This window comes from Anolis carolinensis, chromosome 2, assembly GCF_035594765.1.
Source record: "Anolis carolinensis isolate JA03-04 chromosome 2, rAnoCar3.1.pri, whole genome shotgun sequence".
Lineage (NCBI taxonomy): Eukaryota > Metazoa > Chordata > Lepidosauria > Squamata > Dactyloidae > Anolis > Anolis carolinensis.
In genome coordinates, this window is record NC_085842.1 from 179,782,001 (window position 1) to 179,853,859 (window position 71,859).

At 42.4% G+C, this 71,859-nt stretch overlaps 3 protein-coding genes across 8 annotated transcripts in view; all 3 read left to right on the forward strand.

Moving 5' to 3' along the window:
- Positions 1–201: 201 nt before the first annotated feature.
- Positions 202–21,947, forward strand: fam3a (FAM3 metabolism regulating signaling molecule A). Of its 6 annotated transcripts, XM_062971222.1 has the most exons (13): positions 237–347; positions 3,320–3,406; positions 6,914–7,133; positions 7,783–7,895; positions 8,111–8,221; positions 9,215–9,238; positions 10,776–10,877; positions 14,353–14,476; positions 15,409–15,467; positions 15,797–15,847; positions 17,623–17,707; positions 20,399–20,525; positions 20,654–21,947. In XM_062971222.1, the coding sequence occupies exons 4-13, from the start codon at positions 7,883–7,885 to the stop codon at positions 20,747–20,749; spliced, it is 792 nt and encodes a 263-aa protein (XP_062827292.1). In that variant the 5' UTR covers positions 237–347; positions 3,320–3,406; positions 6,914–7,133; positions 7,783–7,882; the 3' UTR covers positions 20,750–21,947. The 6 variants fall into 6 exon arrangements, with proteins under 6 accessions (XP_062827291.1, XP_008120668.1, XP_062827293.1 ...); XM_062971221.1 differs by lacking the exon at positions 3,320–3,406 and having other exon boundaries at positions 202–347; XM_008122461.3 differs by lacking the exons at positions 3,320–3,406; positions 10,776–10,877 and having other exon boundaries at positions 203–347.
- Positions 21,948–29,335: 7,388 nt separating this feature from the next.
- On the forward strand, positions 29,336–35,641 carry slc10a3 (solute carrier family 10 member 3). The gene is made up of 2 exons (XM_008122454.3): positions 29,336–29,487; positions 33,748–35,641. Exon 2 carries the CDS (start codon positions 33,905–33,907, stop codon positions 35,216–35,218), a length of 1,314 nt encoding a protein of 437 aa, XP_008120661.1. The 5' UTR covers positions 29,336–29,487; positions 33,748–33,904; the 3' UTR covers positions 35,219–35,641.
- Positions 35,642–60,983: 25,342 nt separating this feature from the next.
- ubl4a (ubiquitin like 4A) overlaps positions 60,984–71,859 on the forward strand; it is a 13,261-nt gene continuing 2,385 nt past the window's right edge. The window contains exons 1-4 of the mRNA XM_003215717.4: positions 60,984–61,244; positions 64,215–64,320; positions 67,543–67,748; positions 70,413–71,859. The exon at positions 70,413–71,859 is cut by the window's right edge and continues 2,385 nt beyond it. Coding sequence (XP_003215765.1) covers positions 61,197–61,244; positions 64,215–64,320; positions 67,543–67,748; positions 70,413–70,523 — 471 coding nt within the window. The 5' untranslated portion in view covers positions 60,984–61,196 and the 3' untranslated portion in view covers positions 70,524–71,859. The remainder of the gene's footprint in view (positions 61,245–64,214; positions 64,321–67,542; positions 67,749–70,412) is intronic.

The window sequence follows — 71,859 nt, forward strand, 5'->3', positions numbered from 1 at the left end:
AACATTGACTACAAAAACGGCTTGGATAATCCAGAAGCTTGGATAAGTGAGACTCTACTGTATTTATACACAGCATACACATACGTAGGCACCTTTCTCTCGACACCACCATTAGGAGGGGGGGGTACTGCCAGTGAGGCGTGAGGCCTAGAGAGGCGCTTGGTGATGGTGTTGGGAGGCGTGAGGGCGCCCCTTGTGGCCCGCCTTGCGCTTGCAACCAGGATTCCGGTAGGCGGGGCGAGGCGGAGGAGGGAGGGAGAGAGGGAGGCCGGAGCCGTGGTCCTTTGCGCGGCTGCCTGAAAGGTTCCGAAGGGCGGCATGAGGAGGCCGAGGCGTGCGGGGGATGAGTAAGTGCGGCTGCGCAAAGGGGGGGGGGTGTTGGGAGGGCTGGGGGCTCTTATTGGGACTTCCTCGCCTCCGCTGTAGAATGAACACAGCGTGACGTCACTCCGAGTGCCACGGCTTCGGCCTGAGGGAATTGGGGGGTCACCTGGTCTGCCGCCCTCTCTGCCTAAGAGCGCAGGCGCCTCGCCAGGCTGGCAGTCCCAGGGTTCCATTGCGATCCGCGCGGTGCCAACCGCTTTAAGTCTGCAGTGCGGATGCGTTCAGTCTCCTCAACAAGTCTGAAGCCAGGAAGAACATCAGGGAAGTCTCCCATTCGATCATAGCCCCATGATTCCACTTTAACTGCCCTGGCAACAACCTATAGAGTCCTGGGATTCGAAGCATAACAAGAGGAACTCTCTGGTCCCCTCTATACAGCCGAAGGGCCCTTCCACACAGCTGAATAAAATTCCACATTGTCTGTTTGGACTGGCCTATATGGCAGTGTGGAAATAGATAACCCAGTTCAAAGCAGATACAGTAGAGTCTCACTTATCCAACATAAACGGGCTGGCAGAACGTTGGATAAGTGAATATGTTGGGTAATAAGGAGGGATTAAGGAAATGCCTATTAAACATCAAATTAAGTTATGATTTTACAAATTAAGCACCAAAACATGTTATACAACACATTTGACAGAAAAAGTAGTTCAATACACAGCAATGCTATGTAGCAATTACTGTACAGTAGAGTCTCGCTTATCCAACGTAAACGGGCCGGCAGAACGTTGGATAAGCGCATATGTTGGATAATAAGGAGAGATTAAGGAAAAGCCTATTAAACATCAAATTAGGTTATGATTTTACAAATTAAACACCAAAACATCATATTAGACAACAAATTTGACAGAAAAAGTAGTTCAATACGCAGTAATGCTATGTAGTAATTAGTGTATTTACGAATTTAGCACCAAAATATCATGATATATTGAAAACATTGACTAATGCGTTGGATAATCCAGAACGTTGGATAAGCGAGTGTTGGATAAGTGAGACTCTACTGTATTTACAAATTTAGCACCAAAATAGCACCATGTTTTGAAAACCTTGACTACAAAAATGCGTTGGATAATCCAGAACGTTGGATAAGTGAGACTACTGTATTGTGGATTTTTCTGCCTTGATATTCTGGGTTATATGGCTGTGTGGAAGGGCCCATAGAACCCAGTTTCTGATCCCAGATTATCTGTTTTGAACTGCCAACCTCAGGGTCCATATACATAGCTGAAAGGTTTGCAGTAATCTCTGGATATGAGTGATGGTACTGTAATTCCCATATGGCAATGCACATTCAGGGCCCTTCCACACAGCCCTAGATCCCAGAATATCAAGGCAGAAAATCCCACAATATCTGCTTTGAACTGGGTTATCTGAGTCCACATTGCCATATACAGTGTTCCCTCACTATTTCGCGGTTCACTTTTTGCGGATTTGCTGTTTCGCGTTTTTTCAATAAACTAAAAGACTATTATAAATCATAAAAAATTACAATTTACAGCCTAAGGAAGGGAGGAAGGAGAAGCCAAAGGGAGAGAAAAGGAGCCGAAGCGGCAACGGGAGGAGAAGGAGGCGATTTATCAACACACAGTTGGTTGATAAAGACTTAAAATAGTGTATAACTACTAAAATAATGTATAAATATTAAAATAAATATAGCGTCCCTGCTTCGCGGATTTTCACTTATTGCAGGTGGTCCTGGAACCTAACCCAGCGATAAGTGAGGGAACACTGTAACCCAATTCAAAGCAGATCGTGTGGGATTTTAATTGCTGTGTGGAAGGGGCCCCAAATGACTATACTACAGTTTGTACCATTATTTTGATTTGTTGATTGCGTTCAGTGCTGTAGCCAAGAGGAGTGGTTTAGAGGTTTAATTCCCCCCCTCCCCATGTGTGTCCACTGATATTTATTGATAGAGCCCAATTTCTAAATTATTTTGTGTTATGGAACTACTCTTCATTATTCGCAAAAAAAAGTCGTCCCCCCCCCCCCCCCATTTTTCTGGCTATGGTTCTGATTGCGTTGCTCATACTATGGTCCAAAGTCATCCTGATATGTTAATAGGGTTCGAAAACCCGATCTACCCAAGCCTGGGGCCTCTTCTACACTACTATATAAAATCCAGATTATCTGCTTTGAACTGGATTATATGGCAGTGTATATTCATATACATGGGATCACCTAGTGGCACAGCAGGTTAAACCACTGAGCTGCTGAACTTGCTGACCAAAAAGTCGCAGGTTCGACTCCAGGGAGCGGGTGAGCTCCCGCTGTTACCCCAACTTCTGCCAACCTAGCAGTTCCAAATCATGCAAATGTGAGTAGATCAATAGGGAACGCTCCGGCAGGAAGGTAACGGTGCTCCATGCAGTCATACCGGCCACATGACCTTGGAGGTATATACGGATAACGCCGGCTCTTTGGCTTAGCAATGGAGATGAGCACCACCCCCAGAGTCGAACACAACTAGACTGAATGTCAAGGGAAATGTTTACCTTTATACTCATATAGTCCAGTTCAAAGCAGATTTTTTTTTGTGTCAGGAGCAACTTGAGTCACTTCTTGAGTGAGAGAATTGGCCATCTGCAAGGACGTTGCCCAGGGGACGCCCGGATGTTTTGATGTTTTTATCATCCTTGTGGGAGGCTTCCCTCATGTCCCCGCATGGAGCTGGAGCTGATAGAGGGAGCTCATCTGCACTATCCCTGGGTGGAGAGAATGGCCCCTTCCACACACTTCTTCGTATTTTAACTGTGTTGTGCCACACCTCAAACCATAAAGAGAAGGGGGATAATAAAAAACTATTAATGTTGTTGTTGTTTCAGATGCCTTTTTTCCCAAATCTACACTGTTCCTGATGTCCTGAAAAAAGAAGCCCTGATCTATTATAATATTATTATAATGTTTATTTTATCCTGTTTTTTCTCTCCACAAGGAGACTCAAAGCTGCTAATTTATCATTGTTCAGCTGCATTAGAAAATGCGCCAATACACCTTAATACAAGGATGAAAACAATTAAAGGTTAGGCTAATACATTCTCAGTTTTCTTAAACGAGGTAATTGTACATTCTTTGCTGTCTGTTTTGGAGGGCTTTCAAAATGTAGGTTCCAACAACAACAAAAAAGGTGGTTTTAGATTACTACCGTGTTTCCCCGAAAATAAGACAGTGTCTTATATTAATTTTTGCTCCCAAAGATGCACTAGGTCTTATTTTCAAGGGATGTCTTATTTTTCCATGAAGAAAAATTCACATTTATTGTTGAACAAAAAAATGAACATTTATTATATACTGTACAGTAATTGTCATCATAAACCAGCATAACCAGACAAACTGTGAATACTATCAAGAATTTCTCGTTACTACCAATATTTCCATGTACAGCACTCTATGGTACGTACATTTACCGATCCTGCGTGCTCTGGTGTTCTGTTTGGTGGGCATGCTTCCAAACAAAAACTTTGCTAGGTCTTACTTTCAGGGGAGGCCTTATATGTAGCAATTCAGCAAAACCTCTACTAGGTCTTATTTTCTGGGGATGTCTTATTTTAGGGGAAACAGGGTATATTTCCTCTAAGGCCCCTTCCACACAGCTGTATAAAATCCAAATTGGACTGTATTATATGGCAGCATGGACTCAGATAACCCAGTTCAAAGCAGATAATGTGAATTATCTGCCTTGATATTCTGGGTTATAGGGCTGTGTGGAAGGGCCCTACTTTGTACCATTATCTTGATGTGCTGATTGCATTGCTCATGCTATGGGTCAAAGTCAGCCTGATATGTTATAGGGTTGGAAAGCCCATTCTAGCTGAGCCTGGGGCTTCTTCTACACTGCCATATAAAATCTAGATTATCTGCTTTGAACCGGATTATGTGGCAGCGTAGACTCATATAGTCCATTTCAAAGCAGATAATGGCCCCTTTCACACAGCTAAATAAAGTCCCACATTTTCTGCATTGAATTGGAATATATGGCAGTGTGGACTCAGATAACCCAGTTAAAAGCAGAAAATGTGGGATTTTATTCAGCTGTGTTAAAGGGGCTTCTGTTCAAAGCAGGTGTTGTGGGATTTTCTGCCTTGATATTCTGGGTTATGTGGCTGTGTGAATGGGCCCAGTATGGATTCTCTGCTTTGATTATCTGGATTATATGGCAGTATGGAAAGGGACCTGGGGGTTCTAAAGCCTCCTCTCCGAACTGCAAATTCCAGGATTCCGTAGGACAGAACCATGGTGGTTAAAGTGGAACAATAGCACTATAATTGTGTAGTATGAATGAGCCTTATACAGAAGGTCCACTTGGTGCCACCCTTGAGTAGAGGCACAAATATCTCCATTTTGGAGCCAGCCATTGAATACGGCCTAATAATAAAAATAGTATGGAAACAGTGTTTAGCCCTGAGGATTTAGCTCATTTTTTATCATTATTACCAGCCGTTCTGAATGATGCTTCATTTGCCCTGATCCTTTGATTTACCAAGCTAGGATGGAAACAGCAGAGAGTGATTGATGTACCCAGGCCCCTTCTGCGCTGCCATATAATTCAGATTATCAAATCAGATAATCCACATGATCTGTTTTGAACTAGATTATATGAGTCAATGTATCAGTGCTCTATCAGTGTTCATCCTCCAGTCTGTTATTAATGTTTAACTGTGAAAACATAACTTAGTTATGTCATTGTCTAATGTTTGGTGCTGCCTTTATTATTATTTTGATGAGGGTGTTGGGACGTGATTTGGGATTTGGGTGGTTTTGGTTACTTTGTTATTTGTTTAGTATTGTATAACATTGAATGTTTGCCGCAACTTGTAAACCACCTCAGTCCCCATGGGGAGATAGGGTGAGATATAAATAAAGTTTTATTATTTATTATTATATCACATTGCCATATAATGGTTCAAATCAGATAATATGGATTTTATATGTCAAGTGTAGAAGAAACCCCAGGCTCAGCTAGACTGGGTTTTCGAACCCTATTAACATGTCAGGCTGACTTTGATCCATAGCATGAGCTATGCAATCAGGAAATCAAAATAATGATACAAATTAGGGACCTTCCACACAGCCCTATAACCCAGAATATCAAGGCAGATAATTCACATTATCTGCTTTGAATTGGGTTATCTGAATCCACATTGCCATATACTCCAGTTCAATGTAGATTTTATACAGCTGTGTAGAAGGGGTCATTTTTTTTTTGCTGTTGGAGACTATATTTTGAAAGCTCTCCAAAACAAAAAGCAAAGAATACAAAATTACTTCATCTTAGAAAACTGAGAATTTATTAGCCTAACCTTTATTTGTTTTCATTCTTGTTTTTTTTTAAAAGGCGTGTTTGGGGCATTTTTAAAGCAGCTGAGCAATGATAGATTACCTGCTTTGAGTTTCCTTGTGAGGAACAAAAACAGAATAAAGTAAACATAATAATACTATAATAATAGATCAGGCCTTATTTTTTTCAGAAGGACTTCAGGAACAGTGTGAATTTGGGGGAAAAGGTGTCTGAAACAACAGCAACAACAATATTTTTTTATTATTCCCCCCCCCCCCTCTCTTCAACAAAGTTAAAATAAAAAACAAATTTCATAGCTGCTGCCCTGCAGTTTCAAACCTTCTTAGAATCATAGTATAATAGAGTTGGAAGAGACCATATCGGCCATCTAGTCCAACCCCCAACCTTGCAGGAAAAGTACAGTCAAGCACCCTGACAGATGGCCATCCTGCCTCTGATTAAAAACCTTCAAGGAAGGAGCCTCCACCAGATTCCAGTGCAGAGAGTTTCACTGTTGAATAGCTTGTACAGTCAGGAATTTCTTCCTAATATTCAGGTGGAATCTGCTTTCCTGGAATTTGAACCCATTGCTCCGAGTTCTAGTTTCCACGGCTGCAGAAAACAAGCCTGCTCTCAAAGGCTCTGTTTTCAAATATTGCAGACAGGTAATTTAAAGTCAGAAAGAAATGGACAACCATACTTTTTCACCAAAGCTCATGCTAAATATTTGAAGTGAGGTGGTCTTTGAGAAGTATCCAAACATCACAGTTGACAAAAAATATGTCTGCATAGGAAATTTGCAAGTAAACAACAGCGATTCCATCTTCCAGCATGGAGGAGATTTGGGTCTCCATATGTTTTGGACTGCAACTTCCATCATCTTTTATAGTTGATGTTGACAGTGGCAAATATTATTTTCAGGGCTATTAGTAAGGTGATGGTATTGGCTCAAAATAGATGGCTGCCTAGGCTAGATGATATTGAATTGCAGTTCCCATCATCCTTAACCACTGTGGCTACTGTTAAAAATGTTTCAGTTCAAGTACCTCTGAAAGACCAGAAATAGCTAACATATTTTAAGATCTTTATGGAGAGACTCTGTTAGGCCTTTTCTTTCTTTTCCAGGGTATGCATATTCTAAGTTAATAGGTAACTTGCAGACCTTTTTGTGTCCAAAGACCCTTCCCCAAGTTTGATCTTTCAAGCAGGTTCATGGCTCATGTCTGTCATGTCTTTTGATTTGCTGTGCAGGTGGCACCCATCCCTTCTAAAGCTGATTTGAGACCAGGGATGAAATACAGCTACTACCAGCTTGTAGTTTGAGAAAGAAGACAGGAATAGACTTCTGCAGTTCAATACAATGTCTTTGAAGACTCTGTCATTTCTCTGTTCTGGAGAAGTAGAGGCGAGGAGTACCTGCATCTCTCCCTAATAAAGTGTTGAACTTCTCAGCCAGCATTTATTCTTCCAGGTATTGGAAGCTACTGGTTTTTGCTAATCTTAGGCTGGATCTGCACTTCCCTATAATCCAGGGCCCTTCCACACAGTCATATAACCCAGAATATCAAGGCAAAAAATCCCACAATATCTGCTTTAAACTGTAATATATAATAGTGTGGACTCAGATAACCCAGTTCAAAGCTGATATTGTGGGATTTTCTGCCTGATATTTTGAGTTATATGACTGTGTGGAAGGGCCCTCAGTTTCAGAATGTGGATTAACTGCATTGAACCGGATTATATCAGCATGCACTGTCCTATTATCCAGATCAATGCAGTTAATCCACATTCCGAAACTGGATAGGGCAGTTATGTAGCCTTATATACAGCCTCAGTCATGCCAGCAGGGAATTGAGGAAGTGGGACATGATAGTGGCTTTCTCCTATAACAACTCCTCTCAATATGTCATTCTACATGTCTTATCATCCCTAGTCAGCATACTATTGGTGTCTGAAACAGTTTTAGATTGTTCATTTTCTTAACAGGAAAGCTATATTATCTATCACATGAATGATGTCATTGAGATCTTGTGGGTCGTGAAGACTTTGTGTTTTGTTGTTCGAGCTGAAATTCTTCGGCCTGATCCAAATTATTATTTCTGATCTCTGTATTTTGACAGCATGTGTGAATAACCCATCTCAGAACCCCTCACCAGCCCAGGAAACTCAAGAGATTTAGTGTCCTTGACGGTCGCTGGTTTCAGTCGCTCTGGGGGAGCCATGAGACTAGCAGGTGAGTTTGAGGACGCCAGAGGCATAAGAGAAATCGGTTACATAGCTAGAGTATCACTGCCATTTAATGCCCACCAGGCTCTTAGGAGCCTTTTAAGTCCTGGGACAACAAAAGGGAGATGGAGCAGCTGGGATGACTGTAGCAGTTGTGTTTAGCCTTCCTGGGCTTTGCTAGTGTGATTGCAAGCAAAACTTTTCTTTTCTTCATCCTTTCAGGCCCGCTTCGTGTCGTTGTGATTGTCTTGACAGCTGGATTGACCTGGATCCTTGTCAGTATCATGTTGGGCACTCAAAGTGGCTTCTCAAGGCTGCAGCAGCTTCTCAGCAGTAAGAGATGAAGCAGTTGGGATCGAGGATAATGGGTGATGGGAAGAGTGGGCAGCAGTCATGGGTATGCAGCTTTATCAGCTTTCTTCATGGGCTATGCTGGGTAGGGCTGTTGGAGACCGCACTTGGGGCTCCACATATTCACCACCTCTAGTTTAAAACAAGCCACATGAGGTTAATGTCAGAGGCAATTATTTATTTCAACTACTAAATTTTGGTGGAACACAGGGATTCGGGGAGAGACAAAGGTCTGCGAAAGCTGCCCATCCTCAATCTAAATACTAATCAAGGCCTGTTCCTATTTTTTTCAGTCTTTCAGAAATATTTATTCTGCAATAAAATCTTCACTCTAAAGATTTTGGATAGTTTAATTTCTTGTTTGAGATGTCCTTAATACAGTGTTTCTCAACCTATCTGATCTGAGGAAACCAGAATTTCTTTTTTTCCCGTGTGCCAAAAAGCAGCAGTATATTTGTGCCCACTGGTTACAATTCTTCCTTCTTTTCCTGGAAATTTGCCAGGATTTGACAGGCAGTGGTTCAGAGATTATTGCTTTGAATTAACACTGCTGTCAAGTACAGTATTTTCTGTGCAAAATAATGTCTCCTTGCAGCATGTTTTTCTGTTATATTAAATACAGATACTCGCTTAGGAGTATCATAGGATTTTTGTGTTTTAAGATAGAAATAGGTGATCTTCTCAGTGAAGTCAGAATGACTCTGACTAGTGAGCCAAGCTGCCTGCCATTGGGTTTTTAAAATATGAAAAAGGGTCTTTCACTTTGTCCTTTTTGAGTTTGTGAACTCAAGCTAATCTAATTAAAACCTTTCTTGGCATTTCTTAGCATCTGCTCTGTTGGTTGTCTTGAGAGGCAAAGGTGACTTTTGGCTTTGGCACTTAGTAGTAACTCCATTATTAAGGTGATAATGCCAGACATATTCAATTGTTTGCAGCCAGATCTTGCTAATATTTTATTTCTCTGTTTTGTTCTAGGTCCTGAGAATTCTCCCACTTTAGGTAAATGATTTATGCTGATTTCTCCAGGGTTTACAACAGTTTTTCCCAGTGAAAGGCAATCCGACATAACATATAGGCCAGCCACCCTCAACCTAGTGCACTGCAGATGTGTTTGGATTGCAGGTCCCATAATTTGAGGATAGTAGTGTGCTGTAGGCCCCCCGGTGGCGCAGCGGGTTAAACCACAGAGCTGCTGAATTTGCTGACCGAAAGGTTGGTAGTTTGAATCCGGGGCTTGGGGTGAGTTCCTGCTGTTATCCCCAGCTTCTGCCAACCTAGCAGTTCGAAAACATGCAAATGTGAGTAGATCAATAGATACCGCTCCGGCGGGAAGGTAACTGCACTCTATGCACTCATGCCGGCCACATGACCTTGGAGGTGTCTACGGACAACGCCGGCTCTTTGGCTTAGAAATGGAGATGAGCACCACCCCCAGAGTCGGGACACGACTAGACTTAATGTCAGGGGAAAACCTTTACCTTTACTTGTAGTGTGCTGTGTCGAGATAGTAGTAGATACTATATATTCCAGGTTAGGAGGGCAGGAAGTTAGAAGGGCATATGTGGGCACATGTGTTTTCCCCATGGATTTGCACCTGCAGTTTCGAGAAATTACATTTTTGGGTAACAGTTCCCAAAATTTTGCTGCCCATGTTGGCTAAGTCATTCTGGGCATTGTTGTCCAGAGGTAACGTTTCCCCAGCTCTGCTTCAACCTTGCTTAGATCCATGCAGTCCTGGGGCTTTGATATTTTGAAAGCGATATTGAAAAAGGCTGAGATAGTCTGTTAAATTTCCACAGTAGAGCAAAGCAGAGTCAGTCTGCTTGTTTTGCAGGTAATGCTTGCTTCTGTAGAGCAGGGAAAGGCAAGGAGATAACAAAGGAAATAGCAAAGCAGGCTCTGCAAGGAATTGGCTAGAGGAGATCATTAGAATATGTAAAAGGAAAGGAGGTAGGAGGGATTGCTTCACTGTCTCACAGATCAGTCAGTCATTCATCATCATTGGTGAAGGGGCATACAATTATAGTATTCCTGTAGCACTGAGCAAAGGGAGAGAAATGTATCCAGACATTCTGAGTTCATTGGAGGGTGCTATGTTGTCTCAGGAAGATCGGTCTTGCTGATCTTAGCAGCTATTCCCAAACAAAGCTTTCTTCCTTTTGGGTTGGCATCCCTTGCTTTAGTGTAAATCTGAATTTGAGCAGGATTTATGGTGGTCCCAATTCTCTACCCCAAAAGGAAGTGGACTTGGGATGGTCTTAGAGGGGGAGAAACACTTGCAGAGGGAATGTGAATTAAATTCATTCTCAAACTTGTGTCTCTAAATACTGTTGGACTATTGTTCCCAGAACCCCACTTGTTTAATGCTTAAGGATTCTTGAAGTTGTAGTCCAACAACATTTGGGGACTACCATTTGGGGACTACTATCGTAGCAGAAAATTGCAAGTATAAATGGAAAATCAGTGTTCCTCCCCTTTTCCCCATTAGTCTGTATGACTTGACTGCCTAGCTTTCTGTCTCTTTTGCCATGCCTAGACTTTGCACATCTTCACCGTTTGAAAAGTGTCCACAGTATTCTTGATCAGATCAGAGTGGTACCGGCACGAAGTAATTCAGGCAACAACATTAGGCGTCGCAGTGAGTTCAGATGAGTTGAAGTGGGTGGAGGGAACAAATAGGACCAGTGCTAGCTTTATGCACAAATGTACAGGGTTACAGTTTAGAGTCTCAAGTTATGAGAGACTTCTGAGTACAGCTTTTGGAAATTAAATTCCAATTTTTGTCATTGCCAGAATAATAACACTTTTAAAAGAATAATAATCCTTATGTGTAAGAGGTATAGGTTAATACAGAGGCGCGAATCATAGGGCCTGCCCGATGGTTGCAACTCCCATCATCCTTCATCTTTTGCTGTCCTGGTTCGAACTGCTGGGAGTTATAATTCCAGGGCCTCAGCACTGGGTTACCTACCTTGAAGAACTGTTGCCAGTAAGACTAGATATTTTTCACTTAGATCAGGCCTGCACAACTCGTGGCCCTCCAGCTGTTTTGACTTCAGCTCCCAAAATTCCTAGCAATTGGAGAGGCTGGCTAGGTCTTCTGGGACTTGGAGGCTCAAACATCTCTAGGGCCACAGTTGTGCAGGCCTGGCTTAAATGATATAAGCTTGGCAAAGTTTCTTTTTTGGACAAACTAGTGTGGCACAATTACTACACAGCTTTGGGACATCTGTGAGTTGTTGAACCCCATAAATAAATTTACTAGACCAGTGGTTCTTAAATGTGTTCTGCAGGGCCCAAAGGGCTCTGCGAAGCATACTGAGGGGCTCCATACTGCTCTCTCCTTCCTCCTCCCCCCCCTCCCCCCAATGCGTGCATGTCAACATTTTGTGCGCACTGCCATCGGAGTGGTTGGAGGGCAGCACAAGCCCTGGTGCATCTGCCAGAGCCGCCTGCCCACCTGCCTCGCAAGAAGCCCCTCCTGAAACCCAAGCCCCTGATAAGGCACCAGGACTGGGCCAAACCCGCCCGTGCCTCCACCACCTCCAAACTCTGGGCACCCCTCTTCAGAGCTGGGACAGGAAGCACCACTTTCAGCTGCTGCTGGAAGATCTTGAGGGCAAGATGGAGTGGCAGCTGGAGCAGGCCAGGAGCCTTGGTGTTGGCAAGATGCCGACCCTGGTCCTTGCCCATACTGTCAAGATGCAGCTCCAGGAGGAGGGCAAAGAGGCCAGGGCCCGAGATGGAGTAGAAAGAGGTGGGAAAGAGAAGAAGTGGAGTGAATACGCGAAAAGGGCCCACATTCGGGAGCATTGGCCCCAAAAGGCTAAAGGCAGCAAGGCTGCAGGAGGAGGGAGGAAGAGGAGGAAGAAGTGAGCTCCCAGCCGCCATCGAGGTCAGGAAGGAATGGGGCAGATCTCTCTCCTTTATGAACTTGTATGCTGCCCCTAAGAAAAAACCACTATTTGGGATTGTGGTTATTACCTTTTGCTCCCAAAATAAGAAAATGTGGCCTTGGTTTTCAGATCAGAATAAAGACACTTGACCTGGACTGGATGGCATCTGGGTTGGTGGTGGTGGTGGTGGTTGTTGTTGTTGTTGTTGTTGTTGTTATTATTATTATTATTATTAAGGCTGGATGGCTATCTGTTGAGGGTGCTTTGATTGTGCTTTTCCTGCATGGCAGGAGGGGGTTGGATTGGATGGCTTCCACTGAAATACTGTTAAGTTTATGTTGGTTAAACATTAAATGAAGTTTATGTTCTTCATTTTAAATACTGTATTGCTCCTTCCTTCCTTCCTTCCTTCCTTCCTTCCTTCCTTCCTTCCTTCCTTCCTTCCTTTTTTTTGCACTACACTGCACATAGGTATTTGTTTGCCCATGGTTGATATATATACATTATATCTAATATAATATAATTATTATAATAATATAATATAATACATACACATTTCTTGGAGCTCCACAAGAAACTTTTACTTCAAAAAGGGCTCCACAACTGAAAAGGTTTGAGAACCCCTGTACTAAACTAAACTAAGGGTCAGGCACCATGTAAGGCAACTTTTGCCAAATGTCTATCTGGGACCAGTGCTTTCCAGTTTGCTGGAAGTGGCCTCTTTTAAGTTGAGAGGACTTAGTTTAAAGCAGCTTTCTCCATCAAAGTAACTCTCTGGAAGTTTTCGATTTCCACTTGGCCTGGGGGTGACGAGATATGTTGTAATGTAACACCTATGGAAAGCTCAAGGCCAGGGAACACTGAAGTACTGCCATGTCCCTGAGTGGTTTAGACATTCAGTTCTAGTCAGGCATATTCAGAATGGTTAAGATTAATTGGATTTTGAGATTGCATGAGGAGGTAAGAGAGGACTGGCCACAACAACAACAACAACAACAACAACTTTATTTTTATATCCCACCTCCATCTCCCTGCAGGCACTCGGGGTGGCTAACATGGGGCCAAGCCCAAATAATCACAATAAAACAGAATAAAATACATACATAAAAACAACATCATAAACAAAAAAATATTAAGATGAAGCAAAACATATTTGTACATAATAACATAGCACTAAGATAAAATGAAAGCCCACCATTTAAAAGCAGAACAAGATTAACCTAAAAACAAACTGGACCAAAGTGCAAGGAGTGTATATTGTAAACCTGAAGGGTAAGAAAGTGCTGCAGCATTTAATGGAAGAAATTGTAGGTGGGATAAGCGGTGAAATTATTTCCAACTGATGGAACAATGTAGAAATGTGTCAGGCAAAGTGATTGTCAATGTGGTGGAACCTATCAGTGGGATCAATTATTTGAAGGCGCACTGGAAACACCAAGTTTTTAAATCTTGAAGGCTGACAGGGTGGGTGCCTGCCTAATCTCCCTGGGAAGGGAATTCCACCATGGAGAAGGCCCTCTCCCTCATCCCCAGAAGCCGCACTTCTGAAGGAGGTGAGAGTGAGAGAAGCGCCTCTCCCGAGGATCAAAGAGATCACGCAGGTTCATAGGGGGAAATGTGATCACGAAGTTAGGTGGGCCCCGAACCATTTATGGCTTTATAACTGATAACCTGCACCTTGAATTGGGACCGGAAAATGATCGGCAGCCAATGGAGTTCTTTAAAAAGGGGGGTTGACTGCTCCCTGTAATTCGCTCCGGATAGCAGTTTGGCTGCCAATTGTTGGGCCAGTTGAAGGTCCTCCAGATGTTGTCAAGCTACAGTTTTATACCAATACGTGCAGATTTTTCTAAAACTGATGTCAAACCTGTGACCTTCCAGATGTTTTGGACTTTAGTTCCCAGAATTCCTGGCCATCGGCAAGGTTGCTAGGACTTCTGGGAAATGGCGGCTCAATCATCTTGAGGGCCACAGGTTTGACACCTCTGATCTAAAAGGAATTCACAGGAATCAGAAAGAATTACTTCTGAATATTACTTCAGAATAGGTATTTATAAGATCCTACTATATATCACTAGTATCCTGCCTTTTCATCCTACCTGATCCCTCAGCATCTCTGAGTTAGTACCAAAAAGCAAACTGACCATCAAATTTGGAGATGTGGGTAGTTTGGGGGGATTTTATGATTTTTTAAAATCTGTGCTATCTTTTTCTTAGAGCCCAGGCCCAAGAAGTACAAGTGTGGCCTTCCTCGGGCCTGCCCAGAGCACACGTTGGCCTTCCGGATCACAAGTGGTGCAGCAAATGTCATTGGGCCCAAGATCTGCCTTGAGGATAAAATGTGAGTCATTGGCAAAGAAGGCAGAACAGTTGGGAGTCTGGCTCAGAAAGCCCAGCCTCAAACCTTTCAGACTAGAAGGCAGAGCTCATGAGCAATATCCCTTTATTCAGGCTCAGACTTGTATTCCAGGGGAAGCAAAATTTCAGAGAAAGTCTTTTTAAAAATGTGTTACAGTCATCCCCTCACATGCACTGAGATGAGGCATGCAGAACCTCCTCCCCCCTCCAAATGGAAAAACTGCAGACAAAAGAATCCACAATTTTTAACTTGAGAAAATACTTCTCTGGGAACCTTTAGGTCCTCCAGCATCACTTCTAGCAGACATTCACCAAAGAATTGCACTGGAGGTCCCAGAGGGGTGTTCTCTCTCGGTCCTCTAGCATGTTTCACTGGTTAATTTCTGCTAGAATTTGACTGTAGAGGAGCACTAGAAGACCTAGAAATCCCTAGAGAGAATATTTTAATCGGATCCACAAAAGTCAAATCTTCTAATCTGGACGGCTAGCTGTACATCCCATCTTTTCTCTAATGAGCTCAAGACAGTGTACTTGACTCCTCAGTCTACTGACAAGAACCGTGTTTGTTCAGTCAGACAAGCAGAAAGAGAGAGAGAAGTAATGTTTTTGTGCACCAGTACAAACTAGAACCTGGGGTGCTCTCCATCTACACAATTATAGCACTATGATTTCTATCTTAGCTGCCACAATGGCCTCCTAAGGAATCCTGTGTGGTCGTAGTTTGGTCAGAGGCACCAAAGGAGCTTTATAGTTGAGGGTAATAAATGCCCCTCTCTAAGCAGAAAATCCCATGGTTCCTTAGGATGTTGCCATGAAATTTCTAATGGAATCATAGCCCTATAACTGTAATGCAAGATGACTTTGCTAAAGAATCTCCATGGCTCTGTTTCTGATTTGCCTTCATCATTCTTATAGGCTAATGAGTAGTGTGAAGAACAATGTTGGCCGGGGTCTAAATATTGCACTGGTGAATGGTGAGTTATGTCTTTTTAGGTGCAGGTCTGCATTAATAATCGTATTTACATGAACTCACGGGACTAGGAAGAGCCAGGGTGGTACAGTGGTTTGGGCATTGGACAACAGCTCTGGGGAGACCAGGGTTTGAATTCCTCCTTGGTCATAGAAACCTATTGGGTGTTAGTAGGCAAGTCATAATCTCTCAGCCTCAGAAGAAGGCAATGGCAAACCTCCTCTGAACAAATCTTGTCAAGAAACTCCCATGATGGGTTTACTGTGTGATCACTCTATGTTAGAAACAACACATTACTATGGGCTAATGCTACTGTCTGGTTTGACTTTGCAGGGGTGAATGGAGACCTGATTGATGCCAAATACTTTGACATGTGGGCGGGAGGTAAGTGCTTTGTTTTGGTAGGAGTTAGGTACCCATAGCGCTGGGTTCTTGTATGTTTTCCGGGCTGTATGGCCATGTTCCAGAAGTATTCTCTCCTGACGTTTCGCCCACATCTATGGCAGGCATCCTCAGAGGTTGTGAGGTATGAAGATGCCTGCCATAGATGTGTGCGAAACGTCAGGAGAGAATACTTCTGGAACATGGCCATACAGCCCGGAAAACATACAACAACCCTGTGATCCCAGCCATGAAAGCCTTCAACACAAAATCTGTCTGGATTAAATTCTATGGGGAGGAGGAATTCATGGGGTAGAGTAGTACAGCATGACCTCTATCTGCAGGACCAGTATCTACAATGTTATTTACCCATATCCAAATAAGACAAAAATCATCCCTAGATGTTCTCTAGGTCATCCAGCACAATTCTATGGTATACTTCTGCTAGAAGTTGTCCATTGGGAAATGCAAAAGAGCTATTGCCTCTCTATGTATTTTATAGGACCTCCAGTTAGATTCTATAGTAGGCTTTGGCCAGAAGTTGTCCATTTCAGTAGCGTTTGTTATTATCCATAGTGTTCATTTCCACAGTAAATCCAGGAATGTATCCCTTATGGACATGGGTGTTGTTTGAGATACCTTGGGAACTCACTTCAGGCCATGGGTCACCTTAATTGATATGTACTAATTTTATCATTTTGTGTTCCAAATTAATTTTTATTGTTGTTATTGTTATTATACTGTGTTAGCCACCCCGAGTCCCTATGGGGAAATGGAGGTGGGATAGAAAAATAAAGTTGTTGTTATTATTATTATTATTATTTATAAGGGAAAAGTGGGTAGCGCTTGGGAAATGTACTTATTTGAACTATCACTCCCAGCATTCTTCAGCCAGGGTAGGGAATTCTGAAGTTGCAATCAAAAAATAATCTTCCAAAGCTCTGGAGAGAAATGGGCTTGGCTGTTCTGGACCAGGGAGTCTTGAAGTGATGGGTGGTGTTCTGATGTTGAGAGGTCCAGACTGTTTTGAATGCCTCAGCCTTTTCTGCAGCTGTGGACACTTGGGTTCTTTCCCTTCCCCTCCTCCATTCAATTTCCAAACAATTTGGATCTTGCTTAAGCAAGGAGATAGTGACAGAGCTCTATGCCCAGGAATTGGATATTATCAATGGCAATGGGATTAAAATTGAATATACATCAGGTTAACTGGGGTTGGCTCTATACTGTAGAACAGGCTTGTGGGAGTTGTAGTCCAAAACACCTGGAGGGCTGAAGTTGGCCTATGCCTTCTGTAGAATGAATGCACATTGACACCATTTTAAATGCCGTGGGTAAATATTATAAAATTCCATAGCGGTGAGCCATGGCAGTTATTATGGTTTAAAACAGCATTTATTCTACAGTGTAGAGCCAGCCTTGGTAGAAATATTTTTCATTGTTGTTTCTCTAAACAGGTTAACAATCATGCAAAAAAAAAATCAGAAACACACCTGCTCTTCAGCATTTTGCATGAAGAATAAGATCTGTTCTCTGAGATGACACCAGGTATTGCTGACACACACTTTCAAGCATATTCTCACAACCACAAGGACTACAATTTTTCCCCCCAAATGTTTTGTTTCCGAATCCTGCACTCAGTACTGTTCTCTGGCGATATGAATGTTCTTGTGCAGAATTGTGGTGTCTATTCTGCCCAGATCTTCGGTTTCTGTATTTTTTGGAGGAAAAGTTGTGTTGAAACCTCCAGGCCCACTCAATGTGTGTCTCTGTACCTCTAGATGTGAATGAACTGTTAAAATTCATCCGGCCGTTGCATGAGGGGACGCTGGTGTTCGTAGCCTCTTACGATGACCCCGCCACAAAGTGAGTCTTACGAGTGGGCAGACGGATGGTTACAGTCAACGTATGCAATTATATTATGCTTTTTTGTCTCTTGCCAGAGGAGGGTTGAACTAATCACCTTGTAATATTTTACCAGTGCCTTACTTTGATGTGGGGTTTCCACAGCTAAGGGCCCTTTTGCACTACAGAGTATTGTGCTTTGATTCTACTTGAGGTGCCCTGATTAATAGTAATAATCCTGGGAGTTGTAGTTTAGTCAGAGGCACTAGAGGAGCCCCCTCACTGAGAATTAAAAAGACCCTTTCCTCCAATGTCAATTCTGGTGTTGCTATGTCAGTTAAAGAGGAATCACAGTGGTACTACTGTATAGTATGAGAGGGTTCTTAATTGTGAGTAGATCTGAAAGGTGCAACCCGCCCTAGATAGCAAAATTCCATAGAACACCCATGTGTTCCCAGCAGACCAGCCTCCCCGAGTCAGATGTTGGACTACAACTCATAGCATCCCCAGCCACTATGGTTCACAGTATTTCTGCCTCAGGATGATGGGAATTGTAGACCCAAGATATCCAAAGGAGGCAAGGTTAAGGGAAGCCGGAACACAGCTGTTCCTTGCTGGCAGATTTGCAAGTTTCCAATAAGGATTCATTTCAGGCAAAAGGCTGGAGCACACCTCCTTACTGCTTTTGGTGGATCCACACAAAGAACTGTTAAGATATGCCATAGCATAGAATATGGTGGGAAGTTGTGAGGAGTTGCTTCCGGTCTAAAAGGGGGACATACTTCACTCTCAAGCAACTTAAATGAGATCTCTTCAGGTCTGCTTTGAGGGTACATCGCAGATATTTATTCATTTATTTGCAGTATTTATATTCTGCCCTTCTCACCCTGAAGGGGACTCAAGGTGGATCGCAGAACACAAATATGGCAAATATTAAATGCTGTGATATACAGACAGGACAAACAACAGTACAGTACAGGTATACAGTGTTCTTTCTCTACTTTGCGGTTCACTTTTCGCTCCTTCGCTGTTTTGTGGAATTTTTTTTTTGGGTCCAAGGCACTTTCAGAATGCCTTGGACCTTAATGCTATCCAATCAAAAGTGGTATCTTTCAAACTAGTCAATTAAACAACACAAAGCAACTCACAGAGGACTAGGCTGTGGCGCCGCCTGCCTTTTTTACATGCGCTCTCGCCCCGCCCCCTCTTCCGGGAAGGCTTCACTGGCCCTCCAGAAATCCTGGGAGTTGCAGGTTTACAGCCTTCTGTGCCAAATTGCTGCCCGCTTCACCAAACTAAAACAACTACAGTGCAAAACAGGCTTGCGAAGGAGAGAAGGGCCACCTAACTACTAAAATAAGGTATAAATATTAAAATATAGTGTCCTTACTTCGTGGATTTTCACTTAATGCGGGTGGTCCTGGAACGTAACCCCCGCAATAAGTGATGGAACACATAGGCATTTTCCATCTTCAGGATCCTGGAGGTTGTGCTCGATTCTGGCCATGGGGGTGCGGGAGGAGGTGCTGTCGCTCCATCCTTCAAGTAATAGAGCCCTATTCACAGACTTCCTCCTTTTTTGATTGCCAGCATTTTTCTGATATTGTCCTTATGGTGCCATTAAAATACCTCCCCGCTAAGCAGCACTTATTTATTTACCCACAACTGTTTTTGATCTACTAGGTAGGTAGTGAGTTGGGCTGAAGGTCGGATGCTCACCCCCGACCCAGGCTTTGAACTGCTAACCTTTCGATTGCAAGATTTATTGCAGTTGGTTAACTTGCTGTGCTAAAGCTGCATGTATGTAATCTGGCTTAATTTGGTGTCATATATCTTAAGGTAGAATGTGTGTATACATAATTTGGGATATATATTGTGACGTAATGAAAAATCAAAATGTGTAGTCCACGCACTGCCAGAGAAAGAAGATATGTGCCATGCAGGTGAACAATAAAGAACAAGTGGTTTATTCTTCTTAAACCCAGTTTGCTCATTTGCACCAACTCACATAATGTCCTTTTATGAGAGATTTAAAATAGTCTTTCCTTTGTCCATGTGGATAAATTCCTTCCAGCAGCTCATGAAGAGGACATTTTAAACTCCCTCCCCCCCCCCTCTCTCTCTCTCTCTCTCTCTCTTCCAACTGTCTCTCTGCACCTGCTTAGCCAAGCCTGAACAAAATTGCAGTAGTATCGAAAACTCCCAGGCTTAACAGCTCTCCAGACATGGCTCAACTAATCAACTTCATGCATTTTTTTTTTACAGTTGACGCACACACATTAACTGATTTCTTAACATACTGTAACATATATTTAATTTTTATAGAACTTCATTTTAATGTATGTGTTTATAGAATTTTTGCAATGTCTGTGTGTTTTAACTGTGCTGTGACCTGCCTCAAGCCATGAGGAGAGGTGAGTAAGAAATAAAATTATTATTATTATTATTATTATTATTATTATTATTATTATTATCATCATTATCATCATATGCTTTGGAAAACTGGGACAGGAAGTGTGCTTTCTCTCCTTAACATTTGCTATATATATGGGCCAGGATTGAGGGGAGTCACAGTCCAGTTCCTTTAGAAGAGCCACATGTTTCCATTTCCTGGCATCATTCAACTAGAGAATAAGGAAAGAGAGGGAGTGGAGGAGGGCAGGGGGAATACAGGCTGTGTTCATACTTTCCCATCCTGTTGTTCCTCTCCAGAATGAATGAAGAGACCCGCAAAATCTTCGCAGAACTTGGCAGCAGAATTGTCCAGGAGCTTGCCTTTAGAGACAGCTGGGTCTTTGTGGGAGCCAAAGGGGTGCAGGACAAGAGTCCCTTTGAGCAGGTAGTGATCCTCCTTCCGTCCCCAGAAAACCAGGGCATCGTAAAAACATCTTTCATGGACTTTGTTTGGCTGGGAGACATCCTGAAATAACTCACATGAATGCCACCTTTTCTTTGCTCTTTCCACAGCATGTCAAAAACAGCAAGAGCTCCAACAAGTACGAGGGCTGGCCTGAGGCACTTGAGATGGAAGGCTGTATCCCACAGCGAACTGCATATGACTAGGGCGGATTGCTATCCTCGGAGTCTCTGAGGTTTCTTCCAGCTCTTGTCTTCCCTTATGTTGGCAGCTGTCTGTTGTCCTTCTCTTCTGCCTTATTCAGGCAATCCAGTTCTTTCTTGCCTGGTCCAGACCCTGGGAAGTGGGGTATGGTATGACAATATCTGAATGAGCTCCTATTCCACCACCACCCCATGACCAGGCAGTCTTCCCCATGTGCCTTATTTGCTGTCCTGGATGGAGGAAGTAATTCCTTTCCTTTCTTCTCTTGGAATGGATTTAGAGAACAAATTCATGCCTCTGTCTGGGAATATTGGCTCAGGAACTCAGATTGCGCAAAGTTGATATATTTATATTTATGTGGTTTTCTTTCCACTGTGATATTTTGAATCATAAGTGGGAACCTCACTCGCACTTATGCCCTAACAGATACACACACACACACACAACTTCCCAGGGTAAAAGATGCAGGAGATGTGCTGATAGTGATGGGTGTAGCTAAAAGCCAAAAATGAACAATGACACCAGTTTCTCTCTATCCAGACCCCTTTCTTTATCTGCTTTTGTCTTTCCTAAATTTACACTTCAGTCACATGGATCTGTCCATCCGCCATTCTTGACATGAACAGAGTCTTCTGCACAGCTCTGCTGGAGAGCACCATGTTCCCAATTGCAAGGACAAGGGCAGGGCTTGGGAAGAAGAAATAATTATGAGTTGAATGAGGAGGTCCTGCAAGCCATCTTCACCTTCAGGGAAGAAGCCAAGTTGGGAAACCTGTGCTCCAAAGGCTTTACAACGTCCCTCAGTCCCATGCAATATGGTTAACAGTAAGGGAGAATGCAAGTTGTAGTCCAAACTGGCTGAAGGACCAATGGTTCCTATCTCTAGGCCAGCACTTCCCCACTCCTGTGCTGGAGGGACCATTCCTTTTCTGCTCTTGTTTCTGTATCTCAGTTTAATCCCTCCACCACCATTATGTTTTGGTACTTTTGCACAACTCCTGAAAGATGCCCAGATGCTATTTTTGGAAAAGTTGTGTTGGTGTTTCATTTGTGTCAGGACAAGACGGCATCTGAAAGCCCCTTGTTCTTTCTCACACACCTTTGTTTATATGTTACAGTGGAGAGAATTGAAGATGAGCATTTTATTTTTGAAAATCCTTGTTGCTGTAGAACATCTCCAATAAACAATGTACAAAAAGATTGAGACTTCACTGATGTTGTTTTAAATTAATGCTCACCCCTTTCCCATGTATAACTTGCAGCTGCCAAAAACAGACATAAAATTACAAATCCAAATCAATATACTCCATCAAGGATTCAAATACTAGTAAACAGGATTTCAAGGTAGGCATGGTCAATTCTAAGGGATAGTTAAAACTTGTGCATTAGAGTATCATAGTATTGCAGAGGTAGGTATCTGAAGTTTTTCTGTTGTCTCCAGGAATAAGGGCTGGCCGTAATTCCCATCAGCTGTATCTAGAGCAGTTCTTCTCAACTTGTGGGTCCCCAGGTGTTTTGACCTACAACTCCCAGAAATCCCAGCCTTTTTACCAGCTGTTAGGATTTCTGGGAGTTGAAGGCCAAAACATCTGGGAACCCATAGGTTAAAACCACTGATCTTGAAGAGCCAATTGTAAGAAAAGAGTTGCAGTAAAAAAAAAAAAGGTGTGCTAGACTGAGACCTTGTCATCCTTAGTGTGCCAGATCACTGACTAGGCCAGGCATGGGCAAACTTCAGCCCTAATAGCCTACCAGCTATTAGGAATTCTGGGTATTGAAGTCCAAAACTAGAGAGTTGATCTCTCCTGTCTCATTGGACTAGGATTACTGTAGCTTCTATTTCATATTGTAGCAGACACAATACCCCTCTTGGTAGCTACTTTCTACTCATCATCCCTTTGTGCCTCCTTGCTATCCTTCCACCTTTTCCCTTTCTCTTCAGAGTTAGGCTTGAGCACCTAAAAATGGCATACAGTAGAATGTTTTGTTTTTTTTTGTTTTTGGTGTCAGGAGGCCGTCTGCAAGGATGTTGCCCAGGGGACGCCCGGATGTTTTTTTAAATGTTTTTACCATCCTTGTGGGAGGCTTCTCTCATGTCCCCGCATAGAGCTGGAGCTGATAGAGGGAGCTCATCCGCGCTCTCCCCGGGTGGGATTCGAACCTGGCAGCCTTCAGGTCAGCAACCCTACCTTCAAGTCACAAGGCTTTTATCCCCTAGGCCACCGGAGGCTCCAGTAGAATGGTGAGCCTTGTGCACTGAACAAAGTAGTAATAGTAGTGTTATCCAGCAGTGGGCAGCATTTGCACTTAACAAAGGATCTCTGTTTTTGCCCTTAAGGGTAAACTACACTGTATGTTATTCATATTTCTTTTGAAAGCATACTCAGATTATCAATGTTTAATGCTATAATGCTGCAGAGCTGTAATCCTCTGATCCAGAACAGGCTCCTGACCTAAATTAAATCCCTATGGCAGTTTCCTGCTCAAAGATCCTCATCCACACACTTGCTCATTTACTATTAGCTATTAGGAGCTAGAACCCCTGGTGGTGCAGCGGATTAAACTGCTTGAGCTGCTGAACTTGCTGACCGAAAGGTCGGCGGTTCGAATCCGGGGAGCAGGGTGAGCTCCCGCTGTTAGCTCCAGCTTCTGCCAGTAGATTAATAGGTACCGCTCTGGCGGGAAGGTATTGGCACTCTATGCAGTCATCTGATCACATGACCTTGGAGGTGTCTACGGACAACACCAGCTCTTTGACTTAGAACCAGAAATGAGCACCAACCCTCAGAATCCGATATGACTAGACTTAATGTCAAGGGGAAACTTTTACCTTTACCTATTAGGTGCTATTTACTGCTAATAGCTTCAGCCAAATGATGGGGACGGATAGCAGATTTTTGGCATGAAAAGCACACTGATTGTTGCTGTACAAAGGAAGCATATCTGGAACAGGGATCTAGCTACTGCTTTTCATTCCATATTTGTTACTACTAACTTTTGTAAAGTCAATTTCAACTTTCAGAAACCCTATAAATAAGAGGCCTCCAAATCACCTTGCCCTGAATAGGTCTTGCAACCTCAGTCTGTGGCATCCTTGAATGAGCTTATCCATCTGAAATGCAGTCTTCCTCTTTTCCTATTGCCCTCCCTTTTGCCAAGCATTATTGTCTTTTTTAGGAGCCCCAGGTGGCGCAGCAGATTAAACCGCTGAGCTGCTGAACTTGCTGACCAAAAGGTTAGCAGTTTGAATCTGGGGAGTGGAGTGAGCTCCCGCTATTAGCCCCAGCTTCTGCCAACCTAGTTGTTCAAAAACACGCAAATGTGAGTAGGTACCATTTCTGCAGGAAGGTAATGGTATGAAGTTTAGTCGTGTCTGACTCTGGGGGTTTGTGCTCATCTTCATTTCTAAGCCGAAGAGCTGGCATTGTCCGTAGTTGCCTCCAAGGTCATGTGACCGGCATGACTGCATGGAGCGCTGTTAACTTCCCTCCGGAGCGGTACCCATTGATCTACTCACATGTGCATGTTTTCGAACTGCTAGGTTGGCAGAAGCTGGACCTAACAGCGGGAGCTCATCTCGCTCTCTGGATTCGAACCACCAACCTTTCGGTGAACAAGGTCAGCAGCTCAGTGATTTAACCCACTGCACCAGCAGGGCTTTCAATCATTTCCATTTGTGATCCTTTCAGCCTGAAATTTTTATGTGAAATGTTTATGTACATAGGGATTCAAAACAGGTATACAAATCAAACATTTACAGATAACAAATCTGTATTTGCAAGGCTTGCTAAACAGGCTGGTTTTCCTTTTTTATGAAGTACAGTTGAATCATCTTCAGAGCCTACTGTAAATAAACTGCACTGTAGATTCCCGTAAAGGTTTAAAACAGCCATTAGGTGACATTCAGAAACCTTTTACTATTGCTGAATGTTTTGTGATGCCAACATTGAGCTAAGACTATTTGGGGTTGGAACCCACAGTTTAAGAAGCGCTGCTATAAAGTTTTAGATTGTGGGCTGTAACAATGTAATGCACTGTAACACTCACTGGAAATAAACCCTGTAGTCTTCAGAGTATTGCAAGATTCTTTGTTGTTTTTCCTGAGATAAGCTAAGACAGAGACAAAAAGATTTTGTGATTTCAAGGATTTTACAATGTTAATTTTGATGGATTAAAGTCCACTTTGCTATGTTGAGCATTGCAGTAAACCATGGGAATATGGTTGGGGAGGAGAAGGGAATTGCAAACAGTGAGGTTAGTGGGAACTAAAATGCAAAAAGTGCAGTGATTGCATTATAAAATCTTGCTATGTACAAAACATGGTGATAACACTGAAAAGTTTGTACCAGTTAAGCTAACTCACCCATGCATAGTTGGCCCTCCGTATCCATGGACTCTGCATCCACAGATTCAACCATCCATGACTTGGAAATGCTTTTCTTTTAAGACACAAAAAGCAAAGTTTGATTTCTACTTTTTATATGAGGGATACTATTTGACCATGCCTTTGTACATAAGGAGACTTGAAAATCCACAGATTTTCCACAGGGATCCTGGAACCAAACTCCAGTGCATAATAATGGCCCAATGTAGTATGATTTAAAAACAAAATCATAGAATCATAGAGTTGGAAGAGACTGCATAGGCCATCTAGTCTAACTGCATTCTGCCATGCAAGAAAAACACAATCAAAGCACCCCTGGCAGATGGCCATCCAGCCTATATTTAAAAGCTTACAAAATAAATACTTTGCTCCTGTTTAGTAAATGGGAGTGAACAAAGCCCAACCTTCCATTCCGTAACCCCCATTAATCTTAAACTATGTAATATAATAATAATAATAATTATTATTATTATTTATTTCTTACCCACATCTTCTCGAGGTGGGTTACAGTATACAGTAGAGTCTCACTTATCCAACACTCGCTTATCCAATGTTCTGGATTATCCAACGCATTTTTGTAGTCAATGTTTTCAATACATCATGATATTTTGGTGCTAAATTCGTAAATACAGTAATTACTACATAGCATTACTGTGTATTGAACTACTTTTTCTGTCAAATTTGTTGTATAACATGATGTTTTGGTGCTTAATTTGTAAAATCATAACCTAATTCGATGTTTAATAGGCTTTTCCTTAATCCCTCCTTATTATCCAACATATTCGCTTATCCAACATTCTGCCGGCCTGTTTATGTTGGATAAGTGAGACTCAACTGTATTCTCTTTGCAATTACAGTAGAGTCTCACTTATCCAACGTTCTGGATTATCCAACGCATTTTTGTAGTCAATGTTTTCAATACATCATGATATTTTGGTGCTAAATTCGTAAATACAGTAATTACTACATAGCATTACTGTGTAGTGAACTACTTTTTCTGTCAAATTTGTTGTATAACATGATGTTTTGGTGCTTAATTTGCAAAATCATAAACTAATTTAATGTTTAATAGGCTTTTCCTTAATCTCTCCTTATTATCCAACATATTAGCTTATCCAACGTTCTGTCGTCCCGTTTACGTTGGATAAGCGAGACTCTACTGTATATTGTAGTGCACATGTCTATAGTGTGACAATCTTCCCTTTAAGACACTGAAGCCTTGAAGCTCATGGATTCATATCATATACTATACTAGCAAGTCAGTGGGCCGCCTGGTGGCACAGTGGGTTAAACTGCTGAGCTGCTGAACTTGCTGACTGAAAGGTTAGCCGTTTGAATCCAGGGAGTGGAGTGAGTTCCCGCTGTTAGGCCCTGCTTCCGTCAACCTAGCAGTTCGAAAACATGCACATGTGAGTAGATCAATAGGTACTGCTCTGGCGGGAAGGTAACAGTGCTCCATGCAGTCATGCTGGCCACATGACCTTGGAGGCGACTACAGACAATGCCGGCTCTTCGGTTTAGAAATGAAGATAAGCACCAACCCCAAGAGTCGGACACAAATGGACTTAATGTCAGGGGAAAACCTTTAGCTACCTTTACCTATGTGTGCCTACTTTGGTCCAGATCCATCAAGCCAGATAGGTGCCTTTGTGCTACAAACACCAACCAACATAAACACCTGCTTTTTCAAAGGAATAGGTCAGTTCACACACTTCCCTCTCCCCCTGCCTTTGAATTAAGAGATAAGGGCTCTTCCCCCCCCCCCAACCTACAACCCACAACGCTTTTTCCTAGGACTCTAATCCGCTTCCGATCCTCTCATCAACCCGAGGACAGAAGGTCCTAAATGGCCCAATCAAATAAAAGGATGAGGACCTAATCCTCTGCAGCGCGCCTTTATCCCATTATAACTATAGGCCCTCCAATCAGAGAGCGGGAGGCTGATGGGCCAGCCAATCAAGTGAGACTATCCCTCCACCCGAATGTTTGTGAAGGGAGTGCTAATCCCCATTGGGGGCGAATGCCGGCTCACTCCAATCAAGCCAGGCAGAAGCCCTTCATCCTATTAAACAAGGTACAGCACAAGTGTTGCTTCTCCTTTTAAAAACATCCATTTTGGCTGAAATTATCCTACCATTTCCCCTTTCTCCCGCAGCAAGGTTAGAGCAATGATCCTCCATCTGTGTGTTAAGGGGTACATCTACACTGCAGAATGAATGCAGTTTGACACCGCTTTAATTGCCATTATATTATTGTATGACAGCAAACAAGATAGATATGCTGGATTTCGTATCACAAAATCACAAGTCGAACACTTCCCAAGTGTCTAGGACGGTGTGATGTATTTTCGGATGATGCGTGCAGATCCCAGTAGGGTGACCTTTTGCAGTTGGCAGATCGTGATTTTGTCAATGTCTATTGTTTCCAAATGCTGGCTGAGATCTTTTGGCACAGCACCCAGTGTGCCCATCACCACCGGGACCACCTGCACTGGTTTCTGCCAGAGTCTTTGAAGTTCAATCTTGAGGTCCTGATAGCGACTGAGATTTTCCTGTTGTTTTTCGTCAATGCGACTGTCACCTGGGATGGCAACATCAATGATCCAAACCTTTTTCTTTTCCACAACTGTGATGTCTGGTGTGTTGTGTTCCAGAACTTTGTCAGTCTGGATTCGCAAGTATCTTTGCGTGCTCATTTTTCAATGCTTTTGCAGGTTTGTGATCCCACCAGTTCTTTGCTGCTGGGAGGTGGTACTTGAGGTATAAGTTCCAATGAATCATTTGGGCCACATAGTTGTGCCTCTGTTTGTAGTCTGTCTGTGTGATTTTCTTACAGCAGCTGAGGATATGATCAATGGTTTCGTCGGTTTCCTTGCACAGTCTACATTTTGGGTCATCAGCTGATTTTTCGATCTTGGCCTTAATTGCATTTGTCCTGATGGCTTGCTCCTGGGCTGCAAGGATCAGGCCTTCTGTCTCCTTCTTCAGAGTCCCATTCGTGAGCCATAGCCAGGTCTTCTCCTTATCAGCTTTTCCTTCAATTTTGTCAAGGAACTTTTCATGCAATGTTTTGTTGTGCCAGCTGTCAGCTCTAGTTTGTAGTGCAGTTTTCTTGCACTGGTTTTTTGTACTGGTTTTTATTATTATTTTATTGTATGGCACAGCAGACAAGATAGATATGCTGGATTTCGTATCACAAAATCACAAGTCGAACACTTCCCAAGTGTCTAGGACTGTGTGATGTATTATTATTATTATTATTATTATTATTATTATTATTATTATTATTATTCCCCAGGCAGGAAGCAGCCAGGCTTTGAAGCTGCAGGGTCATTCAATGCTAATCAAGGTGATGAATCGCAACACTCTCACTTGCCTCAAAAAGACAAGAGTTATTTCTCCCACCTGGACATTCCCCACCTGCCTAGTTTACAACAAACCTCACAACCTCTGAGGATGCCTGCCATAGATGTGAGAGAAACGTCAGAAGAGAATGCTTCTGGTACATGGCCATACAGCCCGGAAAACTATGGAGCCCCGGTGGAGTAGTGGGTTAAAAACCGTGTAACTTGAAGGTTGGGTTGCTGACCTGAAGGCTGCCAGGTTCGAATCCCATCCGGAGAGAGCGCGGATGAGCTCCCTCTATCAGCTCCATGCGGGGACATGAGGGAAGCCTCCCACAAGGATGGTAAAAACATCAAAACATCAGGGCGTCCCCTGGGTAACGTCCTTGCTGACGGCCAATTCTCTCACACCAGAAGCGACTCGGGTTGCTCCTGACACGAAAAAAAAAAAGCCCTGAAAACTCACAGCAACCCATATAGCAGGCATGGGCAAACTTGGGCCAGCTAGGTGTTGTTAGGAATTGTGGGAGTTGAAGTCCAAAACACTTAGAGGGCCCAAGTTTGTCCATGCCTGCCATATAAGGTTTTTATATTAAAAAAAACTACGACTCCCATCGTGCCTTGAAGCCTGGTAGCCACATTCGAAAGTGGGCGTGGTTTTGATTGTGGCGCGTCCCCCTTAAGTGGGCGGAGCCACACGGCGGAGGAAAGAAAGCGGTTCCTTTCTGGTTTCATATTCTAAAGTGGGCGTGGTTTTACTGTGACGCGTCAAAAAAACCTAAAGTGGGCGGGGCCAAACGATGGAGTCAGGAAGGTCTCCTTTCTGATTTCACAATCTAAAGTGGGCGTGGTTTTAATTGTGACGCCTCACGCCTAAGTGGGCGGAGCCAAGCGCTGGAGGAAAAAGAAGGAGGCGAATGCGTCGCAATCGAGCGGTTGCGTTCGGGGCGGCGGCGGCAGGGAGGTCTCTTAGAAGGAGATCAAGAAGAGATCCCGTTCTGGGGCCCACGCAGGTGAGGATCTCCGTTCCTTAACATTCCTACTTGCAAAGCGGAAATGATACAGAGACGGATAAAGCTATGGGGCAGCTGGGAGAGGGGAAATAATTTTATTTTGGAGCCAATCAGAGCCTCCCAGGAAACTGTTGCTTCCTTCGGGTAACAGTTCTGGAGGGATTTCCCCCTCCCCTAGTCTTTGAAAGCATGACTCAGTGGGATGAGGATTGTGCCCTCTCTGTTTGTTTTGCCATTAAGAGGACAATTGGAGTGTATGCTAAGTATATGTGGGGATAGGATGCAGGAAGGGGGTCCAAACCGATTTAATGAACCAAAAGGGGAAGAGGAACTTCTGTGGCCAGGAGCTTCTTCCCCAACAGGTTGATGGCTTTGGGAGAGAAGTGACTCAGCTGAACTGGGAAGGAAGAAGAAGGGAAAGGGGAGAAGTGTCCCCCCTTTAATGTGCCAAATCCTGCTGCTTCTCCCCTTTTGTTACTCAGGCTCCATTCACACAGAACTGGATTATATACGATCCACATTGAACTGGATTATATGGCAGTGTGGACTCAGATAATCCGGTTCAAAGCAAATACAGTAGAGTCTCACTTATCCAAGCTAAACGGGCCAGCAGAAGCTTGGATAAGCGAATATCTTGGATAATAAGGAGGGATTAAGGAAAAGCCCATTAAATATCAAATTAGGTTATGATTTTACAAATTAAGCACCAAAACATCATGTTATACAACAAATTTGACAGAAAAAGTAGTTCAATACGCAGTAATGTTATGTTGTAATTACTGTATTTAGCACCAAAATATCACGATATATTGAAAACATTGAGTACAAAAATGGCTTGGATAATCCAGAAGCTTGGATAAGCAAGGCTTGGATAAGTGAGACTTTATTGTGGATTATCTGCCTTGATATTCCGGATTATATGGCTGTGTGGAAGGGCTCATAGTCTCCCCAAAGGGCCTGTCCAGCTGTCAGTTGTTTTCCTTTTCTCTTTGAGATTGCTTTGGGAATCACCCTTCATAGAGAAGAATATATTTATAGCAGGAATGGGCAAACTTGGGCCCTCCAGGTGTTTTGGACTTCAACTCCCACAATTCCTAACAGCCGGTAGGCCGTTAGGAATTGTGGGAGTTGAAGTCCAAAACACCTAGAGGGCCCAAGTTTGCCCATACCTGATTGATAGGGTGGAAAAAACCAACAACTTTTGCCTACTAATGGATACACGAAGATTGCAGTTTCGCTTTTCCCCTGCACACACAAAAGGTGAATGGTTGAAAAGAGTATTGGAGGGGAAAGGGGAAAAATAATGAATAAGTGAGGTTTTGTCTGGGACAGGTTGAAAAAACCACCAGCCTTAAGGTTATTGGTTGAGTAAAAGGTTGTGGAAACAGTAGTGGTTGTCAAAGGATTTCATGGCTGGAATCTCCGGGTTTCTGTGAGTTTTCTGGGCTGTATGGCCACGTTCCAGAAGCATTCTCTCCTGACGTTTTGCCCACATTTGTGGCAGGCATTCTCAGAGGTTGTGAGGTCTGTTGGGAACTAGGCAAGTGGGGTTTATATATCTGTGGAAAGTCCAGGGTGGGAGAAATAACTCTTCTCTGTTTGAGGCAGGTGTGAATGTTTCAATTTGCCACCTTGATTAGCACTGGATAGCCTTGCTGGGGGAATCCTTTGCTGGGAATCCCCAAACATGAATCAAGGAACATGAAAGGCACTGCAGACTAATTTAACCAGAGAAGTCAGCCATAGCAGAGCACTTGATGATCCAACCTGGACACAGAAATCCTGGACCATTCTAACAACCACTGTGTCAGACTACACAGAGAAGCTACTGAAATGCACAAGCATATGGACACTTCCAACAGAAAGGTGGAAACCATGAAAATGAACAAAGTCTGGCTGCCAGTATTTTTTTAAAGACACTCTAAAAATAGTACAGTAAATAAAGAACAACACACAGAAAACAGAGGAATTCCAGACATGAATCAATCAGGGCCAGCTAACACTTCCCAACAAAAGATTCCCCCAGGCAGTAAGCAGCCAAACCTTGAAGCTGAAAGGCTATTCAGTGCTAATCAAGGTGGCCAATTGAAACATTCACACTTGCCTCCAACAGAGAAGAGTTCTTTCTCCCACCCTGGACATTACTCCACAGATATATAAAACCCCACTTGACTAGTTTACAACAGACCTCACAACCTCTGAGGATGCCTGCCATAGCTGTGGGTGAAACGTCAGGAGAGAATGCTTCTGGAACATGTCCATACAGCCAGAAAAACTCACAGCAACCCAATAGTGGTTGTTTTTAAACTGTAGGGACATCTGGTTTTTTTTTGTGGGGGGATAATACATGCTTGAAAGGTAAGGGTTTTTTACTGCAGTAACCATACACATATAGAATAGTTGTACAATGTCATTGTACAACGAAATTAAATGCTTTCCTCAGCACACGCCACAAAACAACACATCCATCCCTCCTCACCCCAACGACCACCACACAGCCCCTAATGCCACATCAATGTGAAACCATGAAGTTCAACATAGCCACAGCTCTAAGATAAAACCTGTCTCTCAGTCTGTTTGTCCTTGCCTTTGTCACCCTGTATCGTCTGCCAGACGGTAATAATTTTTTAAAAAATGTTATCTTATTATTCTATTATCTTATTATCCTATGTAGGAGAAAGTGGAGCTTTCCAGATGCTGCTGTACTTCTCAGAATCTCAAGTTAGTGCAGCCAGGATAATAGGGGTTGAATCCATCTGGGTGGCCTCAGAGTTGCTCACAGTACAGGCACCTGAAATGAAAGTTTGCCTCTTGTATTAGGAGAGGCTTCTTTTCAAGGGGACATAAGGGATGCACAGTCCATGGTCAAGAGCTAGCAGATATCATGTTCTGCCATCATTTCAAAATATCTGTTTTGTTGACCTTTCAAACCACTGCGATGCCTCAGGACCAGGGGAGATCAGGTTACTCACTACCATCTGTAAAGCTAAAACTCTTTCTCACTTGTGTATGCCATGTCCAAAAATGAAAGTCACATCTCTTTCACTTCTTAAAGACATTTGCTTAGTTTTCCTGGAATTGGGCTGGGCTAGGAAAAGCTCTAGTTTGTATGTTTTGACTGGCCCAACTTAGATGTGCCTGCAGAGCATATGGCTGCACAGATTTTGACGGTTGCCGTACTTTGGAGAACTTTCTGTCTCTCTCACGGCCCTCATTCGTTCATCCAACCGTCAAGCTTAGTTGGGGCTGAAAAATATGGCAAGTTCTGTATATTCTTGCACTCAGACTCCCAGCAGCCTTAGCCAGCCTGGGCAATGCTGAGGCATGATGGGAGTAGTAGTTCCTCAAAATATAGTGGACCAAATGGGGTGTTGTGTGATTTCCAGGCTGTTTGGCCGTGTTCTAGCCACATTTTCTTCTGATGTTTCATCTGCATCTGTGGCTGACATCTTCAGAGGATCATAGCAGGCCAAAGATTCTGTGCTGCCACTTTAAATTGTTTTCTTTGATAAAGATTCCCTTGGTATCTTTTGCATCATGAAAGTAGGCTGTTGGAGTGACAGTTATATAGAAAGGCTGAAGAATTTCTTGCTTTCCACTTGTTCATTGTCTACAAATCCCATCATTTGTTCTCAGGGTGGCCGATGGCAAGATATTATGTGAACTGAAGTCCTGGAGTGCCAGTAGTTCCTCACCCCTGTCGTAGTTTGCATTGTCAAATCTAATGTTGAAGTTTTAAAATACAACGTCCTATTGCTGACTGTATCAAAGTGATCTCCTTGGGGGTATATGTGTAAATTTCTGTCATTATTCCCCCCATCTATATATATACAGTGTGTGTGTATGTATATGTATATACATACAGTAGAGTCTCACTTACCCAACATTCTGGATTATCCAACGCATTTTTGTAGTCAATGATTTCAAAACATCGTGATATTTTGGTGCTAAATTCGTAAATACAGTAATTACTACATAGCATTACTGCGTATTGAACTACTTTTTCTGTCAAATTTGTTGTATGACATGATGTTTTGGTGCTTAATTTGTAAAATCATAACCTAATTTGATATTTAATAGGTTTTTCCTTAATCCCTCCTTATTATCCAACATATTCACTTATCCAACATTCTGCCGGCCCGTTTATGTTGGATAAGTGAGACTCTACTGTATATGTATATATAATTTCCTTGTAGATAAAGATAGGTAATTTCATATCTAAATACATTCATTCACTCTCCCTTGCTTTTTCTTTCTCAGGACGGATTAGGTACAATGCTTCTGCAGGATCACCGTGGCCACAGCAAGGGTTGCCAGTGGATCTCAACCTGAAAGGGGCATAACCTGCAACCAGAGCATCCATGTCCCATGCATGCTGAGGAAGGAAAGGGAGCTCTGTCTGGAATGAGTCCTCGGCATGACTCAGCCAATCCTTTGCACCATGTCCAGGCCAGGCCTCTTCTTTTTCCAGCTCTTCTATCTCTTGGTGGTTGGCTGGGCCCAAGGAGAGGCTCTTGACAGCCCTTACCTTATCATAGGCGATGGGACCATTTCGGAATTCAGCTTCCCTGAGCACAGCCAGGGTGTCTTGCTGGTGTCCTCCCGCTATCAGGGACCTGAAACTTTGCTGATGGCAGAGTCCCTGGAGCCGACAGTGGTGGTTGTTGAGAACGTCAGTGCCTCCTGGGGCGGAGGGTTTCTGGTTGGATTTCAGTCTGGCCTGGTTGGCCTGGCACCGCTGCAGCTGCGCTTGTTGGATCAGAGCCACCGCCTCATTGAAGAACGTGCAGATTTCCGGATCCGGGTCCACGCTAGTGATCCGGAGCTGGTGGTCCGGTCGGGACTGGGCCATTTCTCAGAGAACCCCATCCTCTATGCCCTCCTGCCCCTGATCTTCCTCAACAAATGTGCATTTGGCTGCAAGGTGGAGGTAGAGGCCTTGCAAACCCTTGTGCGGCAGCCCCACCCAGTCCTGCTGGGTATATTGGGCCAGTTTGTGGTCATGCCCTTGTATGGCTACCTCATGTCTGTGGCCTTCTCGTTGCCGAAGCCCCTGGCCTTGGGATTAGTAATTTCCTGCTCCTCGCCTGGCGGTGGAGGCGGCTACCTGTACAGTCTCCTTCTGGGCGGAGATGTCACGGTGGCCATCTCCATGACTCTCCTGTCCACCGTGGCGGCCACTGGGCTCATGCCTCTCTCATCGACCTGCTACGGCTGGTTGCTTGGTGCACACGAGACCCTCCATGTGCCCTTCCTCAAGATCTTCATCACCCTCCTCTTCATCGCGGTCCCCATCTCCTCTGGGATGCTGGTCAAATGTAAGCTGCCCCGCCTCTCTCGCCTGCTGCTGCTCCTGATTAAGCCTTTCAGCTTCACGCTCATTGTAGGGGGACTCTTTATGGCTTACCACATGGGAGCTTTCATCCTGACCAATGTGCAGCCTCCCATTGTGTTGGCAGGGGTCACTGTGCCTATCTTTGGCCTACTGCTAGGCTACCTCCTGGCTTGGTGTTTGAGGTTGCCTGGGCCACAGCGCCGGACGGTTAGCATCGAGGTGGGGGTGCAAAACAGCCTGCTGGCCCTGGCTGTGCTCCAGCTCTCCTTCCAACGAGCCCAGGCTGACTTTGCTTCACAAGCTCCTTTCATTGTGGCCCTGAGCAGCACCTCAGAGATGTTGCTGCTGGTTTTGGGGAACTTGGCCTACAGTAAACTCTGCTCAAGTGGCTCTTGAGGACTCCTGGATAAGCAGACGTAGATACCAAAGAGATCCGGCTTCATGTGTGGCTGCGCAGAGGGACCGACACCAAAGGCCTTAGGAGCAGGACCTCAGCTTCACTCTTCAGAGGGTAGTGTGGGCCCAAGACTTAGGCCCTCTTCCTCTGATGGGTCAGCAGCAATACCAAAGGGGTCCTTCAGGGTGATACGCGCTCTGATGTCTATTGTGTCTTGGGAATCCACATTGCCTGGCTTTCCTTTTTTTTAAAGAAGAAAAATAAACATGCTTGTTTTTATACGCAGCAAGAGATGCCTCTGAAATGTAGGAGGTGGAGCTGAACAACCTGGGAGGAAGGAGGATGGGGATGGGATTCACCCATTTCTTGTTTCATGTTTACTGGAAATACAGGGTGTGAATAAAGAGAAAGAGGAGGTAATATTTCCTGTATGATTGTTTCTTTCTTTTAATTTCATGTCAGGAGTGGCAGAAATGGAGTGAGGTTTAAATAGGGAGGCAGGTTACAATGGGCAATGAAACTGCTGTTTTTAGATCATGCTCGGGTCAGTTTAAAATGCCAATGCCAATTAAATAATGTTGTCGAAGGCTTTCATGGCCGTAATCACTGGTTTGCTGTAAATTTTCTGGGCTGTATGACCATGTTCCAGAAGTATTATCTCCTGACGTTCTGTCCTCATCTATGGCAGGCATCCTCAGAGGTTGTCTGAGAATGCCTGCCACAGATGTGGGCAAAAGGTCATGCTTCTAGATTAGTGGTTCTCAACATGTCCCCAGATGTTTTGGCCTTCAACTCCCAGAAATCCTAATAGCTGGTAAATTGGCTGGGATTTCTGGGAGTTGTAGGGGACCCACAGGTTGAGAACCGCTGTTCTAGATTATGGCCATACAGCCCGGACAACTCACAGCAACCCAAAATAGTTAGATAGCTGTTCTTTTTGTACAAATAACACTAGTGTTTTTGTCCTCTGTGTATGAGAGCACACTTTCCCAACTCCTGGTGGTTGCTGATATGAAGATTTTTCTAAAGTAGGAGTGGAGAACATTTATCCTTGAGATATTTTGGCCTACAGGTTCCACAGTCCTTGATTATTGGCCGTGCTGCCATGATCTGTTAGGAATTTTTTTTTTTTTGGTGTCAAGAGCAACCGGAGTTGCTTCTGGAGTGAGAGTATTGGCCGTCTGCAAGGACGTTGCCCAAGGGTGTTTTTTTTTTTGATGGTTTTTTTTACCATCCTTGTGGGAGGCTTCTCTCATGTCCCTGCATGGAGCTGGAGCTGACAGAGGGAGCTCATCTGCGCTCTCCCCGGGTGGGATTCAAACCTGGCAACCTTCAGGTCAGCAACCAAACCTTCAAGTCACAAGGCTTTAATCCCCTAGGCCACTGGAGGCTCACAATTGTTAGGAATTGTGGGGCCAAGATTTAAAGAGCGCCCAGGTCTTCACCCTGTTCTAAAAAGTCCTTGCAGTACTGTGATGGTGAGGACCATGTGTTACTTATGTGTTGGACTGCAACACCCATAATTTGTGACTTTAAACAAAACCAGATAAGACTTCTGGAAGTTTGCATATACACAGGCAGCACAACCCCTTTTGATTAAATGTCAGTGCTATTGAGCAAAAAAAAACAAAACCCAATTGTCATGTTCCAGCCAAACATAGCCCTGCCTCTCGTATTCTTCTAGCCCAGGCTTAGCTCTCAAACAATAATGGCCACTGTGCCAGGAGAGACGGTAAGATGTAAGTTAATTGGTGTAGCAGCTAATTGGTTTCCACCTCTTCCAGATTGGCTTTGGTGTGTCATCATCCTTGTGTGTTTGCTACCATGATAACAAAAGAGGAATTGAGGCACGAGTGCCTGATTCATTCATCCATTCCTTGGTGCGGAGAAACAACATAGTTTGCTTTGAAGGGAGTGACTGTTTGCTGCAGTTGGGCGTAGCATCTTAATTTTTAGAGAGGGGTGGAATCCTAATGTTCAAGGACTGGGAGAAATGTCAGCCTTGCTTATACGGGGCCTGCTTTTGTGCCACACCTTTGACAAAAGCCTCCATTCTCAGCATTTCCATACAGTCTCTTTTGAGGCAGTCTTTCCTTTCATCTCCCCAGGACTGCCATGCCATGCCAATATTGGGTAGATAGTGCTAGAATTGGACAAACAACTAGGCAAAACATGGCTTAAAATCTGTTGATGTGGAAGGCTGACTGCTTAGGAGGGAGAACACAAGAGAGCACAAGATTTGAGAGGCTTGTTCGTGTTCTTTGCCTCTCAGACTCGCCTGTTTTGCAGGTTTTTAATGATAAAATGGGCCATGACTGAGAAATACGCACATAGTGTGTTAAAGTGCTGAGCTGCTGAACTTGCAGACCGAAAGGTCCCAGGTTCAAATCCGGGGAGCGGAGTGAGCACCCGCTGTTAGCTCCAGCTTCTGCCAACCTAGCAGTTCGAAAACATGCCAATGTGAGTAGATCAATGGGTACTGCTCTGGCAGGAAGGTAACGGCGTTCCATGCAGTCATGCTGGCCACATGATCTTGGAGGTGTCTACAGACAATGCCGGCTTGTTGGCTTAGAAATGGAGATGAGCACCAACCCCCAGAGTCGGACACGACTGGACTTAACGTCAGGGGAAACCTTTACCTTTACTTATATGTTCCCCAGGTTTCTCTGAAGTACTACTTCTTTCTTACTTAGGCAATCCCTCATTATTCGAGTATGATGGTCCTCCAAGGGTAGTGTCTTGGTGGTGACTGTGGAGTCCTATTCTTGACACGCATGTTCTTCCACAGTGAGGGCATCGGTTTCCAGATAGAAGGTAGTCCTTGTCAGGGTTGGCTTGACACGCCTTCCTTTTGGCATGTTTCTCCCTTTCGCCCTCCGTTCATGTCTCTTTGAATTCCACAGCACTGCTGGTCACAGCTGACCTCCAGTTAGACCACTCAAGGGCCAGGACTTTCCAGTTCTCAGTGTCTATGCCACAGCTTTTAAGATTAGCTTTAAGCCCATTTTAAATTTCTTTTCCTGCCATCAACATTTCGTTTTCCGTTCTTGAGTTGGGAGTACAGTAACTGCTTTGGGAGACAGTGATCAGGCATTCAGACAATGTGGCCAGTCCAGTGGAGTTGATGGTGAAGGATTCCCTGAAGAATGGTAAGATGAATACATAAAGATATTTGGAATTTTCCAGATCTCTCGTATGCTCCAGTTAACATGGAGATTTGGGCGGGGGGGGGGGGGGGGGCTCGTCTAAATACAGTTGGAGAGTGCCATGAATAAAAACAATAGGATACATGTGAACAAGTTCAATTGTGCTTTAACTCAATTTATTAGTTCTGAATGAGGACACGTTGCAGTCCTATATCCATTCACCTGGGAGTAAACCCTTTTGTAAGCTTTGTGTGTCGCTTCACAGAAGGGGAAGCTCTGAGAATGAAATTCCAGGGAAAAAAAGAAACATTGACTTTTGTATGTCTGGGATGGGGAGATGGCGCTATTATGGCAGCTACAATCCAGATTCAGAAGAGCCACAGTTTCTTTATGCTAGGTTTATATATCGTGGGAGGCCCTTTAAAGGAAACTATGTGATTAGCAGATTAAAAGAAGGATGCCTTCTTTCGCAGCTGGAGAGATGCTGAAGGACGGGAAGCGATGAGATGAGAGTGTGCAAAGGCATGATGCAAGACTTAGTTGGCATAAAATTCCCAATCCTTTAATCCATTACTGGCAGTGCTGTGCTGATTGGCTTGGCTATCTCCATTACTTAGGTGTGTGAAAGAGACAAAGGACGGAAGATTACTTTCCATTCTAGAAATAACTCCTTTGTGGTCAGGTGTCGTGTTTTGCTTTCCAACATAGAGTATCCCATGACAGTCTTCTGGGACGTTTGCACCATTTTGCCAAGACCTTCCCGCTCTTCACGTCCGCAGCTCATTGGGTAACAGAGCTATTTTTTACATTGGAGCCTTGTCACTTATTTCTGGGTACTGTGTCTATTGTTGGAAGGTTGGTAGTTCAAATATAATAGTTCCGGAATTTAATCCTGTTTACAGTTTAACTCACTGGGGGAAGTGATGTGAATGTTCGGGGGCTTTAATGGACTCATTCACATTACACGGCTGTAATACTATGGTTCCCTTTTCACTGTTGTGGCTCTGTCACCCCAATCTCTTAATAGGCGCAGCTTTAGAGACACAGGCAGCAAAGTAACCAGACATTTCTTCCTCTCAGAGAGCTTTATTTTAAAAAACTATAAGGTAGAAAATACATAGAACTAGACCTCCCAATAGGTAAAGGTAAAGGTTTCCCCTGATGTTAAGTCCAGTCATGTCTGACTCTGGGGGGTTGGTGCTCATCTCCCTTTCTAGGCCCAAGAGCCGGCGTTGTCCGTAGACACCTCCAAGGTCATGTGGCCGGCATGACTGCATGGAGCGCCGTTACCTTCCCGCTGGAGCGGTACCTATTGATCTACTCACATTGGCATGTTTTTGAACTGCTAGGTTGGCAGGAGCTGGGGCTAACACGCCGCTCCCAGGAACACGCTCCTGGGATTTGAACCTGGGACCTTTCAGTCTGCGAGTTCAGCAGCTCAGCGCTTTATCACACTTTGGGACCCTGAGCAGTGACAGTATATTTGCTTTTATAGTTTAACAGTGCTGTGCCAACTTTTTGGGGTGTCACTCAATCACTGTCAGGCTCAATTGGTTGAAGACAATATGGCAATTTCACATTATGGTCCATATCCACCACCCTGTAGCGTACCTTTGTCTAGTTCTTATCTATAAGAACTCTTTGTCCCAAACCCACCATGTACCAGGCTAGTGCTAATGTCAGTGGGACGGGAGGGTCCGGCAAGCCTCCAGCAGCTGGCTTCTCAAAGCCTTCTGAGTCTGTCAGGGTGGGTTACAGAGTGCACTCAGCTCGATTCTATAGAACCCTGGGGTTTGTAGTTTGCTCGGAGGTATTGGAGCACTCTAGTTGAGAATTCTAACTTGCCCTTTCCTAAACTACAAATCCCAGGACGCCATAGAAGAGGGGTCCTCAAACTAAGGCCCACGGACCAGATGCAGCCCTCCAAGGTCACTTATTTGGCCCCCGCCTTAAACTTTAGCCCCATGTCTGAAACGACTTGAAAGCACACAACAACAACAATTCTAATTAACTTGACTATCTCATCAGCCAAAAGCAGACCCACACTTCCCACTGAAATACTGGTAAGTTTATGTTGGTTAAAATTGCTGTTCATTTTAGAATCTAAAATTTATATGGGCTGGAGGAAGACCAAGAATAAAATATGATAATTTGATTGATAAGAAAAATAGAGGGGGTTTGGGCCTCCCAGACTTTAATGCATACCACGATGCATGTGATATGACATGGATAAAAGATTGGATATTACTGAACAAAGAAGACTTTTTAAATATAGAAGAGAATGACTTAAGAGTAGGATGGCATGCCTATTTGTGGTATGAAAGAGAAAAAAAGGAAAAAAAACTTTGGCAATCATTTTGTGAGAGCATCCCTATTAAGAGTTTGGCAAAAATATAAAAAATGACTTTATTCTAAAACACCTTTATGGATCTCCCCTATGGAAGCGCACCAGAGAAGACTTTTAGGATGGAGAAAATGGCCAACTTATAGAGATTTGTTAAATAAAAGTACAAATAATATTAAAACGTATGAGGAACTAAAACAAAAATTCCCTAATATTACTTGGTTACATTATATGCAAATCAAAGATTATTATAATCAAGATAAAAAATTAGGTTTTAATTGGGAAGAGGTGACTTGGGATAGGATTTTAAAATTAGAAAAGAAAGTAATATCAAATATCTATAATATATTACTTACCTGGCGGACTGAAATGGAACAGGTTAAAAATTGTATGATAAAATGGGCCCAAAATTTAAGAAGACCAGTGCAAATGAAAGAATGGGAGCAAATGTGGAACAAAAAATTAAAATATACATATGCAACAGATTTGAAAGAGAATTGGATAAAAATGTTCCACAGATGGTATACTACACCGAAACAATTAGCCAAAATGTATAAAAAAAGTTTCTGATAAGTGCTGGAAATGTGAAGAACAAGTTGGCTCGTTCTATCACATGTGGTGGACTTGTAAAGAAACAACAAAGTTTTGGATGAAGATTCATGAAGAATCACAAAAGATTTTAAAAAGAACATTTATAAGAAAACCAGAGTATTATCTATTAGGATTTACAGACTTAGACTTACAATTGACGGAACAAGAAGATAAACTTTTTACCTATATTACAACTTCTGCTAGAATTGTTTTCGCTAGAGAATGGAAACAGGAATCAGTCCCACCAATTGAGGAGCGGGTGGAGAAGATAAGAGAAATAAAGGATATGGACGAATTGACTTTTTTGTTGAAGAAAAATACAGGCAAGATAATGAAAAGAACAAATTGGGATGATCTTCAGGACTATCTGGATAATTTGAGAAAATGAAGATTACGAGAGACAATTTTGCTATTTTTTTTCTCCTTAGCAAGAAAAAATATTATTGAATAATAAGAAAATATTATCCAAGAAGATGGGTTGGAAGTCATTTTTTTCTTCTTTTTTTTTGCTTTTTGTTTTTGTGTGTGGGGGGGTATATTTTTGTAGATTGTAGACTTTTATCTTTCTCTCTTTTTCCTACTTTTCTATACTTTGGTTGTTCTCACTCTTTCGATGTAGTATAAAAAATTTAATTAAATTCTTTTTAAAAATTGCTGTTCATTTTAAATTTTGTGTTGTTCTTTCAAGCTTTTTGGCACTACAAATAGGATATGTGCCATGTGCATAGGAATTCATTCGTGTTTTTATCAAACTATAGTCTGGCCCCTCAACATTTTGAGGGTTTAAAGCCCTCTGCTACAGTTTTAAGCCCTCTGCTTAAAAGGTTTGAAGACTCCTGCCATAGGATGTTGCCATGGCAGTTGAAATAGAATAATAGTGTTATAACTGCTTAATATGAGGTTGTGATGCACTGCTGGTTTTAGTCCAAACTCCAAGGAGGCTATCCAAAATAGTAGACTTTATCCCACCAAAACCAATTCAGCACCTTGGATAGCTACCTTCAATTTTGAGTTGAATCCAATCTGTTCACCACTATGAGATGATAATAAATAAATAAATAATAACAACAGGAAAAACTCAGCTGCTATCAGGACCTCAAGATTGAACTTCAAAGACTCTGGCAGAAACCTGTACAGGTAGTCCCGGTGGTGATGGGCACATTGGGTGCCGTGCAAAAAGATCTCAGCTGGCATTTGGAAACAATAGACATTGACAAAATTACAATCTGCCAACTGCAAAAGGCCACCCTACTGGGATCTGCATGCATCATCCGAAAATACATCACACAGTCCTAGATGCTTGGGAAGTGTTCCACATGTGATTTTGTGATACGAAATCCAGCATATCTATTATGTTTGCTGTGTCATACAATGTCATTGTGTCAATAATGATAATAATAATATTATTTCTCACCCGCCTCTCCACATGCCTCGAGATGCACCAGGTTGGAAATAATCAGAAAAAATAAAAAAGTAAAGCTTTAGTTTGCTGCATGTGTGTAGGCATACCTTTCCGTAGGCTCCCATCATTTCACTGATTCTAAAGCTCCCGCTAGCACTCACTAGAGTTGTTTGCCATTTTATATAAAGGACACAATTTTACTTCACCATTGTGTATAATATGACTTGAGCATCCACAGAGTTTGGTATCCATGGGCGAGTGGTCTTGGAACAAAATCCCAGTGAAGGCTCAGGTTTAGTTTTTTTTTTTTTTAAAGTCACCTTTCTCAAAATGCAGCCTCCTCCAGACTCCCTTATATGCCATAAATGAAGTGTGAAATAACCATTTGAACGTTGAAAGAAAAAAAGGAAAAAACCACAGGTCTGAATGAATATTTATATATTGGATGCAGTTAAAGTAGGGAGCTGAATTTTTCTCCCGACAGCTTGTTTCTGATGGCTTCTCTCCCACTGTGCAGTCCGTGAACTGAGTAGAGCATTTTGGTGTCTGTTGTATGTGCCTGCAATACCTAAGCCCCTATATCACTCTGCATTTCGTATCACTCTGCATTTCGCCTGGGATCTACGAATTAGTCTCCTGTTTTTAACACTGTATCCTGCTTGTTGATTTTAATGATTGTTTTTATTGATGTTGATGTTTTTTACTGGGATAATTGTTTTATTGCTTTGTTACTGTTTTGTTTGTTTTATCGGGCCTGGCCCCATGTAAGCCGCCCCGAGTCCCTTCGGGGAGATGGGGCGGGGTATAAAAATAAAAATATTATTATTATTATTATTATTATTATTATTATTATTATTATTATTATTATTATTATTAAGGAGGAGATTGGAAGCAGTGAGCTGCTCTAAAATGACATATTTCAATTTGTAGCGGTGGGGTGAGGGGGCTGACCTTGTTGGCACAAAAATGGTGGATATGTGATGGAGTTGTCTTTGTCTGATACATTTTGGAATATTTTTGCTGAGGTTAGGGACACCATGAATAAATATGCGTTGTTTAGACATGAAGGATTTGAACTGAGATGTTGGAGGAAGATTCCGAGAGTGCCTTAGACTGCAAGAAGATCCAACCATTCCATACTCCAGGAAATTATGCCCGACTGTTTACTGGAGGGAAGGGTATTAGAGGCAAAGATGAAGTACTTTGGCCACATCATGAGAAGACAGGAAAGCTTGGAGAAGACAATGATGCTGGGGAAAATGGAAGAAAGAGGGGCTAACCAAGGGCAAGATGGATAGATGGTATCCTTGAAGTGACTGGCTTGACCTTGAAGGAGATGGGGGTGGCCACAGCCGACAGGGAGCTCTGGCATGGGCTGGTCCATGAGGTCACAAAGAGTCAGAAGCAACTGGACAAATAAACAACAACAAGACTTTTCAAGGATTCTCTGAGTCCTCCAGCACAACTTGATGGTTTACCTCCACTGGAAGGTGACTATATTGTAGAGGACCTAGAGATCCTAAGTCCTCCAGCATGATTTGATGGTCAACCTCCAGTGGATGTTGACTATACAGTTGCACTGGAGGACATTTTAATCAAATCCCCAACCTGGAACTGCATTTGGTTGCTGTTAACTGCACTTTTGTGTTGGAAATTAATTAATTTTCTACTTCCGACTGACAACTGTCATTATTAGCCAACTGGAACCCCATTATTAGGAGATATGTATAAATAATTAAAATACATTGACAGTCCAAAGTCTCACTTTAGTTAAAAAAAGGGCCTCCCATTTTATCTGCATCTTGTCCCTCAATCCCAGTAACCTCTTTTGGCTATCACTACACATTTTATCTTAGGGTCCTTCTAGACAGGCCCTATATCCCAGGATCTGATCCCAGGTTTTCTGTTTATCCCAGATTATCTCGCAGTGCGGTCTCATATAATCTGAGGGTTGTTGTATGTTTTCTGGGCTGTAAGGCCATATTCTAGAAGTATTCTCTCTTGACGTTTCACCCATATGTCAGGCATCTTCAGAGGTTTTGGCAGGCAACCTCACAACCTTTGAGGATGCCTGCCATAGATGGGGCCAAACATCAGGAGAGAATACTTCTAGAACATGGCCATACAGCCTGGATAACATACAACAACCCTGTGATCCTGGCCATGAAAGCCTTCGACAACATCATATAATCTGGTTTAAAACAGAAAACCTGGGGTCATTTCCTGGGATAATAGGGCCTGTCTGGAAGGGCCCTTAGTTGTGTTTACTCAGATCTAAGCTCTCTCATTTCATTCTAAGCAACATAGAGTGCTGTACTGCATGTATGTTTGAGTGACTGGGTCATTCTTTATTTTTATGTACACCGCACTCTATTTTGCTTCTTGATTTGCTATTAATGATGGGGACACCTGAATAGTAAATAGTTTTAGGATTGTTCTGGAAATCCATTCACTATTATGGCTTTCCCCTGTTTACAACATGTATAACTTTGATTTTAAAAAAATATTATTTCTTTTTTGCAATTTATAACCTGCCGCTCTGTCAGGAAGTTACCTTAGGCTACAAGTCACATTGCAGGACACTGTTTTTTAAAAAAATAAATGGAGGAATGCAGAAATACAACTAACGGGTGCAAACGAATCCGTTATGCAACCAAATTGCATATGTTTGCACAATTGCAGAAACCCCATCCTGTTTTACCTTCAGGGTGGAATTTGGTAGCCGAGGCACGGTTCTTAAGTTTTGCTTTCTGCTCATTTTTGAGAAATTGCTTTCTAGCCTGTTCTGTACTCGTTGGGATTGGTGTTACCACATAGCAACTGTCCGGGAGAAAAACGTGTCTGTTTCTTTAACATCTCTGCAACTCCAAAGGAGAACACAGATAGCTGCAGCCCCTTCTAGACATTTCCTATCCTTTTCCTACAGCCTCTTTCACTTCTTAAAAATCATTTTGCCCACAGCAAGTAAGCGGAAGTTGGTATTAGAAGGAGACTCCAAGGTAACAAGATTCTTTAAGAGACTGGCAACCTTTCTTCTATTTTGCATCCCTTCTTCAAATAAATTTGGCTTTGCTCCCATTTTTTTCAGTAACAATAGGCGCTGGTCCTCTGAGAAGACTCACCCCATTCTCTCTTCTCTCAGCGCATGATCATTATTTCAAGGCAGGCTGGAAAGAGAGAGATCGGCATGAATGCAAATGTACATAATTGGCATAATGAGGCCAAAGTGGAAAAACATGCAATCTTTTGTTCAAATGCAGAGATTGAAAGTTACGTCTTGAGACTAAGCAGCCTAACTGACTGGGGGATTTATTGAAGTTTTAAAAAGTACCTTTTATAAACTCTAAACTTTCTAAGTGCTTTCTCAAATACAGGGAAATTACCATATTTACTCGAGTCCAATGCACCATCTAATCTAAAGTGCACCTCCCATTTTCAAAACCTTGAAATCAAAAAAAGTATTTGCTTGCAAATGTATTGTGCAGCGGCAACAAGTGCACTCTTTGTAAATTGGCCCTAAAGGTGTGCATTGCAGTTACTGCATTCTTAGAATCCCTTTTTTAAAAATAAAATGTTAGAACACAAAAGCTTCTAGCAACTGAAAGGAAAATCTTGCGGTACATCTATGCTGTAGAATGAATCTCCTTGAATTGCCCTGGAGACATAGGGGCTGTAGTTTGAAATGGTCTTGAACCTTCTCTGCCAAAGAATGCTGGTGCTTCAGCAAACTACAAATCCCAGAATTTAACAGCATTAAGCTATGGCAATTAAATTAGAGATGATGTCCCTCAAATAGGGGCTCCAGGTGCAGCTCCTTAAGGAGCTTCCCTGTGCTCAGTACTAACCGTATGAAGCGACTCTAATGCGCACCCTAATTTTGGCAAGGCAATTTAGCCAAGAGGGAGCCATCAGTGGCGCAGCGGATTAAACCGTTGAGCTGCTGAACTTGTTGATTGAAAGGTCTGTGGTTTGAATCCAGAGAGCAGGGTGAGCTCCTGCTATTAGTCCCAGCTTCTGCAAGCTAGCAGTTCAAAAACATGCAAATGTGAGTAGATCAATAGGTACCGCTCCGGCGGGAAGGTAACTGCGCTCCATGCAGTCATGCCGGCCACATGACCTTGGAGGTGTCTACGGACAACGGCGGCTCTTTGGCTTAAAAATAGAGATGAACACCAACTCCCAGAATTGGACACAACTAGACTTAATGTCAGGGGAAAACCTTTACCTTTTTTAACTTAACCAAAAAAAGGTGAGCATTACGACGAAATTATTTGTGTGTATTGAAGTTAATTATGCATAGGATTGATTGGCTGGCAAGAGTGAAACATCACAAACTCATTTTCCATTGCCCAAAGGAGTTTCTCAATATTTCAAAAAGAAAGCAGTTTCAAAGCATGTGACTCAATATATATGTGGTGGTTTCCAAAGAGAGTAAGAGAGATAACCAGAAGCATGGGTTGAGGTGTCAGACAGGCAAATGAAGCAACACTTGAATGACTAGACAGTAGATCTGGGAAATGTGTTGAAGGGGTGGAAAGAAAAGGGGAATAAAAATGTATCTGGTCTAATTTTGTGTTGTCAAAAGCGTTCATAGCCAGAACCACTGAGTTGCTGTGAGTTTTCCGGGCTGTATGGCCATGTTCCAGATGCATTCTCTCCTGACGTTTTGCCCACATCTATGGTAGGCATCCTCAGAGGTTGTGAGGTCTATTGGAAACTAGGCAAATGGGGTTTATATATCTGTGGAATGATGTCCAGGGTGGGAAAAAGAACTCTTGTCTGTTTGAGGCAAGTGCGAATGGTGCAATTGGCCATCTTGATTAACACTGAATAGCTTTGCAGCTTCAAGGTCTGGTTGCTTACTGCCTGGGGGATTCTTTGTTGGGAGATGTTAGCTGGCCCTGATTGTTTCCTGTCTTAAATTCCCCTGTTTTCAGAGTGTTGTTCTTTATTTACTATCCTGATTTTAGAGTTTTTTAAATACCGGTAGCCAGATTGTGTTTATTTTCATGTTTTCCTCCTTTCTGTTGAAATTGTTCACATGCTTGTGGATTTCAATGGCTTCTCTGTATAGTCTGACATGGTGCTTGTTTACCAAGGTCCTGGTAGCAGACATCATTGCATTAATCAACCAGAATTTCTCAGAAGACATCACAGCCCTGTTTCACCATTGCCTCACTACAAGCTTCTTCCAGTGGGACAATGAGTATGGGATGAAACTTCTGGAGCTGTCCTTTGTTAGATGAGAATGAGAAATTATGAATGCAAAGGTTCTAACTCTTGCAAAACTAGCATGCCCCTAAGACTGTTTTATACAAGTCAGTTCCTAAACAATGATATATTTCTGTATGTGAGGAATTAAATGACAACACCCCAGCAAAGAAATAGTCAGACTTCAGTCCTACACACCTATAGCCTGAAATGGCACAGTCCTAGATATTCTGTACCACTCGATTGACCTGCATGTTTGTATAATCTCCAACATGCAGCGATGAGTGTTTAGAGCATCTCAAACATGTAGTGATCGTTTCAACCCAGAAGCAGAAATGGCATTTCTCTCCCCAGAGAAAGAGCGCAGCTGTTCAGTCAGAAAAATGAAACAGATTCATGCAGCTGCCTTACAACTTCTCGTTGTGACTGATAGTGTTGTTGTTTTAGATTAAATGTTTAGTCATCCTTCTGAGCTGTGTGAAGCAGGCATAAACCAGAATATTTTCTGAACACGGAAACATTTGCCAAAGAAATATAGAATGAATTTGTGATCACCTGAGCCTGACTTGTTTTTCAGGTGCGACTCGTACCTGTGATTCGCATACCATGCGATTTGGTATGTCTCTCCTCATTGCTTTTCAGGGTTCAGTTACAGAAATAGGATGACTGTTGCTAATTATGAAGAGATCAGATGCAAGTTGCATCTACAATATAAAATTAATGCAGTTTGACACTTCAACTGCCATGCTTCAAAGATATGGAATCATGGAAATTGACGTTTTACATGGGCTTTAGGCTTCTCTGCCAAAGACTCACCAAACTACAACTCCCAGGATCCTGTAGCATTGAATCATGGCAGTTAAAGTGGAGTCAAACTGCATAAATTCTGCAGTATACATACTCAGAGATTCCCAAACCCTAGCCCTCTATGTGTTTTGGACTTCAACTCCCAGAAACCTCAGTTGCCATGACCAATGATCAGGGATTCTGGGAGCTGAAGTCCAAAATGCTTGGAAGACCAAAATTTGGGAAACTGACTGATTCATGTGGTGTTTAATGTTGGTGTGGATAGTCCAGACTTGCGTAGATGATGTTCAGTAGAAATCAGGCTAGATCTGCAGCAACTCAAATTTCTGGTTCAATTTTTTTAAAAAAGGTGTTTAAAAACATTTCCTCCTCTTTGACCTTCTACAAAAGCACCCGTTACAATGGGTAGACTGTATAAGTGTGATCGAGGTGACCCCCCCCCCCCCAGGACTTTGTAAAAGATAGTTAAAAAATCAAGACTTTATGTTCTATATTTCATAATTTATAGTAGAAGGTGATTGAGACTTTTTACTGGAGTTTACTGTGGATTATCCCTGCACTCTGAGGCAAGAGATAACAACTTCATGAATTGTAAAATCATGCTGCTAAAACTCCACTTTTATGAATTTCCATGCTGGGTTCTCCAGATGTTATGAACTTCGTTCTTATCAAATATTTTCAATTGTTTATATCATTCATGATTCCCCTTTATGCAATGTAACTCACTTTTATGGATTCTCCCTTATTTCCATGAAATCTATCTATCTGCCTATATGTATTTGTACTCTTTGGGATCCCCGGAAAATATGTATTTTTCCCAGCATGGTTTATATTCCAACTTTATTTTATTTTTCATTTTATTTCATATAATTGTCAAGTCATGAAATCAAATAGGAAATATTTTGAACTCAACCTGAACCCCAGAACCTATCCCATTTCCTATGACCCAGGCTTCCCTTCCCAAAAACAAAAGGATAATCTGCCCCCGCTAAAACCCAATCAAATTCAAATTGCATGGACAATATAGGGCTTGAGTCGCCGAATTCGGAGTGTTGACCTAAAGGTGATTCGCCCCAAGGCAAACATTGTCATATCTCACCCAAAGGAAAATCCAGGACACCTCAGGAAGGCGCCCTGCAGAGCCTGTCAATATGGCTCATCACCACCCATCTTTGCTTCCACCTCTGACACCCCAAGGCATATCTAAAATCTGTATACGTGACAGAAACCCGGACACCTTTGATTGCTGCCATTAATCACCCTTTAGAAATCGGTCTAGCAGGACTTAATCCGACAGTTCCTGCCCTGTCACCTCATTGTTTCAATAACTCCCGCCTTCTCTTTCCTGATTGGCCCGAGTAGAGACAAAAGGCAGCTTCCTATTGGGCCAACGGAGCAAGGCGGGAAACAAAAGCCCGCCTCGTTCAACCTTCTAGCCTATCAACGATCAGATGGGTGGGGGAGCAGGGCGGGAAATTCAAAGGGCTGTCAGACTGAAATTTTGTATAAATATGGCTTTATTTTGATTGTATGGTACCCTAGTAGACCGAATGATCGCTACTAGAGTCCTCTTCAGCTGAATTGCTCAATAAAGACTCCTTGGCGGATTTTCCTTCAACTTTGGCGGACCTTCTTCATTTCGGCTTCAGGTTGTATTGCGGCTCATAATTCTCCTTTTGGCTTCGCCAAGGGCCGTTCTCTCAGGACCGGATCGGGTCTCTCCTTAAGGGCCCGATCCCCTAAAACGCGGTCGACAACATAAGTATGTAAGAATCGTATCCATTATCAGAGAAGATTGTTGATGTGCAAGAGATCATAATGCCGTAGTTGGTTGTCATGCTAAGCTGTGGTTTATGATAGACATAGCTTGTTGCTTATAAGTTGTTGTCCTTCTGATGACCAAATAACCCACTGTTTGTTTGAATCCCATTTGTAATTTACAGGCAGTCCCTGAGTTTCAGCCATCCAACTTACAAACGACTCCTCAATAGAGAACAGAAAGTGAGAGAAATTTACTTCTAGGAAGGGAAATTCACTCTCGAAAGAGTTATCATGGGGAAAAAGGGGTCTCCACTGCAGCTCTCTCCAATCCCTGTTTCGACAACAAGCCACATTTTCCAAAATCTAATGATCACAGGGACAGAAAGTGAGGTGAAATCTTCTGAACAGGGGCAGCGACAGCAAAACAAACACCACAAGGGTGAGGTGAGGACTATCCACCTCACTTTTGCTCCGCAAGGAGCCCCTGGTGGTGTAGCGGGTTAAACCGCTGAGCTGCTGAATTTGCTGACCGAAAGGTTGGAGGTTCAAATCCAGGGAGTGGAATAAGCTCCCCCATTAGCCCCTGCTTCTGCCAATCTAGCAGTTCGAAAACATGCAAATGTGAGTAAATCAATAGGTACTGCTCTGGCGGGAAGGTAACGGTGTTCCATGCAGTCATGCTGGCCACATGACCTAGGAGGTCTCTACGGACAATGCCAGCTCTTCAGCTTAGAAATGGAGATGAGCACCAACCCCCAGAGTTGGACATGACTGGACTTAATGTCAGAGGAAACCTTTACCGTTACTTTTTTTGCTCTCCAAAGCTTGCATATGTGTGTGTGTGTGTGTGGCTGGAGTTATATATTTTTTAAAATGTACTTGTTTCAACTTACATAAAATTCAACTTAAAAACAAACCTGCAGAACCTATCTTGTTCATAAGTTGGGAACTGCCTGCATTTGCTTCCCGTTCTAGCTAGATCCCGTTTCATGGTGGGTAGCATAGGAAACAAGCCAGGAGCACAAGCTTGGATTGGACATAAGCACAACGCATGGTTTAAGCATATGTACCCCAACAACATCTATTTGCAGTTAGCAAATGGCTAGCAAACCATGTTTTTTATGTGTGGATAGATTCTGGCACAGTAAGAAGCCAAGCTGGCTTTTTGTGTGATATGCTAGATATTTCCATTACACTGTAAGGCTTTTGCATGCTCCTGGCATCCTTCTCAGTGCAGTGTGAATGGCTTGTGGGCTGTACAGTTCTCTCCTCCAAAGCAGACAGTGCTGAGCTTGGCAGACCAATTATCAGACATCTCCCCACTGCCTCCCTTTTTCTTGCCTGTACTTCAGTCCTGTTGACTTGTGCCCCATTTAACAGACATACTCTTCAGGCAATGAGCTGTCATACTTCATGATCATCCTGCAGGAAGAATCTCAAATCTGTAAAACTGCCTCGAGCAGAATAAATTTGGCAGACAAAGGGGGCATACCAAAGGCTTTAAAATGAACTAGGGAAATGCTGCTAATATAGTGGCTTCTCTGATTGCTAGAGTGTTTTACAGTGGTTATGTCTACTGTGTTAAAACTACAAAATTCAACTGTAGTGCTTCAAGGCTTGACATCCAGTGCTGACTTTGAAGTATTCATAAAATATGTGTACGAAAGTCAATATGGTACAGCAGTAGCAGTACATATCGTGTTTCCCTGAAAATAAGGCAGTATCTTATACTAATTTATGCTCCCAAAGATATGCAAGGTCTTATTTTCAGGTGATGTCTTACTTTTCCATGAAGAAGAATTCAAATTTATTGCTGAACAAACAATGAACATTTATTATATACTGTACAGTAGTTGTTATCACAAGCCAGCATAACCACACAAACTGTGAATCCTATCAATAATTTCTTGTTACTACCATTATTTCCATGTACAACAATCTATGGTACATACATTTACTGATCCTGCATGCTCTGGTGTTCTGTTTGACGGGCATGCTTCCAAATAAAAACTTTGCTAGGTCTTACTTTGCGGGGAGGCCTTATATTTAGCAATTCAGCAAACCTCTACTAGGTCTTATTTTATCTATTTTATCTTATTTTATCTATTTCTGCTTTATTGACTATTCTAAAGCCTTCGACTGTGTGGATCATAATAAACTGTGGCATGTTCTTCGTGGTATGGGTATACCAAGTCACCTTGTCTGTCTCCTGAGGAATCTGTATAAAGACCAAGTAGCCACAGTAAGAACAGGCCACAGAACAACAGACTGGTTCAAGATTGGGAAAGGAGTGCGGCAGGGTTGCATACTTTCACCCTACCTATTCAACTTGTATGCAGAACACATCATGTGATGTGTGGGGCTTGATGAATCCAAGGCTGGAGTTAAAATTGCTGGAAGAAACATTAACAAACTTAGGTATGCAGATGATACCACTCTGATGACTGAAAGGAGGAGCTGAGGAGCCTTATCACCAAGGTGAAAGAAGAAAGTGCAAATGCCGGGCTGCAGTTAAACATCAAGAAAACCAAGATCATGGCAACCAGACTGATTGATAACTGGCAAATAGAGGGAGAAAACATGGAGGCAATGACAGACTTTATATTTCTAGGCACGAAGATCACTGCAGATGCAGACTGGAAATCAGAAGATGTCTACTTCTTGGAAGAAGAGCAATGGTCAACCTCAATGAAAAGCAGAGACATCACACTGGCAACAAAGGTTCGCATAGTTAAAGCAATGGTATTCCCCATAGTAACCTATGGATGTGAGAGCTGGACCATAAGGAAGGCTGAGCAAAGGAAGATAGACACTTTTGAACTTTGGTGCTGGAGGAAAATCCTGAGAGTGCCTTGGACCGCAAGAAGATCTAACCAGTCCATCCTCCAGGAAATAATGCCTGGCTGTTCACTGGAGTGAAGGATATTAGAGGCAAAGATGAAGTATTTTGGCCACATCATGAGAAGACAGTAAAGCTTGGAAAAGATCATGATGCTGGGGGAAATGGAAGGAAAAAGGAAGAGAGGCCGACCAAGGGCAAGATGGATGGACGGTATCCTTGAAGTGACTGGCTTGACCTTGAAGGAACTGGGGGCGGTGACGGCTGACAGGGAGCTCTGGCGTGGACTGGTCCATGAGGTCACAAAGAGTTGGAAACGACTGTGTGAATGAAGAAGAAGAAAGTGGTCTTATTTTCAGGGGATGCCTTATTTTGGGGAAAACAGGGTAGTAGTAGTAGTAGTAGTAGTGACAATAATGTTTAATTTGTTACCTCTCTTTCCTCACATCTTATGGTGAAACACAACACACAGTTGAATGTGTGCTTGAAGATTGAGGTTCTACGTTTCACTGAACGACATTGCTCTGGTCACACTCTTGGACTGATGTTCCTCATGAAAATAAAATGGGGAAGAGGACAGCCCTGTATGCTGCCTTCAGCATATTGGATTAAAGATATATGAAATATTCAACAAAATAAATAACATTCAACACCTGATCTTATCACAGCCACAAATTAGCATAATACATTCTCTTCCTCTGGGCCAAGCATCAAGGCAAAAGGACTGTGTTGAATGCAAAGGAATGAAGGGAATGAATACGGGGGCAAGGTTAATCTAACTTGACAAGGCAGGTGGAATGTAATCCTGCCCGCACACCTGTGTAGGCATGCATACCTTGATGATAGCACTGTAGATGGAGAAATTTCCATGAGATAAGATCACCTGGCGTAATTACCTCCAGTTTACAAAAGTAAAGACATCCACTGCCTATGTAACTGGAGAGGTATATGTTTTAGCCGCAACACTGCAAGATGTTTCTACAAGCATCAGCAGCACTGAAATGTACTTAAAGCATACAACACAGCAAGATTCAGGAAACCCAACATAGCTTTTTCTTCCATAAAGGTGTCATATGTCTCTAAAACGTGACATGCACCTGTGCAAATGGATGTGAACGCCAATCTACATAAACATACCCGTTCAGATTTTAGCTGGCTCTTTCTCTAAGGTTTAGGTTTGGTGAAAAACCTAGACAGAACATCTATAGTTAACTGAAATGTGAAAATTACATCATATGTGTTGTTTACAATGCTTCTTTTCATTTCCAGAACTTTGGCACTCTGGCATAGGTCTATTGGACAAGCAATATTTATTAGTATTGAAATCATCCTGAATGCTAGAAAGAATTTACTGGACTGTGTGTATGTGCCTTCAAGACATCCATCGATTTATGACCCCATGAATTTCATAGTGTTCTTATTTATTTATTTATTATATCCCGCCTTCTCACCCCCGAGGGGGGACTCAGGGCGGTCTTACAATTAGCATCATTAGACGCTGAACAAACCAATATAAAACATAATATATAAAAACAATTACAATTAGGTAAAGACTACACTGAGGTCCCTTCTACACTGCCCTATATCCCAAGATCTGATCCCAAATTATCTGCTTTGAACTAGATTATGAGTCTCCACTGCCAGATAATCTTGGATAAGAAGATAATCTGAGATCAGATCCTGGGATATAGGGCAGTGTTAAAGGGGGCTCAGAAGTAGTCTGCCAGTTCCTTCTTCTAAAAAATAGCCATCTCCCATCCAAGCGCTAACCAGGTTTGACCCTGCTTAGCTTCTAAGATCAAAGTGGATTTGGTGTCTTTATGGTATTTGGGCCAAGCATTGGTTTAAAAAACTTGAGCGAATTTGTTCTCATAATGCATACTAAACTCACATTACTCTTCTCTGCCTCCCTGGCAAAAAAAACTGTAGCAATAACCCTGGGGACATTGCTAATTATACTAATAAGAAAAGAGCTGCTTAACTCCCAGTCCTGCTGCCGCCGTTGTTTGATCCATGTATTTATATTCTTAGCACAGTAAACAGAGCTTGGGCACCAAGAGTAATAGCCAATGGTTTCCAAATCAATAAATGTCGGGTTCCTTTTTGGCATCAGCTGTTTCTATTGGAGAGATGCTTTATTGCAAAGGGATTCTCATAGAACACACAGGAGCTATGCTGGTACCCAAACATTTCTTGTTTGGACAAAAATGTTATTCTAAGGCCCAACATATATAGGGCTCATACATTAATTGTACCCAGGGTCATAAAATATACTGATCTTCTGATTCCCAGAGCCTGGAAAGGCTTTACTTCCTTTCCCACAAAAGCAGGGGCAATTGACTTTTATTGCATGCTAATAAAGTTTTCCAGTTCCTGTCATTTGTTCAGTGTGGTCCTTTATGTTTGTCAATGCCATGTCAACTAAACATGATATGTCATAAACAAATACCTTATGGCTATGACAATAAAGCAGTTTGAGCTTTAATGGCTATCCATGCTGCTGAATCTATTTAGGGGATAAAGTTCTGCACTTTTTAAGAACTTCTTCAATGTGTAGATTTCAACCCAAGATTAATTTGCAGGTGGGCGGGCTTTCTTTCTTTCAACAATTTAGGTCAGTTTAATACCAGGCACATAAGCATATTTGGATGAAATTCATAGGGCTCCAAAGACTTCATTAACAAATTGCCCCCGGTGGCCAAGGGGATAAAAGCCTCGTAACTTGAGGGTTGGGTTGCTGACCTGAAAGCTGCCAGGTTCGAATCCCACCCGGGGAGAGTGCGGATGAGCTCCCTCTATCAGCTCCAGCTCCATGCGGGGACATGAGAGAAGCCTCCCACAAGGATGGTAAAAACATAAAAACATCCAGGCGTCCCCTGGGCAACGTCCTTGCAGACGGCCAATTCTCTCACTCTAGAAGCAACTCCGGTTGCTCCTGACACGAAAAAATAAATAAAAAATTAACAAATTGTGTTCTTCTTGGGACTGGAATGCCGTAAGCATTGGCAGCAGCCACTAAAGTAGGTATGGGAAAACTTCAGCCCTCCAAGTGTTTTGGACTTCAACTCCCACAATTCCTAACAGCCTACGGGCTGTTTTCCAAGTTTTCACTATTTAAAGTTTTGCAGTACATAGCAGAAGTATAAGATTTTTATCAGATTCTTATTCTCACTTTTGAACATAGGGATCATTAATAGAACTCCCCTAAAGTGTATTGTTTTGATGAAAAGGGATTGCCATTGCCTTTCTCTAAGGCTGGAAGAGTGAGCTCTCTAAGGCCACCAAGTGGATTCCCATGGCTGATCAGGGCTTTGAACTCTGATCCCAACAGTCATAGTCAAACCACTACAACAGACAGAATTGTCACCTCAAAATTTCACAGCCAACATGGTCAGTGGCCCTACTGCCTGACTAAAATTATAGTCTGAAAAAATAACTTGCTAAACTCTGTTCATGTAGCAATCTTTCTGATCAGCTGTACCTAGGATATGGCAGCCCCCTTCCGCCTCACCTTAGGTTCATAGCCAGAGTTCCATACTTATGAAACCAGTTCTTCCATTAGTTCATTGTAACTTGGTGTGATCCTCATGTGTACATGACTGAGCTTTGAAGCTGAGCGTTATGAGAAGATCAGTATTTAGTGGTGTCTTAACCTCTTCCCTTTATATTACAAAGAAGAAACACTTAAAAATACTTTTTCATTTTTTAAACAAAGACAGTAAAATCAATGACAATGTAAACATGACATCATATTCTATGAACCTTAGTTTCCCTAAATCCTCTTTCTGGTCTGTGGCTAAATAATAATACTAATAATTTATTACCCACCTTGTGGTCAACGCAGGGTACAGCATGGTTAAAACAGAGATCTAAAACACACTAATAAAATGCATATAAGATGCATACAGATAAAATGCAGGTTAAAATTTATTGGTAAAATGAAGAGAAATATGGAGCACATCACAAATTTGCCTGCCATTTTTTTATTCCTGAACCTCACTGTAAAAGAAATTACCTAATTATGAGTCAATTGATCAATAACACCAAAAACTAACAGAAATTTCTAGGACAACAATATGAAGCTAAAGAAACTGCCAGGCCACTTAGTGATATTTACAACACATTATTATCGTGCTTGCATAACATTATCACCTGAACCTCTGCAATGTTAAACTTAGCCAGTTTTCCCCAATACTAGCTTAAATGAAAAACATGAAAGGAAAGTGATAACTGAACTGTAACTGTGTCTGACATGTAAAGGAAAAAGAGAAAATGGAACCGGTCTTCATGGAACATAGGTTTTTATTTTCTTACTTGTAACCAATATGGGATTTCTGTGATTCAGTTTCCATTTCATCCAACTATCCCGACTTGGCAGGAAGAATCCCAATCAACCATCTGTCCAGTTTCTTTTTCCTCTTCTCACTTTCTCATTCCTTCCTTAGCTTACTTCAATGGATACAAACTGAATTCAAAGTACAAATGGGTGTGCATCAATTAATTTAAAAAAAGGAGGGTAAAGGAAGAAATCTAGCCCTTCCCTGTGCATTAAGACAATGTTCTTTCTATGATCATCATCTACTGAAAATGTCTTTTCCCCTGAAAAATATGCTAGTATTTTAAGTACCCAGCAAGATAGTAGGAAAAATGTGCAGAAATAAAAAATGCTAGATTTCTGTGCTAGAACCTGACAAATACCAGTTTTTGCTTATGAAAACACGTCACGCTTGATAAGGTTAAGTAATGAAATAGAACTATCACACAGGCAGCAGTTATATTCGAGGCACAGTTTATTTTTGTAATCTGCTTCAAATTCAGTGTAACTTTGTAACAGTTTGAATGGTTCAAAGATAACACCAAGTCTTCTGGAGTGTAAAAAAGCAGGTTTTGCTCAGCTGGGCTCCCAAGTAGGATAGCTCCTTCAGTCTTGAGTGTGCCGAGGCTTAGGTTACAACTGGTTATATAGTTGGTGTGTGTACAGACATTCAATTCTCATTTGGTAACACAATTGTCTACTCTGTTGGGTATCTCCAAGTCTCCTGACGAGGCCACTCACCCTGAAGGCATCTAATCATGCACAACATATTGGTTTACAGAAATTCTGGCCAGAAATGTACCCTTTCACTCCCCCTTTGATGCCCTGACCTCCTGAAGAGGGAAGGAGCATCATCCTTTATCTATTACAGATTGCTAGCAAAACTTTATTTTCTTGTTCCTGGAAAATGAGCTGTATAATATAATTCTTACACAAGTGTAACAGCATAGGCATATAGCAGATGAAGAAAGCCAGAATCAGCTTTAGAAAACAAAACATGACAAACAAATCTTTTATCCATTGGATGGCAGGTAGCCAGCTGGTAAGCCAATCAAGGCGGGAATCAACCCCTACTGTATTGTGTTATATTGTTTGTTGTAAGTTTAGCAATTAATCTTCAATGGTTTTGTTTAGATTATGGAATTTTACCACACATTGTTTTCCAATCATAGAATAGTAGAGTTGGAAGAGACCTCATGGGCCATCCAGTCCAACCTTTCAATCCAATCATCTTTCAGAATCCTCCTCAGGCTGCCAATAAATAATCTAGGGCCAGGCAATTTTGCATAACAATTTGACTCAATTCTTCTATCTCTATGTGTATAGCCTGAATGATCATTCCCATAGCATTGATAGCCTTTCCTAGGCAACAGGTGAACCCTATGATGCTCTTATGGTTCTCTTGGTTTATGATCCCGGGGTATACCCTTAGGGCAAGGACTGCAGTGATGAGGCTGCCTCCTACCCTGTCAGGTCTTGTTTCAGACAATTGTGGATGAACTATTAAATTGTCCAAACATCCTGGACCAAGGGGGCCTGTTGACAGCAGCTGGGCCGATTGTCATCTGCGAATGAGGGCGTAAGCTACTTGCATGGAAATACTAAGGTACCCTAGTCCCACATATTGGTGACCTCCTAGATGGTAACTGGTTGCTCATCCGTCAAAGAAGAACCATAGGTTGGGGTCTCTAGCCTGCCACTCACTGCAAATGCTTCCCTCTGTTAGGCTGGCATAATTAGGGTGAAACATAAGATATTCTTGGTATAGTTGTGCCATGTCAGTTTTGTTTAAAAGGGTAGGGGAAACACAGGATGGATTACAACTAAGTAGGCAGCAAGATATCAAGAAAAATTTGCAGGAATAAAAAATGCTAGATTTCTATGCTGGAGCCTGACGAATACCGTGTTTTGCTAATGAAAACATTTCACGCTAGATAAGGTTAAATAATGAAATAGAACAACTATCACATGGGCAACAGTAATATTCGAGGCACAGTTGATTTGAGTGATCTGCATCGAATTCAGAGTAATTTACGAATATGTGAGAATATTGTGTCACCTGACGCTAATTTTCTTGTGGCATAATCTTTTTTCTTCTTCTTCATACAAATATATTGATTTATCTATGGAAGGAGTAATTGTGCTTTGAACTATTTGACAAATTTCTTGTTACATTCATATGCAGAACAAAAAAGGCATTTTAATATATTCTGTATGGCTTGTAATGTTAAAAAGAACCCTGAGAGGAGTGGGGACTTTGAACTGAAAGTGGCCTCCATTTTCTGTGCTCATGCACTTTCTCCTTAACTCCACTCCTCTCTGTTTAGACCCACCCAGAGGAAAACTGTTCTTACAATACATCAAGGGAAGCACTGACCGCATAGGGAAGCTGATGAAGAAACACAACGTACATACTATCTACAGACCCAGGAAGAAAATCCAACAAATGCTACGTTCAGCAAAGGACAAGAGGGATCCTCTCACCTCTGCAGGAGTCTACTGTATACCATGCAGCTGTGGACAAGTCTACATACCATAGGGACCGCCAAACGCAGCATTGCCTAAACATAAATCAAGGAACATGAAAGGCACTACATACTAATTCAACCAGAGAAGTCAGTCATAGCAGAGCACTTGATGAACCAACCTGGACACAGAACAGTATTTGAGAACACGGAAATGCTGGACCACCCTAACAACCACCATGTTAGACTACACAGAATAGCCACTGAAATCCACAAACATGTGGACAATTTCAACAAAAAGGAGGAAATCATTAAAATTAAAAAAATCTGGCTACCAGTATTTTAAAAACTCTAAAATCAGGACAGTAAATAAAGAACAACATTCAGAACACAGGGGAATTCCAGGCATGAAACTATCAGGGCCAGTTAAAATCTCCCAACAAAAGATTCCCCCAGACAGGAAGCAGCCAGGCTTTGAAGCTGTTAGGGCTATTCAATGTTAATCAAGGTGGCCAACTGCAACATACACACTTGCCTCAGACAGACAAGAGTTCTTTCTCCCACTCTGGGCATTCCACAGATAAATAAACCCCACTTGCCTAGTTTCCCCACAACCTCTGAGGATGCCTGCCATAGATGTGGGCGAAACGTCAGAAGAGAATGCTTCTGGAACATAGCCATACGCCCCGGAAAACTCACAGCAACACACTTTTACGGTACTCTCTCCTGACCCAGGCTTGCTCTCCTGCCACAGCCGGAACTTAACTCTTTCCTTCCTGGGGAGCCGCTCTAGTTTCAACCGCCCTTCACTCCATGATTTTCGATCACGTGACCGTTGCCGTACAATAGTCGCGTTCCCTTTCACAGGAAGCTGGGCCCTGCTTCCGCTTTCCGGCCCGCCCCTCTGTCTCCGCCAACTCTATCATTCCTGAACGCAAGGCTGAGAGGAGGATGGGAGTGAGCTGGAGGCTCTTTTCGCCTGTGTAGTCTCCCCGGAGCCGGTTGCCGGACCGCTCCTACTACCGCGGAGCCTCCCTCCGGGCGTCTATGGTCCACTTAAAGGGGCCGCTCGGCTTTCCAAGCTGCGGGTCCCGAAATGCTGCTGACGGTGAAGGCTCTCCAGGGCCGGGAATGCAGCCTCCAGGTGGGCCTCTTCCTCCTTCCCTCGGATTCCTACTCTTCCTAGAACCCTGAAGGAAAATATTTGGGAGAAGTGGCTCTCGATTACAGCCGACTCTCAGTTAACCAGCCCTTATGGTGATTGTGAGCAATGGCGTTTCTGATTGCTTGAGAGGTACTATTAGAAGTAGGCCTAACTAATACTATATAACCCATGCGAGACCATGCCACAAACTCTGTTAACTTGATACTGAAAGATAGTCATTAAAAGTCAATAAGGACAACTTGAATTTACACAAAGCTTTCTGCCCAAAAGGTTGATTGGATTTTCTTAATTTTAAAGGATTATCGTTTTGATTTGTTTTTGGCTGGTTGCTTGATTCCCAGTTAACTGAAAATCTATTGCCTTTTTATTTTTGAAAGGCTAACTGAGGTCCCTCCTACACCACCATATGAAATCCAGATCTACTCTGAACTGGATTCTATGGCAATGTAGACTCATATCCTGTTCAAAGCAGATAACTGGATTATATGGCATGGTAGACTCATATCATCCAGTTCAAAACAGATTATTTGGATTATATGGCACTGTAGACTCATATCATCCAATTCAAAGCGGATCATCGGGATTATATGGCAGTGTAGAAGGTGCTTAACCCTTATATGAAAAGTAAAATGCCATTAAGAGCATAGACCCATCAGATAGCTAGAAATATATAATTGGGTATTCCTTATCTGAAATACGTGAGGCCAGAAGTGTTTTGGTTACTTATTTGTTATTTGAATAGCTGTATTTGTATAGATCCAAGGTCCTTTACCAGCCCCACACCTTAAACTAGATTTAGAGTCACCCTAATGACTTAAAGGCACTCAATAATAACCACAGTCCTAATTAACTTGCCTATCTCATCAACCAAAAGCAAGCCCACACTTCCCATTGAAATACTGGTAAGTGTATGTTGGCTACAATTGTTAGTTTAAATATTGTATTGTCACTTCAATTTTTTGCATTACAAATAAGATATGTGCAGTGTGGATAGGAATTCGTGCATGTTTTATTCAAACGATAGTCCACCCCCCACAACAGTCTGAGGAACTGTGACCTGACCCTCGGTTCAAAAGGTTTGAGGATGTATATCATGTGATATCTTTGAAATGGCTGGACTCAAGGCTGGACGTGAAATCTTGTTTGTTTCATATACATCATATATACACAGTCTGAATGTAATTTTATACAATACTAGCTTGGGTACCCGGCGATGCCCAGGTTATTTGAAAAAGGAATTGTTTTGGTAGGTTTTCTTTGAATGTTAGGTAATATCAGTTAGGTCATTTCTAATGCTATTTATTAGGGGAAAGAAGTCAGTCTTTGCTGAGAATGTGAATTCTCACATTAGAAAATGCATAAGGATGTGGGTGAACTACAATTCCCAAAATCATGGGCCAGTCCTTCCCAAACCTTGCTAGTACTCAAAGTAGGCTATGCTGGGCTTGTGCTCCAAATTTGGTCCACGTTGATCATTAACAGGGGTCGTAGTAATCTCTTGAGGTAATTATATTTATCGTGTCAGAAGCAAACTTCGGTTGCATGTTGCAAGTCGCTTCTGATTGTGATAGAATCAGCCATCTACAAAGACATTGCCCATGTGTCACATCCTGAAGATACTGTAAATCCCATCATCCATCCTCCCTCAAACCTCACCAGGATGTAAAGTGGATCATGGTGGGTCTGTGTGCCAAGTGTGGCCTGGGTCTGTCATTCGTGGAGGTTGCAGTGGTCGGTGAAAGTTGGACTACAGCAAGAAAAATCATCGGCCACATACACCACCACCCACATACAAACATTTACTTTTATTATAGACATAGATTTAAAATAATTTTGTGCATTAAACAAAGTTTGTGTACATTGAGCCATCAGAAATAAAAGATGGCACTATCTCAGTCACCTATCTGGACAGTTTTGGTATTCCCGATAAGGGATGTAATATTGTTGTGTGACTTGGAGTCATTTCTAACTTAGGGGAACCCTGCCAAAGGGTTTCCTTGGCAAGATTTCTTCAGATGAGTCTCTTCCTTCGCCTTCCTGTAAAGCTGAGAGACTTGTCCAAGGTCTCCCTCTGGGTTTCCATGGCCAACTGGAAGCCTAAATCATGGAGGTCTGAACCCAATGTTCTCATCCAAGACTCAATCCACTACGTTGGCTTCACATTGGCTTCCCCCTTCAACACTTGTCTTACAGTTGATGGTGCCTTACAACTGAAGAAGTACGGTAATATCTACTTGCATTGAATTCTCTTGTATTGAATTCTACAGAAATATCTATGCTGGGAAAGGAGCTCTAGCTGGCACTCTTCATATAACTAGTCAGTGAAACCCCTTCAAAAATAAAATAATAACTGACAGTCAAAAAGCAAAAATGGAATAAAATGCTTTCTTTTGTAGCAATTTGCCAATTGAGTAAGCTTCTTAAAGAAAGGATTTGGGTAAGTGAACATGTCTTCTGAAAAGGATCTGCCGGAAACTATGCAGAACAGAGCAGGTTCTTTCGATCAAGCCTCCTCAAACTGCAACCCTCCAGCTGTTTGGGCCTCCAACTCCCAAGAATTCCAGAACATTGAGTAAGCTGAATAGGGCTTCTTGGATTCGGAGGTCAAAACAGCTGGAAAGCTGCCATTTGAGGAGGCCTACTTTAGATTGATGTGGTGTCCAACAATGAGTTAAACCAGATTTTTGCTAAGTTTCTAGAGTCCTGTACTTGAAATGCTCATATTCATGCTTGACAATTATAGCACAATGGTTATTCTTTAACTGCCATAGCAACCTCTTGGAATTGGTGGTGCTTTTAGAATCCTCAACAAAAGTGTTTTTGTCTCTCACCAAACTACAGATCCCAGAATTCCACTTGGCTTCAAGTGGAATCATAGTGCTTTTACAGCATTGTGTGAAAGTGCCCATTGTCAACCTTCTCACAGCATACCCTCTCTTTGCTTCTCAGGTCTCACCAGAAGAACGCATCTCCTCTCTCAAACGCCTTGTATCAGAGAAGCTGAATGTCCCAGTATCCCAACAGCGTCTGCTTTTCAAAGGCAAAGCTCTGGCTGGTGAGTACTGGTGAATATTTGGAAGTAAAATAGAAATCGGGCAATATCACCTTGTTTAGGAGGAAGTGTAGCATTCATTTGAAAGCCTATAATTGGTCCCTTTAAGGAGGAAAGCAAGCTTCTTTGTTGCTGGGTATTTTAATAATAATAATAATAACAATAATAATAATAACTTTTTTCTTGTACCCTGCCTCCATGTCCCCGAGGGGACTCAGGGCAGCTTACATGAAAAAACAACCCAACCAAAAATATAAATCAACATATAATCCATAAATTTAAAACACAAAATAATAATATAGTTATAAAACAATATAACATGACGATTATTAAAACAAGACATCAATTGCTACATACAGAGGGTAATTAGAGCAAGGACTCTGAGTAAGGTCCATGAATAAGATAGGGATGGGCGGGGAAGGACAAGGAACCGATTGCATTAAAACACTAAAATCTATAACATGGGGGGCAATAATAAAGTGCAGTATGAGTTTGTAAACAAGATACGTGGCTGGTGGCCTCTTCACTCAAAAGTGCACCAGAACATCCATGTTTTTAAACTCAGGCGGAAGGTGGACAACAAAGGAGCCAGTCTAATCTCCTTGGGGAGCGATTTTAATAACATATTTTACCAATCCTAGGCTCCAAAAATGGGGTGAGTCTTAGTGCCACCATAGATTCTTTGTTCCAGGGTTTTGTCATTTCTGAGTCAATAGAGGAGGACGGCGCCCGCCCCACCGCCCCCCCAATTTTGTCTATAGCCTCAACCAGAGGGGTGTTTACTAGTCTGACTGAGCCAAGCACTGTTTCCTGCTTTACCTGCCTCCCCAACAGGCCCAAAGAGCTACAAAAAAAAAAGACTCATGCAGACCAGGTTGAAACAAACCAAGGTATTGCGCATGCAGAGAAAATTCTGGAAAAAAATCATTTTCTTTTCAACTGGAGCTTCAAAAGGTGGGAGGTGCATACATTTGATGGTGCCTTATATTTGGTGAAATGTGGTAGTTGGGGCCAAACAATGTGACTCTTGACCAGCCTCCCGAAATTAAATTGTATGGTTGTAGAAGTGTCAATTTCCAAGATGAAACCCACTGTGCACTAACTAAATGGAGAGTTTCAATCAACCAATATGCACCAGAGGAAAGAAAGACCTAAAGTAAGCTTCTGAGTAAATGTGAAGGAAAGAATGCTGGTGGCAACAAACAAGTTACAACTTGTCAAACCATGCAAAGCAATAGACATACTAATTCAGAGAGGTTTTGGAAAATAATAAACAAGGCACTGAGGGTAAGGAAGATAAAAAATGACCACATTTGAGGAAACAGGATAGAAAAAGAAACTAATGAATCATCCATGATTGGTGTGTAAGAAGAGGATTTCAGAACAATTGCATTAAGGCAGAGAGAGAAAACACGATTTTGTTTTCTCTCCATGATGAGATTTGTTTAAATGTTGTTGAATTTGTGTGATCGTACGTTAAACTCAGGCTTTGAGATTACATCCATATCAGGTGCCAAAATAATGTGCTTAAATTTGGATAAGAAGCCTAGTGAGTAACCTTGGGCAAGTCACTTCACTTTCTCAACCTCAGAAGAAGGCAAAGACAAGACCCTGCTGAACAAATCTGTCCAAGAAAACCTTGGAAAACAGTGCATTGAACTTGTGACAGGGTTGCCATAAGTTAGAAACAGCTTTAAGACGCACACAACAACTAACTCAAGGTGCTGATCTTGGTTGCTGTGTACCTTCATTGGGAAGGAGGCTGTTTCCTCATCTTCGTCAGGCAACACAGTGTTTTGGGCCAGTCTTGTGCTCTCTGTAAGGGATGGGATCTCTAGATGGGGTCAGTAGGCTTGCTTTGCAACTTTAAAGAAGGGGTTATAGCAGAGGAAGCCATATATTAGGTAGAGAGTGCTGGCAGCTGAACTAAGGAGACTGTCTAGGAGTGTTGAATGTGTGGATCATTTTTCTAATTCTTTTCAAAAGTCCCTTTGTCTTTATTAGCTTTGAAGTCTCTAGGAATGAGTTTCATGGCTCTTACATAGAAGAGAGCAGTCTGAAATTTGAAATTATGTAGGCAACCAGCATGGTGTAGTAGAATGGTAGAGTGTAACTTGGCTGAGCAGGGATGCAATGAGAAAGCTTCCCAGAGTTGAAAATTCTGAGAGAATTTTTTAAATTTTGTGTTACATGTGCAAATGACTTACTCATGTGATGTGCCATGAAGGCATCGTCTTTATTCATACTTCTGCTAATGGATTGGAACTTGTGGATATAATTTAATTCTTTTTATGAAATTCATTATTTTCTTTGTGACAGGACTATAGCTTGTAATTATCTTACTGTATATCTTGCAAGGATTGAAATGTTCTGCAACTAGTTTTTGGGAATTGCCACTTCTAATGTCATACAGTAGAGTCTCACTAATCCAAGCCTCGCTTATCCAAGCCTCTGGATAATCCAAGCCATTTTTGTAGTCAATGTTTTCAATATATCGTGATATTTTGGTGCTAAATTCGTAAATACAGTAATTACAACATAACATTACTGCATATTGAACTACTTTTTCTGTCAAATTTGTTGTATAACATGAAGTTTTGGTGATTAATTTGTAAAATCATAACCTAATTTGATGTTTAATAGGCTTTTCCTTAATCCCTCCTTATTATCCAAGTTATTCGCTTATCCAAGCTTCTGCCGGCCCGTTTAGCTTGGATAAGTGAGACTCTACTGTATTTGCATCCATTAATCCTCTTGCGTAGAGACTGTCCTATTTGTCCAGTGCAGAGCAATTAGGGCATTGCTGGAATAGGATGGCACATATTACATTAAAGCACTAGCAAGTAAGGGCACCTCTGATGTTGTGTGCGATGGGAAATCTTCAAGCTGACCTGATATTAATAGCCCTGCTCACATCCTGGAGACTCAGGGCGGTGGCTTTCTTGACTGGGTCTATCCATCTGTAATGGGGTCTTTGTCTTTTCCTGCTGCATCCCACTTTACCAAGTATTCTCATTTTTTCTAATGAGTCATGTGTTCTCATGATGTGGCTAAAGTACAACAGCCTAAGTTTTGTCATTTGGCTTTTAGAGAAAGCTGTTCCCATACTGGAAACAGTTGTATATCCTGTTGGAAAATTCGACCTTCAGGTCCACATGAAACCCAGCATAACTCTTCTCCTTGGTTGGCAACTGGCCACTCAACCTTCTTGTGTTCCCTTTTCAGATGAACACCGTTTGTCTGATTATTCTATTGGACCAGAATCAAAGCTCAATCTTGTAATCAAGCCACCAGAGAAGGCATCACCAGAAGAATCCAGCCGTAGAGCTGGCTTCCCACAGAATCCCGCTATCTGGCATGCAGTTGCCCAAGTCCTGGGCAGGCATTTCAGTGGGGCAGATGCTGAGAAGGTGTTGGAGCAACTGCAGAAGGTAAGTTCTCCTGCAGAAGTACATGTGGTATGTGGAAACATCCTCCGGTCTGGCCTTATTGACTCTTCTACCACTTCTGCAGCATGATCTTACAGCCCTTTATTTAGAATCACAATTATAATGTTCTGCCTTCTGTATTATGTTGAACTGCAATTCCCATTGGTCCTCACCACTGGTTGTAAGAACTAATGGTTGTAGCAATCCAACAATATCCAGAGAGCCAAACATTTCTCCCCTTTCTGTTGATACTTAATTTCTAGTACAGGAGTGAGTAGCCTACATTCCTAACCCTAATGTCATGTGGACTTTGACCGCCTTTTCAAAATCCTCTGTGAGTAGTTAGTCCAGACCTTTGGGTTTTTTCCTGGTGATCTGATGGGAAGTGGGAAAAGCGAAGGTGGGATTGGAGCAAGAAGGAAAGAGGGTTTTTTTTAGAGGTGGGCATCAAAGTGTGTGGAAAATACCATCCAAAGCAGGCTTGTAGCCCTCAGCAGATGAAAGCTTCCCCACTGTTTCTCTAGTGTTTTTGTGTTTGCAAAATATTGGTATTACTCTCTTTCGCTCAGGCCTAATACAGCCAAAGGTTCCCCAAAACATAGAGGAATTGTTCCCCAAATGCCCTAAAGCAGTGGTTCCTAACCTTCAATGGTCCAAGTGTTTGGGACTTCACATTCCAATAATAATAATAATAATAATAATAATAATAATAATAATAATTGTGTGGTTTTCTGGCATTGTATATTTTTGCCGCTTCTGTGACTGTTCATTTGGGTTTTGATGATTCCGTAGCCCACTTGTCGATGGATGTCCAGAATCAGCAGCATCCACCGCGGTCCTTTTTATCCTGGGTGATGACCGAGCCAGTATAGACTTCGTTTGGGTTTGATTCTCCATAATGCTAATGGGTTAGGTGCTCTTGGTTGTGCTCCTCAGCTGAGGCCTCTCTGGCTTGGTTGGACCTGCCGGTAGTTACACTACCGCCAGCACAGCCCTCAGTTATCATTGGTGCAGCTAAGCCCCCCCACCACGTCAAGGTGGCAAGCTGAGGATTGATCATATCCTCAGCTGCTGTAAGAAAATCGCACAGACAGACTACAAACAGAGGCACAACTATGTGGCCCAAATGATTCATTGGAACTTATGCCTCAAGTACCACCTCCCAGCAGCAAAGAACTGGTGGGATCACAAACCTTCAAAAGTATTGGAAAATGAGCACACAAAGATACTGTTGGACTTCTGAATCCAGACTGACAAAGTTCTGGAACACAACACACCAGACATCACAGTTGTGGAAAAGAACAAGGTTTGGATCATTGATGTTGCCATCCCAGGTGACAGTCGCATAGATGAAAAACAACAGGAAAAACTCAGCCGCTATCAGGACCTCAAGATTGAACTTCAAAGACTCTGGCAGAAACCAGTGCAGGTGGTCCCGGTGGTGATGGGCACACTGGGTGCCGTGCCAAAAGATCTCAGCCGGCATTTGGAAACAATAGACATTGACAAAATCACCATCTGCCAACTGCAAAAGGCCACTCTACTGGGATCTGCACACATCATCAGAAAATACATCACACAGTCCTAGACACTTGGGAAGTGTTCGACTTGTGGTTTTGCGAAACGAAATCCAGCATATCTATCTTGTTTGCTGTGCCATACAATGTCGTTGTGTTGATAATAATAATAATAATAATAATAATAATAATAATAATAATAATATAATGCCTTTATTTTTATCCCGCCCTATCTCTCCAGGGGAACTCAGGATAGTTTACAACAGAAATTGGTAAACATTAAATGCCAGCATAACATAACAAACAGATCAAATAGTAAACAATAAAATAAATAACATTGGGGTGTATTTATAAAACAACTCGAAAATGACAAAATTAAATATTAGATGTGAAAATAGGACATTGGGACAAGTTTAACTAATAAGTCTGATAATAGTAAACAATTAAAACATTAGAAATATAGGCTGTGTGTGGCAAGCCAGCAGTGAAGCCCCAGATAGCTTGGGCTTGGCAACTGTCAGGGATTTTGGGAGCTGAAGTCCAAAACACCTGGAAGACCAAAGGGTGGCAACCACTGCCCTGCAGTATGCTTTTTGGGGCGGAAGGTGTTCATGTTTTAGCGTCCTGGGACTACAAAAACAAACCAAGGCCTTCCCTTTCCCTACTCTTGTTATAGCAGGCATGGATAAACTTCAGCCCTCCAGGTGTTTTGGACTTCAACTCCCAGAAATCCCAGCCATCTTACTGACTGTTAGGAATTGTAAGAGTTGAGATCTGGAGGGCTGAAGTTTGCCCATGTCTGCGCTATAGACCTTTGAGATAATATTCTGTTGCCTGGTAGCTGAAAGCATTGAGACCAGTGGCTTAGTTCATGTATGTGTTTAATCTACACTTGCAAATCATTGCTTATTGTTGCAGTTGCCAATGTCATGGAGCCAGTCACAACTTACACAAAGAAGTCCAGTTCCTTTAAACTCATATTCCGTTAATTAATATGTATCCAGTCATTTAGATTATTATACTTGCTCACCACTTTGGTATGAGTCCTGCGCCCCAACCCCCATGAAAATGGAGAGCCTACTATATTTGTGGAATATATAATAATCTTGTATATTGTCTGTCTAACTGTCTCTCTCTTTCCCATCTATAGGATTATGAGCGAAGCCTCAGACTGCTGAGCTTGGATGACATTGAGCGCCTAGCCACTCGTTTGCTTCACCCCGAGGTCGCTGAGGCAGTAGAAATGGGCTTTCTGGATTAGGTGCCGATTTGGGCACCTTAGTCCTGTCTTCCTCTTTGGACAGAGAACCCCGGGGCAGGGCCCAGTATGGGGCATGGGAACATTCCCTCTGAACTGCTGTTGAAGGGGCCTAGAGCACCTGTAACTCCTCCCCGTCCATTAAAGGTGGTGGGTGAATATTGGTCCGCTCTGTCTGTGTGTTCAGCTCAAGTGGAGGAATAATGATTACAGGGAGGGGTTGTTTGCCCAGGATGGAAACATGCTACCTTTGGGGTTGGTGGTAGCTGTGTTTATTCATGTATTTCTTATGTCCACCAAAGCTCCAATTTCTCTTCAGATTGTATAAATATATCACCAAGATTTGGTTGCTTCCGTTGAATTATATCCACTGATTTAGTCCATCACCAAAATGAAGATCTTCAGACATTACAGATGAAAAATCAAATTTGAATAATACACATTTAAAATATAAACATTGGAAATCTTAGTCCTGATAATCTCTGGTCTGAGAGCATTAACCTCAGGAATATAATAGCTTGTTCAGAGACCCAAGTTTTAGATTTTATCCAATATGTTAGTTTGTTTTTTATTACAATCTGTATGCAAATGTTTAAAAATATAGACAGCTGGAGCTGCATATGCTGTGATTGTATAGTACAGTCAGCCTTCTACATTTGCTGGTTAGGGGCACAGGACCCTTCCCAAAAATGGAGGAATATGCAAATAACATTTTTAATGTGAGAAAATTCCTCTAGGAATTACTGGGCTCTCCAGCACAACTCTACAGTCAGTGTTAATCAAATCTGTGAATAAACCCACAAAAGCCAAACCTGAAAATGTGGAGGGCTGGCTGTATTTACCAATTTATTCCAAAATCGGATTTAATTAACTTCTTTGACTCCAGTGGGAAAAGATAAAATGAAGGTTGCATCATGCATAACTGCTGCTACATATTTTTTTTAACTCTTCTTCCAGGTTGAAATTAGTTTGAATGCCGCGACTGTTCTGTGGATGTAATTGTGGTACTGTAGCTCCCCTCCTGTGGAAATGTGAATTTGTCAGTCAGCACATAATATTCAACATTAGTAGACCAATAGTTTTTGACCATAATCAAGGCCTGCCTAACCTTGAATGCAGTTCTAATCTTCAAGTCTTGTGTCCCTTTCCAAGAAGATACAAATTATTTTGATGGGTGTGCTGAACAGCTTGTGAAAAACGCACAAGAGATACTTTCCCACCTATATACATGGAGCATTTAGATAGTGTGGAAGGTCTTCCATTTATAGGACATACAAACAGTCTCCAAATAGTCTTGTTGTGTTGCTGCGTGCCTTCAAGTTGTTTCTGCCTCATGGTG

What these genes read in the sequence shown, in the direction of transcription:
- fam3a (XM_062971221.1), top strand. An exon ending in CTTTGACATGTGGGCGGGAG is followed by an intron (nt 15,848 to 17,622) that starts GTAAGTGCTTTG and finishes CTGTACCTCTAG; the next exon opens with ATGTGAATGAACTGTTAAAA. An exon ending in TACGATGACCCCGCCACAAA is followed by an intron (nt 17,708 to 20,398) that starts GTGAGTCTTACG and finishes GTTCCTCTCCAG; the next exon opens with AATGAATGAAGAGACCCGCA.
- slc10a3 (XM_008122454.3), top strand. Translation starts at nt 33,905, where the DNA reads ATGACTCAGCCAATCCTTTGCACCATGTCCAGGCCAGGCCTCTTCTTT.